Below are 61,371 nucleotides of genomic sequence, written 5' to 3' on the forward strand. Positions count from 1 at the left end.
AGGTGGAGGCTTAACTCACTGTACCACAACACTGCCCCTCCCACCTGTAATTGCCTTTTAAATTATGAGCCCTGCGTGCTGTGCCTATAAAATCTGATTAGCTGTGCTTACGTCATACTGGCCTGACCTCTTAAAACAGCAAGTGCAGTAGCTTCCTGGAAGGGTTCCATCAGCTACCTTCATGGAGAGGGCAGCATGTTCTCCCTGCACTTGGTCAATCAAATGTCCGTGAGTTCTCTCATTCACGTCTTTCTCCTTCAGTTCAAGTGTATTAAATACCTAATGTGTGTGATGATCCTGCCTCCCTCCTGGGGCGGGAAACCCCAGCCAACAGCCACTTTGCTGGGTTCCTGACTGGAGAACCACGTTGCCTGATGGCAGGGCTGCCTCCTGAGAGCGACGCGCGTGCTCCAGTGGTCACATCCTGATCCCAGCATGCAGCGTCACCGAGTACACGCCGCGAAGGATGTGTGTGTGTGTGTGTGTGTGTGTAACCCATCCTACGGCCACAATGAACAAACACCAGACCAAGGGCGAGTACACGGACACAGGCCTGGATGGCCCAGCGTGCTACCCGCCCACGCCGCGAAGGACATGTGTGTGTGTAACCCATCCTATGGCCATAATGAACAAATACCAGACCAAGGGCGAATCAGGTACGAGAGAAACAGAGGGCACCAAGTGTGAGACGCCCGAGCTGCTGCCTGCAGAACATGGCACACTCCTTCCTGGGAAGCTTTCTTTGCTTTTTTTTTATTTTTTATTTATTTTTATTTTTTTGACAGGCAGAGTGGACAGTGAGAGAGAGAGAGAGACAGAGAGAAAGGTCTTCCTTTGCCGTTGGTTCACCCTCCAATGGCCGCCGCGGCCGGCGCGTTGCGGCCGGTGCACCACACTGATCTGAAGCGATCTGAAGCCAGGAGCCAGGTGCTTATCCTGGTCTCCCATGCGGGTGCAGGGCCCAAGGACTTGGGCCATCCTCCACTGCACTCCCGGGCCACAGCAGAGAGCTGGCCTGGAAGAGGGGCAACCGGGACAGAATCCGGCGCCCCGACCGGCCGACCGGGACTAGAACCCGGTGTGCCGGCGCCGCTAGGCGGAGGATTAGCCTAGTGAGCCGCGGCGCCAGCCTTGCTTTTTTTTTTTTTTTTTTTTTTTTTTTTTTTTTTTTAAGATTTATTTATTTACTTGAAAGTCAGAGTTACAGAGGGAAGAGAGGCAGAGAGAGAGAGAGTGTGTGAGAAAGGTCTTCCATGTGCTGGTTCACTCCCCAATTGGCCACAACAGCCAGAGCTGTGCCGATCCAAAGCCAGGAGCCAGGAGCTTCTTTCGGGTCTCCCACGTGGGTGCAGGGGCCCAAGGACTTGGGCCATCTTCTACTGCTTTCCCAGGCCATAGTAGAGAGCTGGATCAGAAGTGGAGCAGCAAGGACTAGAACCAGTGGCCATATGGGATGCCTGCGCTTCAGGCCAGGGTGTTAACCCGCTGTGCCACAGCGCCAGCTCCAGCTTTTTTTGCTTTTGGTAAGTAGAAGGAGGCTGGCGCCGCAGCTCACTAGGCTAATCCTCCGCCTGCGGCTCTGGCACCCCAGGTTCTAGTCCAGGTCGGGGCGCCAGATTCTGTCCTGTCCCGGTTGCTCCTCTTCCAGTCCAGCTCTCTGCTGTGGCCTGGGAGTGTAGTAGAGGATGGCCCAAGTGCTTGGGCCCTGCACCCGCATGGGAGACCAGGAGAAGCACCTGGCTCCTGGCTTCGGATTGGCGCAGTGCGCCGGCCACAGCAGCCATTTGGGGGGTGAACCAACAAAAAAGGAAGACCTTTCTCTCTGTCTCTCTCTCTCACTGTCTAACTCTCCCTATCAAAAAAAAAAAAAAAAAAAAAAAAAAAAAAAAAAAAAAAAAGAAGAAGAAGTAGAAAGAGTACCCTCTAAATTTAACAACTAAAAATACACTTGGTGGGGCGGGTGTGGTGGTGGAAGCTTGAGACGCTTGCACCCCGTGTGAGTGCCATTCAAGTCCCGCCTACTCTGCACTCCTGGTCCAGTGTCCGTCTCAGAGTGACAGCTGAGCTCCAGCTCCTCTGCTTTTTTTTTTAAGATTTATTTACTTTTTGAAAGGCAGAGTTACAGAGAGGCAGAGGCATAGAGAGACAGAGTCTTCCATCCACTGGTTTACTACTCCAACAGCCAGAGCTGAGCCAGTGAGAAGCCAGGAGCCAGGAGTTTCTTCTGGGTTTCCTGTGTAGGTGCAGGGACCCAAGCACTTGGGTCATCTTCTGCAGCTTTTCCCAGGCGCATTAGCAGGGGGCTGGATCAGAAGTGGAGCAACCAGGACTCCAGCCAGCTTTGGCACAATTCTTAAGAGAATACGTTAGGGTTTTCAACCATGACTGAGAATGACAACAAAGACCATGCCGAGCAAAGAAAAGTTTATTAGAACAAAGAACTGCTGGGAGCGGCCTCAGGAGCTCGGGGCTCATGTGTAGGGCTGGGGTTTTATAGGGAATTTGTGTCGAGGGAAATGGGAGATAGGTGGGAGATGAACTGGAGCGGCAGAACAAAGGGATGCGGAGCTGCAGCCGCGGGAGAGGGTACCAGACACCGCGAGGCGGGGTGTCCTGACTCAGGGAGTCTCCAGGGCTGCCTGATTCGTAGCTGGGGCAGAGAGAGGGACTGTGAGGCACAGGATGTCTGCCTGATTAGGGGCAGCTGTGGGAACCGTGAGGCACGGGAGGTCTCTCAGGCCTGTCTGCAGCTGGGACAAATTGTGGGAACAGTGAAGCCAGGCACCCCTGTGTTTTTGTTTTCCTGACGCCAGGAAAGAGTGTGGGGGAGATGTCTTGGACGCGTGTGGATTCAGGACTTTCACAAATACCATACCACAGCCACACCTCCATTTACAGATGGAGAAACTGAGGCCGGGTGCCAGCCAACACCGCGGGGCCAGCACAGCCCCGGCCCTCATTTAGGCTGGGACTAAAGTAATCGGATCAGGGAGCTGGGATGTGGGCGGGCAGCGAATCTGTGCGCGCACCTGCGGTCGCCTAGCGCCGACCTCTGAACCCACTGCGGGCAGGGGCCTGGTGGGCGAGGGGAGGCGGCTCTCAGGGGTCCTCTCCCGCTCAGGACCCAGAGGGGAAGTCCGAAGCCGTCTGGAGAGTTAGAAGCGCCCGCCTACCGCCGCCGCGCCCCTGGGCACCTGCGGGACCCGCCTCCCGCGCAGCTCGCCGGAGCCAATGCGCGCCACCAGCCCCGAGCCCGAGCTGGAGGCGGCTGCCGGCCAAGGGGTCCCTCTCTTCCCGGCTGACACCGCTCGGCCGCCGAGGGTCCTACCTACTGGCTCGCGCCTCCACCTCCTTGGAGGTCTGCAGGGCGGACGGGCCGGCTGGGGCCCGAGGGACCCCGGGTGCGAAGGGATGGGCGCTGGCGCGAGGGCAGGCGCGGGGGCGGCCGGGTCGGGGGACAGGCGAGGACGACGGCAGCACCTGCGGGGACCGACGGGCTCCCGCCTCCCTGGGGCCGGCAGCGGCCCTTTAAGTCTCGCTGCGGAGCAGGTTCCAGGCGCTGGCCAGGGCCCCGGGCGATCTCTTGTGGGTCAGCAGGGAGCTGGGGGCGCGCGCGCCTTCCCACGGGCGCGGCTCTTCTTCCTCGGGGCCTCTGCGATCGAGGGCGGACCCAGACTGCGTTCTGTTTCGCACCAGGCCGGGTTCTGAGTTTTTTGTTCGTCTTTTCCCCTGCCTAGGTGCCAGCGGCCGAGGGATGGCCTGCAAACGCCTGGCAGGAAATACCGTGACAATGATAGAGCGATAAGCCCGCTCCAGGGGCCCCCGGGTAGGTGGTCGCTGGTGATGCTGGCAGCGCCTCTGTGGGTCTGGGGGCCTTTGATTCCTGCTCCTGCCGCGTTTCCAGTCAGGACGCCCAAGTTCAAGTTGAGAATCAGGGAAAAGCACCAGGGCCGCTCCTGGGTCATCAGAACCCTCCCAGCGGACTGTGTCTGTGTCCCACTGGCGGAACCTGTGTCCCAGGCCGCTGTGGGGACCTGGGGGATTTAGTCTCTGGCATCTAGGGGAAAGGGGGCACAAGCACCACCTGTGTATGCCGCCCCCATGATCCGCGTCCATTTTTTTAAAGGTTTTATTTATTTATTTATTTGAGAGGTAGAGTTACAGAGAAAGGGAGAGACAGAGAAAGGGTCTTCCATCCGCTGGTTCACTCCCCAGATGGCCCCAACGGCTGGAGCTGAGCCGATCTGAAGCCAGAGCCAGGAGCTTCATCCGGGTCTCTTACGCGGGTGCAGGGGCCCAAGCACTTGGTCGATCTTCCACTGCTTTCCCAGGCCATAGCAGAGAGCTGGAGCAGAAGAGGAGCAGCTGGGACTTGAACCGGCGCCCATACGAGATGCCTGCAAGAGGCTTAGCCTACTGTTCCACAGTGCCAGCCCCGTGTCCATTTCTGATTTTTCCCCTGAGCTGAGCCTGAATGTCTTCATAGCCAACATGATTGAGACTTGGTCATTTGTCACAAAATCCTGCTTCTCCAGTCACTCACTTGATTCTATTTGACAGAGATAAGAACTGAAGTGACCGGCGCCGCGGCTCACTAGGCTAATCCTCTGCCTTGCGGCGCCGGCACACCAGGTTCTAGTCCCGGTCGGGGCGCCAGATTCTGTTCCGGTTGCCCCTCTTCCAGGCCAGCTCTCTGCTGTGGCCAGGGAGTGCAGTGGAGGATGGCCCAAGTGCTTGGGCCCTGCACCCCATGGGAGACCAGGATAAGTACCTGGCTCCTGCCATCGGATCAGTGCGGTGCGCCGGCCGCAGCGCGCTGGCCGCGGTGGCCACTGGAGGGTGAACCAATGGCAAAGGAAGACCTTTTTCTCTGTCTCTCTCACTGTCCACTCTGCCTGTCAACAAAAACAAAACTAAAACAAAAAACAAACAAACAAAAAAACACAAGAACGGAAGCATCCAGAAGTTAAGAAACTTGCCCGAGGCTGTGGGAGAGTCTGGACTGAAACCCGGCTCACGGCCTCTGAAGCTTGACGCGTCCAACACAGACAGCATGACGCGCTTTTCTCCAGCCCTCATCTCCATAACGCCACCATGGGTCACCTGCGTGCCCAAGCCAAGAACCCAGTGTACACCGTGGGCTTCTCCATTTTCTGCTCGCCCAAATCCACTCCATCCTAGTTTGGTTTGAGCCTTGGCTGCTCCACTTCCAATCCAGCTTCTTGCTAATGCGCCTGGGAAAGCAACAGAAGATGGCCCAAGTATTAGGGCCCCTGACACCCACCTGGGAGACCTGGCTTCAGCCTGGCCCAGTCCTGGCCTTTGCAGCCTTCTGGGGAGTGAACCAGTGGATGGAAGATCTCTCTTTCTCTGTCTCTCCCTCTCTCTAGCTCTTTCAAATAAGTAAATAAATATATTTTTTAAAAGACTCCGGTGGGGGTGAATATTGTGGCACAGAGTTAGGCTGCCACTTGGGATGCCCTTATTGGAGTACCCAGGATTGAGGAAGTGAATCCTGCCTCTGTTTCCGATCCAGCCTCCTGCTAATGCGCCTGGCAGGTAGCAGATGGTCGCCCAGGTCTTTGACTTCCTGCCACCCATTGGTGGAATTCCTGGCTTCTAGCTTTGGCCTAGCAGAGCCCTGGATGTTGTGGGCATTTGTTACTCTACTTTTCAGATAAATAAGTCTTTTTAAAAAAGACTCCAACAAAACAAAACAGGGGGCTGTAGGAAAGGCAAGATTGGGAAAGTGTTGTGACTGATGCTGGGCGTGGGTATGGAGGGGTTCTTTATTTCATCATCACTACTCCTGTGTATGTTTTGATATTTTCCTGAGAGCTTTACACTATAATTGTCAGTTTCCCACTGGTTTGGGAACCCGTGGGTACTGGGCAGATTAACTTGATTTGGGAAACAATGATGTTATTTAGACTTGGTGAGATGCTTCAAACAGATCTGGACTCCAGTTCTGAAACTTTGGTGGCAGCTTTGCTAAGAGGCAGCAAGGAGAGGAGCTGTCATAACAGAATGGGAGCTGCCCACCATGTGCCAGGCACCACTGCAGGGCAGAGAGCTTCCGCGGACCCCTGCAAGCACCCTGCCTCCCACCCTGCACGCTCTGTCAGGCTGGCTTCCCTGCAGCTCACAGGGCCCTGCCAGCTGCTCTCCAGGTCTCCCTGGAGGTCGTTCCTCCCTTGTAACATGGTCAGAGTTAGCACAAAACAAGAAGCAAGACCAAGTTCCCATTCAAGGGTTCACTCCCCAAGTGCCTGCAATGACCAGGGCTGGGCCAGGCTGAAGTGGAAACTCAATCCAGGGCTCCCCCATGGGCGGCAGGAACCCCTGTGGGCCATTACTGCTGCCTCTGAGTGCACATTAGTAGAAAGGTGGAATTTAGCCGGTGCCACGGCTCAATAGGCTAATCCTCCACCTGCGGCTCCGGCACACCGGGTTCTAGTCCCAGTCGGGGTGCAGGATTCTGTCCCAGTTGCCCCTCTTCCAGGCCAGCTCTCTGCTGTGGCCCGGGAAGGCAGTGGAGGATGGCCCAAGTGCTTGGGCCCTGCACTCCATGGGAGACCAGGAGAAGCACCTGGCTCCTGCCTTCAGATTGGCGTGGTGCGCCGGCCACAGTGCGCCGGCCGCGGCAGCCATTGGAAGGTGAACCAATGGCAAAGGAAGACCTTTCTCTGTCTCTCTCTCTCACTGTCCACTCTGCCTGTCAAAAAAAAAAAAAAAAAAAAAAAGGCTGGAATTGGGGGGCAGCATCCGGGACTTGAACCCAGACACGCTGATATGGGATGTGGGCATCTTAATCACTAATCTTAATCTTAATGGCCAAAGGTCCAACTCAAAATAGACTCTGAACTTGAGACAGACAATGGTGATTCTAGGAGCTCCTCCAGGAACACCTTCCTTCCAGGGACGGCGCCTTGCTTGTGTGGATGCCTGCATGATTGGTCCTGGAGACCCCGTACCAGTGTCTAAAACCCAGCAGTTTTCTCCCTCTGTGGACTCAGCAACTGGGTGGCAGGGGCCACATCTTTTTTTTAATATAGATTTATTTCATTGATTTGAAAGGCAGAGTTAGAGAGAGGGGCAGACAGAGAGAAAGGAAGAGAGAGTCTTCCATCTGCTGGCTCACTTTCCAAATGGCCACAATGGTCAGAGCTGAGTCAGTGAAGTCAGGAGCCAGGAGCCCCATCTGGGTCCAAGCACTTAGGCCATCTCCTGCTGCCTTCCCAGGCACATTAGTAGGAAGCTGGATTAGAAGTGGAGCAGCTGGGACTCCAACCAGTGCTCTGATACAGGATGCTGGCATCACAGGTGGCGGCTTAACCACTGCGGCACACCAGCCCAGAGGTGCGGCGTCTCGTACGCCTGTGCTCCCGAGTGCCTGGTGACAGCGCTGCCCCAACAGATACTCCCTGGGTAAGCAGAGGGGCTGCTCCGAGCGGTGGGAAGCCAGCCCCAGTGCCCGCCCTGCCGCAGGATGGTAATATTTCAGCGCTGACGGGGACCTCCTGAGGACTGCAGAGGGACCCCGGGGACAAGCAGCTCAGCGGCAACTGTGCACAGGATCCCGGGGCGAGAGAGGAGAGCAGACAGAGCTGCCTCCCCTGCCTCCTTTTCCCCTCCGACCGCCTCCTCCCTCTGACGGGGCGTTCCCCACCCTGACTCAGAGGACACTGACCTCGGGCAAGTCTCACGAAGTCCCCTTCTGTGTGGACAGAACACATGAGTGCTGAAAATTCAGTTTTGCACTCATTCACTTAGGGCTGATGGCAATGTCAAGCTTTGGCTAAAATTCGTTCTTTGAGGAGTAGGGTGTTAAACATGGACTGGAGAGAGCGCCGGCTCTGAGGACGCTGCTCGGATGCAAGCCCCCACGTCCCCGGTCACACCAGTCCCCTCCTCGTGCTCAGTCCCGTGTAAGGCACCGAGTAGCAGGTGCTCGGGAGATGCTGGAGTCAGGAACCCGGGCGGCACCTGGTGAGCGAGGCCGACGCCGTGCTTGCGCCCTCACAGTTGAGTGGATGCGGTGGCAAACATTTAAAATTTTGAACTTATTTATTCATTTATTCATTTGAAAGGCCGAGAGAAGAGAGAGAAAGCGATCATCCCCCCCTTGGGGCGGCAGGCACCCAAGCACTTGAGCCACCCCCGCTGCCTCCCAGGGTGCACACTCGCGGGAAGCTGGACCCAGAAGTGGGGCCAAGCCTTGAATGCAGACACTGTGATGTGGGATGCGGCCCTTAACCACGGCATCAAAAACCTGCCCCCGTGGTGAAAACTTAGAGCAAGAGGCCTTTGAGAACCGTGCTGACGGCAGGTGAATGGGCTGCCTGTGACCTCCAGACAGAAATGGGAAAGGAGCCCATTTCCTAACACAGCAGCTTCCGGCTCCCAGAGATGCGAAGCAGAAAAGCTGGTAATGAAGACAGGCACAGTGGCCCAGGGCCACTTCCTGCCACTCTGGTCAGATCCTCACACGTCCACAAAAGAGAAAGATTAACCAGTCGTCCCTACACCCTCATTACCAAGGATGGCCCATTTCTTTTTTTTTCTTTTAAGAGTTCAACTAATAGTATTAAGTAGGAAAAGAAAATAGTAAAAAAATAATAAGCTGTTCCTCCAGTCAGGGCAAGAGCTGATCAAGTCATCGCTCCCCGCAGTGTCCATTTCACTTCTACAGGCTTCCTTTTAGGTGCTCGGTTGTCACAGATCAGGGAAAACACATGGTATTTGTCCCTTTGGGACTGGCTTATTTCACTCAGTGTGCTGTTTTCCAGATTCCTCCATTTTGTTGCAAATGATAGGATTTCATTTTTTTTTTACTGCTGTGTAGTATTCCGTAGAGTACATATCCCATAGTTTCTTCATCCAGCCTTCTGTGACGGGCATTCAGGTTGATTCCACGTCGTAGCTACTGTGAACGGAGCTGCAGTACACAAGGAGGTGCAGAGAGCTCTTCTATTTGCCGATTCCATCTCCCGTGAGAGCCCACTGCTAACAGCTTTGCTGCTCGCACACCGTGTGCCGTCTGTCCATCACAGAGATGGTGCCAGTCAGAGTTCGCTGCAAGTCCACTTGCTGCCTTCAGATCATACAGTGCCAGGCACGGCACCCCCAAACATCCGCTTCCAACAGACACCAGCACCACGCACTTCTTGAGCTGAGTTCACCTTACGAAAGCGAATTATGACAATGGCGTGTTTTCTTCTTCATCCTTACACAAGTCACAACAGTCATGTATCACTCTAAGTGTCTCATTCTACAAACCATTTTCCAAAGAGGAAGCTGCGGGTCACGGAGACCCCCAGAGCTAAGTGACGATTACCTGCGGCACTGGCAGCACGGCCAGCGGTGGGGTCTGTGCACCAGGCTGTAGACACAAGAGTGTAACAACAGTGCCACAGCAGGGTCAGTCCCCAGAGAACAGGTCTCCTGGGAGGGTCCTCACCTGTCTCGCCCAGTGGAGGCTGAGCAGGGCACCGGCATTTGGAACAGGACAGCACTGTCATGTGACAGACGGCACGGGGGCCCTAACACAGGTCACACAACATGCCAGGTGTAGGTGACAGAAGCACTGGGTCCCTAATACAGGTCACACGACACGCCAGGTGTAGATGACAGAAGCACTGGGTCCCTAATACAGGTCACATGACATGCCAGGTGTAGGTGACAGACAGCACAGGGGCCCTAACACAGGTCACACGACATGCCAGGTGTAGGTGACAGCACTGCAGCCCTAACACAGGTCACACGACACGCCAGGTGTAGATGACAGCACTGCGGCCCTAATACAGGTCACACGACATGTCAGGTGTAGGTGACAGACAGCACAGGGGCCCTAATACAGGTCACACGACACGCCAGGTGTAGGTGACAGAAGCACTGGGTCCCTAACACAGATCACACAACACGCCAGGTGTAGATGACAGCATGGGAGCCCTAACACAGGTCACACGACATGCCAGGTGTAGGTGACAGATGCACTGCGGCCCTAATACAGGTCACACAACACGCCAGGTGTAGGTGACAGACAGCACAGGGGCCCTAATACAGGTCACACGACACGCCAGGTGTAGGTGACAGACAGCACAGGGGCCCTAATATAGGTCACACGACACACCAGGTGTAGGTGACAGATGCACTGCGGCCCTAATACAGGTCACACAACACGCCAGGTGTAGGTGACAGATGCACTGGGTCCCTAATACAGGTCACACAACACGCCAGGTGTAGGTGACAGACAGCACAGGGGCCCTAATACAGGTCACACAACAGGCCAGGTGTAGGTGACAGACAGCACAGGGGCCCTAATACAGGTCACACGACACGCCAGGTGTAGGTGACAGAAGCACTGGGTCCCTAACACAGGTCACACAACAGGCCAGGTGTAGATGACAGCACTGTGGCCCTAATCAGGTCACACAACACGCCAGGTGTAGGTGACAGACAGCCCAGGGGCCCTAATACAGGTCACACGACACGCCAGGTGTAGGTGACAGACAGCACAGGGGCCCTAACACAGATCACACAACACGCCAGGTGTAGGTGACAGACAGCACAGGGGCCCTAATACAGGTCACACAACACGCCAGGTGTAGGTGACAGATGCACTGCGGCCCTAACACAGGTCACACACACCCAGGTGTAGGTGACAGGCAGCACAGGGGCCCTAACACAGGTCACACAACAGGCCAGGTGTAGTTTTCCAGAGGATATCCAGGTTCCATCTGATAGCTTCCCCTGCGCCTGATCGTAGACTCCAAAAAGTGAAGGAGGAAGAATCCCCGTTTCTGTGAGCTGAGCTCTACCTTTGCATCCACTCAGTGAAATAGGCAGTGACACCTACTGCGTGCCAGGCTTTGAGAGTCGGCCGGAGGCTTCAGAGAGAATTAGAAGCTAGAGAAAACACATTTGTCAATTTTATTTAACGTCTTCCTTGACCATATTCTAGATTCAGATCCGCTTATCCAACTGTGTAATTACAAGGAGCTTTTTCTTCTGTAGTTACAAACGCATCAAGTGCAGTGGTGTAGGTGGGAAATATAAATTGCAAAAAGGTGAAAGTTATATTTTCATTGGAAACCCAACTTTAGTGCTGTTTCTATCATAGAATGATCTTTGCAAACTAGAAAACTATTCTGTAGGGAATTATCTTTTTACCACTGTGTGGTGGCAAATTACTATGCAAGTCTAACCAGCAGCCAGTCATGTAACGAGCTTGTGTTTTTAATAGAAAGCTATGACTTCCATTATCTGAGTGTTCTGCTTTGGGAAACGTCACTAAAGAGGACAGGAAGGAAACCGCGTAGGCCACCAGAGCCTCCCCCGCTGAGAGCCACGCAGGGCAGCACAGTGCGCGGAGCAGCCAGGCACGGAGCTCTAGAACCAGAGCTTTCCACGGAGCACGGCACCCATCAGTTCCCACAATTCTGGGCTGCAGGAAACCGGGCCGGCCCGGCGCGCTCTTCCTCATGTCCTCTGGCTTCCCACCCATCTTGACTTTTAAGCTATCAATGAAGACCAAGAGCATTCTAACTTGTACCATCCTGAAATGGGACCGCTCATGCCCTGCGCTCTCCCCACTCAAGGGAGTGTGATGTCTGTGATGTCACCTCGAGCAGCCCCGCCCTGACCCCGACCCACAGCACCGTGGTGCTGGGCAGCAGCTGTCCACCTCAGGTGGGCATCAGAAATGTCCTTCCAGACATTCCAGGGCTTGGACCTCACTCCCTGCCTCCAAGGGTAGAGCTCCAGGCAGGCAGTCATCCTGGTGTGTCCCAGAGGGAACCGACCACTGCTGTAGTGTCTGCCAGCGCTGGCGCAAGCTTCACTTTGTACAGCCGGGACGACCAACAGCGGCACATCTTACGAGATCACCAACTTAAGAATCGCTTCCTAGGGCGAACGCTTAAGAAGCCTGTGTGTCCGGACCTGAGTCCTGGCTCCTGACTCCGGCCTCCTGCTAATGCAGAGGGAAAAGCAGCAGTGACGGCTCAGGTGACGGGTCCCTGCCACCCACGTGGGAGACGTGGATCGGGTTCTTGCCTCCTGGTTCAGCTACAGCCTCGCCCTGCCGTTGTGGGCACTCGTGGAGTGAACCAGTGGATGGGAGCTGTCTATCTGTGTTTCTGTCTTTCAGGAATACCTAACAGCATCGGTTCCCTTCACCGCCATGGCAGGGCCTGTGCTTCTCCTGGGAAGCAGAGCTGGGTTCCATGCCACTCGTCTGTAGTTACACTGAAAACCCTCCTGACTTTAGGGGGCTGCTAGTCCTTGTTTTAAAGGGGACTTGTACGGTCTTAAACAGTAAAGGCCACATGAAAACATTCACTGCTGGCGCCGCGGCTCACTAGGCTAATCCTCCACCTAGCAGCGCAGGCACACCTGGTTCTAGTCCCGGTCGGGGCGCCGGATTCTGTCCTGGTTGCCCCTCTTCCAGGCCAGCTCTCTGCTGTGGCCCGGGAGTGCAGTGGAGGATGGCCCAGGTGCTTGGGTCCTGCACCCCATGGGAGACCAGGAGAAGCACCTGGCTCCTGCCATCGGATCAGCGCGGTGCGCCGGCCGCGGCGGCCATTGGAGGGTGAACCAACGGCAAGGGAAGACCTTTCTCTCTGTCTCTCTCTCTCACTGTCCACTTTGGCTGTCAAAAAACAAACAAACAAAAAAACAAAAAACATTCACCTCAGCTACTTCTGATAAAAGGGGAAAATAGGACTTTAGTGCACTTCTGGTTTTCACTAAATTTCTACCTTATGAAACGGGACTGCAGTTCCGCCCCCCCCAGTCACTAACACGCAGATCGTCCTGATCCCTGAAGGAAGGGGGGCGCCCTGCTGCAGACGCCCTACGACGGCGCCCCCGCAGTGTTTCTCTGCAGAGGCGCCAGGACGACCCCCACGTTCCTGTCTTCGCTCTCCGAGCTGTACAAATCGTGCCTTTCAATATATTCCCGGACGAGGTCCGGCACCAAGTAGCGGATGCTCTGGCCCCTCCGGAGCGCCCTCCGGATTTTCGTGGACGAGATGTCGTTGGGGATCCACTCGTTCACCAGGTCAATGTTGCTCCGGTGCTTCCACAGCACGTCGGACTCATAGATGAACTTCTGGGCGTCGTTCCCCGCCCGGGTAACGCAGACGAGCCCGTAGTCGGCCACAATGTGGGCGATGTCCTCACTCTTCCACAGATTGGGGACACCGAAGGACTCCAGCAAGTCTGCCCCGCACAGCAGCTTCACCTTTGGCACACCTGGGGAGAGGGAAACAGCCCTCAGCACCTGCTTTGTTCTTCAGAGATTTATTCGAAAGGCGGAGCATCAGCAGGATGGGAGGGTGCTGTGGGGAGACCTTCCAGCCACTGTCCACTCCCCACATGGCCACAACAGCTAGGGCTGGGCTACAGCCAGGGCCAGGACCCCCACCTGGGTCTCCCACACGGGTGGCAGGCGTCCAAGCACTTGGGCCATCCTTGCTTCCTCACAGGCGCGTTCGCAGGAAGCTGGACTGGAAGCAGAGCAGCCAGGCCTTGAACCAGCGCCCATATGGGATGCCAGCTAACAAGGGTGGCTTAGCCCACTGTGCCACAGTGCTGGCCCAGGGTGGGCTCTTTTAACCACCCCTGCATCAAAATATGTGTGTGCGTGTGCGTGTGCTAGGGAAGACGACGTGCACTTTTTATCAGATTCACACTCCCAAAGGGAATCCGTGATTAACTCCACTGCGGGAGAAACAAGTTTGGGGCACAAGGGGAGTCTTTCAGGCACCCCCCGGAAAGAAACTTGAACTGGAAAAGCCCAAAGGGGCTGGCCCAGCTCCAGAGCCCTACCAACTCCAGTTCGGGAACCCTGGTAAAACAGGCCAACCTTCTGTTTTCGGCTCCAGGGGTTTCTTCTGCCTGGAGTCTGGTCTCTGGTCCGCCCACTTCCTCTTCCGCGCAGGCCTCTCCGGCACAGGGGAGCTCTGCTGCTGACCGCAGTGGCTGGCCGCCAGCTTCTCTCGATGGTGCCTGTAAAACACCAGACCCGCTCCTGCTTCTCACAGCGCTCCTCGGCGCTGCTGGCCCTCTGGAGATGCTAAGAGCCTCTGCCCCAGGTTTAAGAAATGTTCAACCACACGAGTCCAAACAGTCGGAACGGCCACTCGTGGGAGAGCTCAGCACTATCCGGAACAGAGAGGAAGGAGAATCCTGAGAGGTGGTGGCTCCCATTATCCGACGCCCTGGGCGCCTGCCATATCAATCCTAACAGAGTTGCGTTTCATTATTAACATGCCACATACCACACTAAGTTCTTTAGGTGGATTATCTCATTAAATCTTCTCATCAATATTATCATCCCCATAATGGAGGGGAGTGGGTGCTGGAGTTGCAACCCCAGCTCCAAGCAGAGCCTCTGCAACACAGGAGGCAGCAGTCACCATTTGTTATTGTGACTGCTGATAACAAAGCAGCCACACGGGCCAGTGCTGTGCAGCCGGTTAGGCTCCTGCTTGTAACGCCAGCTTCCCACATCGGAGAGCAGGTCTGAGTCCTGGCTGCTCTGCTTCCAATCCAGCTTCCTGCTCACGCACCTGGGAAGGCAATGCAGGATGGCCCAAGTGCTTGCACACTTGCCACCCATCCTGGCTCTTGGCTTTGGCCTGTCCCAGATCTGGCTGTTGCAGCCATCTGGGGAGTGAACCAGTAGACGGAGGATCTGTTTCTCCCTCTCTGTCATTTTACCTTTCAAATAAAACAAAATAATAATGATAATAATAAAAAAGAGCTGGCATTGTGCTACAGCAGGTTAAGCCACTGCCTGCAATGCTGGCATCCCTTATGGACACTGGTTCAAGTTCTGGCCGCTCCACTTCCAGTCCAGCTCCCTGCTAATGCACATGGGAAGGCAGCGGAAGATGGCCCAAGACTTTGGGTCTCTGTACCCATGTGAGAGACCTGGGTGGAGTCCCAGCTTCCTGGTTCTGGCCTGTCCCAGACCCAGCCTTTGTGGCCATGTGGGAAGTGAACCAGTGGATAGAAGATCTCTCTCTGTGTCTTTCCCTCTCCCTCTGTAACCTTTCAAACAAATACATACATTTTAAAAAAATATTTATTTATTTGAAAATTCAGAGTTATACAGAGAGAGGAGAGGCAGAGAGAGACAAGGGTCTTCCATCCGCTGGTTCACTCCCCAATTGGCCGCAACAGCCAGAGCTACGCTGATCCAAAGCCAGGAGCCAGGAGCCAGGAGCTTCTTCTGGGTCTCCCACTCTGGTGCAGGGGCCCAAGGACTTGGGTCATCTTCCACTGCTTTCCCAGGCATAGCAGAGAGCTGGATCAGAAGTGGAGCAGCCGGGACTCAAACCGGCACCCATATGGGATGCTGGCACTGTAGGTGGCTGCTTTATCTGCTATGCCACAGCACCGGCCCCAAATACATAAATCTGAAAAAAAAAGAAAACTTAGAAAAAAAAAAGACTCAATGATGACTGACAACTGAAAAAGAAAAGAAATAACGCAACTACATCACTGCCAGCTTTATCGCAGAATTGCTTCCTATCCCTGCTGAGAGAGGAGGACACTGACTAAATTGCATAGGTCACTTAGCTTAGCAGGGGCAGGGCCAGGACTTGAACCTCAGCAGTCTGGTCCTCGGCCCACACTGCTGACCACTGACGAGCGTGCTGACCCAGTGACAAAGAACCACAATAGCAAGGAGGGCCCAGAGGCCCACAACGGAGGGACAAAGGGCAGGAGTCGTGCAGGATGCCCACTGCTCTAACCTGGGCAGCACCACCCACGTGACATGAGCTACACTTGTTGGGGCCAACTGTGGGCCTTCTGTGCCCTCAGTCCCTTCTCTGCTGAAGAGCAGGGGTGAACGTGTCCTGGACGTGGACACTATGGACCCTCAGAGACTTGGGCAAGACTGAGGCCCAGCAAGCTGATCTCTTTTGTAACGATGAGTAGGAGAAATTCTGCTCCCTGCCCCAGCCTGAAAAGTCAGTCCTCTTGGCAAGTCACTACGCCACCTGCGCTCCAGGTTCAGTAGGTCGTCCAGCCCTAAACACGCTTCCCAGCAGTCCTCCGGGTGGACCCTGGATGGGACCGAGATTGTGTTGGTGAGTTCCCTTGTGAGAGGTAAGGGAGGCCACTCTGCTGCTGAGACCCTGGGGGCCAGACCCCACAGTCACTGTCAACCACCTTTGGACTCTGAGCTAACAGCAGCAGAAGCAGAGTCAGGTTCCTGAACTCCAAGAACAGCTAAGAATCGTGACCCTGAATTTCCCCAGCTTCCACGTCTGCACTTTAACACTTCTTCTTCCTTTTTTTTTTTTTTTTTTTTTTTTTTTGACAGGCAGAGTGCACAGTGAGAGAGAGAGAGAGACAGAGAGAAAGGTCTTCCTTTGCCGTTGGTTCACCCTCCAATGGCTGCCGCGGCCGGCGCGCTGCGGCCGGCTCACAGCACTGATCCGAAGGCAGGAGCCAGGTGCTTCTCCTGGTCTCCCATGGGGTGCAGGGCCCAAGCACTTGGGCCATCCTCCACTGCACTCCCAGGCCACAGCAGAGAGCTGGACTGGAAGAGGAGAAACCAGGGCAGAATCCGGCGCTCCAACCAGGACTAGAACCCGGGGTGCCAGCACCGCAGGCAGAGGATTAGCCTAGTGAGCTGCAGCGCCAGCCACGTCCTCTGTTTTCTAACAGACATACCCCACAGCAGACATTCCAGCCTCACAAAACATGAGGAGAGACACGGAGGCCATGGACACCTGGTCGGCCGCTGTGCTCGGCGTTCTAGGACTTCACCCCGGAGCGGCACAGCCGACGCCCTCCAACCCTAGCGACGGTCTTGTGAGTCTGTGCGTTCATGCGAGCCACACTGAAGCCTGGAGGAAAACCCAGGAGCTCCCCAGGCCCTCCCACAGCGGGCAGAGCCGGCTTCCCTGTACGTGCCTTAGCACCTTCACGGTCTCCACCCACTCCTTCTGAAGGCTCTCCCAGGTATCGACTTCCACCCATTCTGAGTGCTTGGTGGCCAGCTCCGCCATGACAACTCGGTGGTGGGCAGGGATGAGTCCTTTCTTCTTATATGCGTCGCCCACCGGAGAAATGATGCCTTTGACAACATTATATTTTCCTGGATAACAAGTCAGATTTGATATTAGGCATAACAAGTTAGATTTTATGCACAGGAAATGTTATGATCAACATTGTTTTATAATCACAAATCATTTCTTTAAAATGAGGATTCAGACTTACTGATTACTTGAAGTTTTGAGATATATATATATATATATATATATATGCCATAAAATTGGCCATTTTTGGGTATTTGGTGCACACACACACACACTATGGCATGCATCTCCAGGACTTTTCACCTCTCCAACCGAGACTGCACCACGCTCCGGTGTGGACAGGACTCAGCTTTAGACCCCAAAACCATGAGCTGATTCAGATGCCGGGTCTGACTCAGTTATGGTGGTCAGAGGTGGGCCTAGAGGGAGGCCCCTGGCAGGCAGGTCTCATGAGATGACAAAAGCTGAGTGGGAGGGGCCGGCCGGCACCATGGGGTAGCGGGTTAGGCCTCTACCTATGCCGGCATCCCATGTAGACACCGGGTCAAGTCCCAGCTACTCCTCTTCTGATCCAGCTCTCTGTTCATGGCCTGGGTGCTTGGGCCCCTGCACCCATGTGGGAGACCCAGAAGAAGCTCCTGGCTCCTGGCTTCAGCCTGGCCCATCCCAAGTCATTACAGCCATTTGGGGAGTGAACCAGTGGATAGAAGCTCTCTCTCTGTCTCCCCTTCTCTCTCTCTGTAACTCTGCTTTTCAAAATAAATAAATAAGACTTTTTTTAAGATTTATTTTTTATTTATTCAAAAGGCAGAGTTACAGAGAGGAAGGGACAGAGATCAGCCATCCGCTGGTTCAGTCCCCAAATGGCCACAACGGTCAGGGCTGTGTCAGGATGAAGCCAGGAGCTCGGAGCTTCTTCCGGGTCTCCCACGTGGGTGCAAGGGCCCAAAGATGTGGGCCATCCTCCAATGCTGCTTTCCCAGGTACATCAGCAGGGAGCTGGAAGTAGAGTAGCCAGTTCTTGACTGGGTGCCCATATTGGATGCCAGCACTGTAGGCGGCAGCTTAACCAGGTACGCCACAGTGCCAGCCCCTAAATAAAACCTAAAAAAAAGTACTTGGGTCCCTGCCACCCATATGGGAAACTTGGATTGAATCCAGGCTCCTGGCTTCAGTTTGGCACAGACCTGGCTGTTAGGAGCAAACTCTCTTTCTCTCTATGGTTCTACCTTTCAAATAAATAAAACTTAAAAAAACTTCTTTTGAGGATTGCTGCTAAATCTTTACTACTCCTTATACTGCACTCTAAATCGATAAAACTTTTCTTTTTTTTTTTTTTTTTTTTTTTTTATTTTTTTTTGACAGGCAGAGTGGACAGTGAGAGAGAGAGACAGAGAGAAAGGTCTTCCTTTAGCCGTTGGTTCACCCTCCAATGGCCGCCACGGCCGGCGTGCTGCGGCCGGCGCACCGCGCTGATCCGATGGCAGGAGCCAGGAGCCAGGTGCTTCTCCTGGTCTCCCATGGGGTGCAGGGCCCAAGCACTTGGGCCATCCTCCACTGCATTCCCTGGCCACAGCAGAGGGCTGGCCTGGAAGAGGGGCAACCGGGACAGAACCTGGTGTGCCGGCACCGCTAGGCGGAGGATTAGCCTAGTGAGCCGCGGCACCGGCCACCTAAATCGATAAAACTTTAAAAAAAATTATTTATTTGAAAGGCAGAGTTAGAGAGAAAGGAGAGACAGAGAGACCTTTGATCTGCTGGTTCACTCCCCAAATGGCTGCAATGGCTAGCACTGGAACAGGCTGAAGCCAGGAGCCAGGAGCTTCTTCCGGGTCTCCCACGTGGGTGCAGGGGCCCAAACACTTGGGCCATCCTCTGCTGCTTTCCAGGACAGATTAGCAGAGAGCTGTATTGGAAGTAGAACAGCTGGTGCAGGAACCAGCACCCATATGGCATGCTGGCACCACAGGCAGCAGTTTAACCTGTTAGGCCATGATGCTGGCCCCAATAAATATACATTTTTATTTCAATGGGCCATTAGCTGGATGCTTAGTCCTTCCTGGGGCACAGCTTACTCCTTTCACATCTGGGTGCCTGCACAGGGAAGTCAGGCTGTAGTTCTTTGCCCAGCTGATCAGATATGTATTTTGAAACCCACCTAGCCACAGAGGTCTCCAGCTTACACTGTTTTTGGTTACTGAGCCTACCTGTCCCACTCAGATAGTCCTTGGCCAGCTCAAACAATCTGAGGTGCATGTTGGTTATCGGATTAAAGGAGCCACAAGCAAGGAGAACCACTTCCGTCTTCTCTGAGTTGGCCATGGGAAGAACCTGAAGTTGTTGATCTAAATGGAAGACTCCAGAACCTCCTTTGTTGTCTACAAAAGAAAAGAAAACAAGTTTAGTTATAAAAGCTTTTTAAAAATTTTTTTCTTAATAAAGGATTTATTTTATTTATTTGAAAGGCATAGTGATGGAGAGAGAGAGAGACTGAGATCTTCCATCCACTGGTTTACTCTCCAAATGGCTACAACAGCCAGGGCTAGGCCAGACTGATGCCAGGAGCCTGAAAATCCATCCAGGTCTCTCACCTGAGTGGCAGGGGCCCGACCACTTATGTCATCCTCCACTGCGCTCCTAGGCACATTAGCAGGGAATTGAACTGGAGGCAGAACAGCTGGGACTCAAACCAGTGCCAGATGGAGTTCCCAGCTCCTGGCTTGGGCCTGGCCCAGCCTTGGCCGTTGTGGCCCTTTGGGGAGTGAACCAGTGGAGGGAAGACCTCTCTGTCTCTGTAACTGTTTTTCAAATAAATAAATAAACCTTGTTTCTTGCTTTTCTTCCCAATTCCTCCACAGCACATCCTCAAGAAGCTTCCTAAGAAAGGATGCAGGAAAGAAAGTCTGACTATGTCTTCATTCCTCCCTCAGTGAGAGAATCTTTTCAATTCAATAATTCCCAATAGTTTTTGAACTCATTTTCTCTTACAGTATAGAGGTGCTTCTTTGTTGTCTCCCGGCATTCTACACTACCGTGTAAGTCTGATGCCGTTTGATTCTTTCTCTTTGCACGTCACCTGGGTTTCCTCTCTGGACGATGTGCAGAACATTCACTTCCCCTCAGCGCCCTGGACGGACACAGAGGTGTGCTCCAGTGCAGGCCTTCTGCACTCACGTGCCAGGCCCTCAGACAGCCTTTCCACCTCAAGCCAGATCGCTCGGTTCTGAACTGTCTCTTTGAAAAGGGCTCCATAAGTAAAACACTACTGCCATTATGAAGTTTTTAAGAATAAATATTCATATGTGAATGAATCATGTTTCAAAATAATCTTTTCGAGAATTTATAACAGCAGCAATACAATTCTGCTCAAAGTATATTAGAGAGTTCTGGAAGGAATTCTTTGTAGAGCTTGAAGGATTTTTATAATTATTGCAGAAATATAACAGATGACAATAATCAATGATTGTATGCTTCTTTTCAGCTTTTAAAATACATTATACATTCATACACATTATCTTTTTTTTTTTTTTTTTTTTTTGACAGGCAGAGTGGACGGTGACAGAGACAGAGAGAAAGGTCTTCCTTTTGCCGTTGGTTCACTCTCCAATGGCCACCACGACCGGCGCACTTGCTGATCCGAAGCCAGGAGCCAGGTGCTTCTCCTGGTCTCTCATGGGGTGCAGGGCCCAAGCACTTGGGCCATCCTCCGCTGCACTCCCAGGCCACAGCAGAGAGCTGGCCTGGAAGAGGGGCAACTGGGACAGAATCAGGCACCCTGACCAGGACTAGAACCCGGTGTGCTGGTGCCACAAGGCGGAGGATTAGCCTAGTGAGCTGCGGCGCCGGCCACACATTATCATTTAATCCTTACCACAAAAAAAATTGACCAAAAGTATTCAACATGTTCCAATGATCTATATTATACTTAGATATTTAGATTTTCCTGTTAATCTTCTACCATTAAACATCTAACCTTTTCTAATTTTTCACTATTACCAACATCCCCCCCCAAAAAAAATAATGATTAAAAAGAAGTGGAAACAAAGCTCGGAAGGCCAGCATCAAGGATCATGCATGGCCCAGCAGTTCTCGGCTCGCTTTAGCTCAGGTTTTGTGCTCTCAGTGGGCAAAGTTAGTGAGCAGCATAACCAGGGCCAGATTTTAGGTTTCCTTTTAAGCTCTCTCACCAAGAAGAAAAAGGGAGATACAGCGGGGCAGGACAGCCTGGGAAAGCACTCTCCAGCTGAGGGGCTGATGAACGTGCACCTCAACACCTTATGGGGACTTCTGAAGGCTTCTGAGCAGTGGAGGGCCAGCAGGGTTCCAGCGAACGACGCGACGCGATGCTCAGCCCCCATCTGGTTGTGTCCCGACGCGATGCTCAGCCCCTATCTGGTTGTGTCCCGACGCGATGCTTAGCCCCCATCTGGTTGTGTCCCGACGCGATGCTTAGCCCCCATCTGGTTGTGTCCCGACGCGATGCTCAGCCCCTATCTGGTTGTGTCCCGACGCGATGCTTAGCCCCCATCTGGTTGTGTCCCGACGCGATGCTCAGCCCCCATCTGGTTGTGTCCCGACGCGATGCTTAGCCCCTATCTGGTTGTGTCCCGACGCGATGCTTAGCCCCCATCTGGTTGTGTCCCGACGCGATGCTTAGCCCCCATCTGGTTGTGTCCCGACGCGATGCTTAGCCCCTATCTGGTTGTGTCCCGACGCGATGCTTAGCCCCATCTGGTTGTGTCCCGACGCGATGCTCAGCCCCCATCTGGTTGTGTCCCGACGCGATGCTCAGCCCCCATCTGGTTGTGTCCCGACGCGATGCTCAGCCCCTATCTGGTTGTGTCCCGACGCGATGCTCAGCCCCTATCTGGTTGTGTCCCGACGCGATGCTTAGCCCCTATCTGGTTGTGTCCCGACGCGATGCTTAGCCCCTATCTGGTTGTGTCCCGACGCGATGCTTAGCCCCCATCTGGTTGTGTCCCGACGCGATGCTCAGCCCCTATCTGGTTGTGTCCCGACGCGATGCTCAGCCCCTATCTGGTTGTGTCCCGACGCGATGCTCAGCCCCTATCTGGTTGTGTCCCGACGCTATGCTCAGCCCCTATCTGGTTGTGTCCCGACGCGATGCTTAGCCCCTATCTGGTTGTGTCCCGACGCGATGCTTAGCCCCTATCTGGTTGTGTCCCGACGCGATGCTTAGCCCCTATCTGGTTGTGTCCCGACGCGATGCTTAGCCCCTATTTGGTTGTGTCCCGACGCGATGCTTAGTCCCTATTTGGTTGTGTCCCGACGGGATGTTTAGCCCCTATTTGGTTATGTCCCTAGTTGCTTCAGCTGTAAAACAGGATCGTGACAGACCCCATCTCGCTGATGCTGAGGGACGACTCTGAGGACAGCGCACGGCACCGCCCCAGGTCTCTGCATTTGAGCACGGTGCTCCAAAGGGTGGCAGCTGCTCTCTGGGAGGAGGGTGACACCGATGACAGAGACGTCACAGGACTGACTGAATGGAACAAAGTGAGACCGGCAGGTGTCTGAGGCAGAGTACGGGGGATCACAGGGATACTGCCCATTGTTACGAGGGAACAAAGGAGAGGACAGGCCGTCATGTTCAGCACGGCATCAGGAAACGAGCAGGGAACAGCGATTCCAGTATCATACCTTGGGCTGTCATTCGTGTGGGGCTCATACCCCTGCCCGACTCACCTCTCCCGTCCCTACACCCCTCACCTCTGATTTCCATGCGAGGTACTTGTGGTGTTAGAGAGGTGGTGAATCCCACATCCCCACAGTACCTGGGGCCCTACAGGGAAATCAGGGCATCTGCCAGCCCCTGGGCATCCTCCCAAGGGCTGTGCTGGAGGGGCTGGGTCCCGCTGATGCTTGATGCCCGTCCTGACCCTGCCAGTCTCATGTTCTGGCACCATTCTCCAAGAGACTGAGATGGGAGAAGGTTAAGGCCGGTGAGGCCGAGCAAGAGATGCCAGGCCTGCAGGGAGCAGCTTGTGGTCCTGAAACAGAAACAGAGCTTTCAGCACCCCCGGCCTCAGGGATGATATCGGGTTTCCAGGTTATCCTCTGAGGGACGGGGACGGGACGGGGAAGCTGACCACTCAGCACAAAGGGAGCTGTCTCAGATAGCCAGCTCAGGTTCATGGATTCACTGTGAACACAGCCAGCTTGAGCTCAGACCAAACACTGAACCCTCAATGCCTCAGAGGAGTTAAGGTAGCAGCCGTGAGCTGCTGCAGCCCTGGGTGGGTTTACCAGAAGCAGGACCCAGCCCCACGCGAGCGGGAGCACTTCCTCTGCATCCTCGTTGGGGTGGGTGCGTGGGGAGGGGCCAGCAGTCACGAATGGGAGCAGGAGCCCGGGGGCTCCGACAGCACCGCTCGGATCTTCCCTGCCTCGCGCGGTGCTCCAGGACCAGTGCCCCCATGATTCACTTCTGCCTGGTCCACACTGCCTGTCACTTGCACTGCCGGCTGCCGAGATCTCACTGGCTCAGGCTGTAAGTGTCCCTCCCGTCCGTGCTCGTGGTGACCAAAGGGAGGTCAGGTCTTGACGTTAAACTAAAATGTACTTCTAAGTTTAAAATCGCTGATCTTTCAAGTTTTAAAAACACTGAGGTGTAAACATTAATATTTGGTAAACACTGAGCTAGTTTTTAAACATCAGCCTTTAAAAATAAAGATAATGGATTCTTGTGGCTTCCCTCACCGCATCTCAGGATGCTCCATTTAAGGACATCTATGCTGACTGTGGCTGTGGCTGTGACCATGGCTGTGTCTGTGACCATGACTGTGGCTGTGACCATGGCTGTGTCTGTGACCATGGCTGTGTCTGTGACCATGGCTGTGGCTGTGACCATGACTGTGGCTGTGACCATGGCTGTGGCTGTGACTGACTGTGGCTAACCAGCCCACCTCACCTCTAAGGGGATGCTGTCCCCTCCACCATAGCAACTTTAAGCTGTAGCTAACTCTATGCTTGTTCTAACGATGCTGACGTTGTTTTAAATACTCTTGAGCGTATATTTTGATATTATATATTCTTTTAAGTACCTTTATTGGGGATAAATCCTGGTCTTGCAGGGTATATCTGATTTCTACAAATACCTTAGTCGTTTAGTGCTAAACCCAATTAATAATCACAGTGAATAATAATAGTTTACAGTAAGGAAAAGAGAACTATTAGTCAATATGGAAGGTTTTCTTAAATGTCATGAAAACTATGTACATGTGAACTCAGGAAAACAAAAATTTCCATCGAGCAGCAAGCCACACTGGTTGTGTGAGCTGCAGGAGGTAGGTTAACTCTCGGTTTATTACACGAGACGCAAATCACCTGGCTGGAGGCAGAGCTGGCAGAGCCCAGGGGCATGGTTCAGACTCCCAGACCTGGGTTCAAATTCCAGCTGTACCACCTAGTTCCACCAGCTGTCTGTTCTTGGACAAGACACTTAAAACTCTCTGAGACTCAGTTTCCTTGTTTGTAAAATAAAGACCCACAGTCCCTACCTCACAGGATTTTGTGCATGTTAAATGAGACCATATAATCAACTATTAGCACATTTGCTCATGTATGCTAATAACCATTACTTGTGGGTTGTCTTACAGCTTATCTCACAGCCATGGTAAGGCAATCATCCTAGCGATTTCCCAGGGATCAGCGTCAACAATGCCTGCTACCTAGCAGGGGCTCAACAGAGGTAGCTAGTTGTCAGCACCCTCACTGAAGTATTACCAGACGTAACTCTGCCCTAAAAGGATGGACCTCAATTCATCTTTGCCAGGCTTAAAACTTTAGCTCCGCGGTTTAACGTCACATTATCACGAAACAGAAGCTGCATGAGTAGGAACAAGAATGTAACCCTGTGTCCCCTGCAGCCAGGTGACGGTGTTCTTGTTCGGGATCGCCACTCTGGCCCTCCAGTTCTACGTCCTGCTCAGGTGAGTTCCCACGCCCAGCAGCTTAGCATGCATGGCTTACCTGCGGAGGCTGTGACTCCTCTCACCTGTTTAACTGCAGCCTGCCCCATGGTTTCTGTCCCTATTGTCAATGGCAGTCACTCCGCCTCTTTGAAAAGTCAAAAATCCTAACACGACGAGGCCAGCGGAGATCTGGGCAGATGGAGTCTCGCTTCTAATCCACACTTACTTCTTACGGTGGAAGAAGCCATTAAACGGGAGACAAAGAGGGCACGGATGTCTCCGTTTATGGGGTCCCCAGAGGCCAGTGCCAACGGTCTAGCACTTGCTAACACCTGCAGTGGAGAGAGCAGCAGAGGCCCTCAGGGGAGAGGGCAGCACAGGCCCAGGCGGCAGGCCGGGCTCCACAGGTTCCTTCAGCGTTTATGCTGGAAACAAAGTCTTGGCAGAAGCAGTGTAACAACTGCCACTGAGTAAATAAAGCAAACACAACTTAATTCATTCACAATGAAAAATGAAAAAAGATGTGGAATTTCTAAAAAAAAAAAAAACAACGTGAGAAGTGAGAGTCCACTTCCCGCGCTGGGGAAGCTGGGGGAGTCAGCCTGGCTCTCACTGGCCAGCTTCTGGCGCAGGAGGTTTTGTCCAGTAAGCCGCCCTTCTTGACCCGAGAAGGCCTGAACTGCCGGGCCAGGGCCGTGGTGCAGTGGTCAAGCCGCTGCTAGTGGCATCGGCGTCCCACGTGAGTCCTGGCTGTTTCATTTCCAATCCAGCTCCCTGCTACTGTGCCTGGGAAAGCAGCAAATGATGACCTTAGCGCCTGGGTCCCTGCCACTCAGATGGGAGGCCCTGATGGAGCTCCAGGCTCCTGGCCTTGGCCTAGCCCAGCCCGGTCACTGCAGCCATTTGGGGAGTGAACCTGTGGATGGAAGTTCTCTCTGTCCTTTTCTCTCTCTGACTCTGCCTTTCAAATACATAAATAAATCTTTAAAAAAAGGTCAGAAATGTCACAAAACAGTTTCACCAAAATATCAAACTAGAACAAATTAGAAAAATGGTAAATATCACTTATCTATCAATTATGAGTCTTAGCAACGCTCCCTATCACTTGTAGACTTTTACAGTGTTAACTTGCAATCATGGTAATGGAAGCAAGGTTCTAGTGACAGGAGTCACCCAAAGCCAGGTTAATGTTGCATCAGAATTCAGATTAGAGTTCAGGGGTCAGTGCTCAGATTTCCTGTAATAAGTAACGTAATAAGTAATAAAACAAGCTGTCACCCAGTGTGCTGATTTCTAGGCCCCGATCTTCTCGATACTGCAGCCAACCTCTCCTGACCAACTTGGTTGCTAACATCATCTTTACTTTCTTCACAATCGGTAAGTGTCCAGTCATCTGTCACGCACATACGAAGTGTCTGCTATTTGCCAAATCCTGCTAGGACAAAAATGTCTAAGATAGGGCTTTCTGGGGCAGACGTCTGTCCTAGGGCCAAGACATCAGTCAGGACATTTGCCTCCCGCGTCAGGGTACCTGGGTCAGTAACCGGCTCTCACTCCTCAGTCCAGGGTCCTACCGACGCAGGCCCTGGGAGGCAGCAGTGATGGCTCAAGTTATTGGATTCCTGACGCCCTTTGGGAGACCCCGACTGGGCTCCCGGCTTCCAGCTCAAGCTGTTGCAGCCATCTGGGGAGCAGATGAAAGATCTTTAAAAAAAATTTTTTTAAAAAAAAGATAAAGATTTCTGTTCTTCAGCTCACAGACTGAGCATACGAAAAAGTTCATATTTAAAATTCAGGTAAAAAGAATTTTTTAAAAAAGTTCCTGGGAATTGGGGGTAGGGGATGGGGAACAGGCATGTGCCTAGTGATTAAGATATCTGCATCCCACACCTGAGAGCCTGGGTTTGAGCCCTAGTGCCTGACTACAGTTTGCTATTAATGCAGACCCTGGGAGGCAGCAGTGCTGGCCCAGGTGGTTGGGTCCCTGCCCTCCATGTGGGAGAACTGAACTGGGTTCCTGGGTTCCGGCTTCAGCCTGGCCTATCCAAGGATACTGTGGGCATTTGGGGGAGTGAACTTGTGAATGAGTGGTATATCATGAATGGGAGGTATCTGTTTGTCTTCTTTATTTTATCTATCTATCTATCTATCTATCTATTTATTTATTTATTTTGACAGGCAGAGTTAGTGAAAGAGAGAGACCGAGAAAAAGGTCTTCCTTCCGTTGGTTCACAACCCAGATGGCTACTACGGCCGGCACGCTGCACCAATCCAAAGCCAGGAGCCAGGTGCTTCCTCCTGGTCTCCCATGCGAGTACAGGGCCCAAGGACTTGGGCTATCCTCCACTGCACTCTTGGGCCACAGCAGAGAGCTGGACTGGAAGAGGAGCAACCGGGACAGAATCCAGTGCCCCAACTGGGACTAGAACCTGGGGTACCTGCACCGCAGGTGGAGGATTAGCCTAGTGAGCCGCGGCACCAGCCTATTTATTTATTTATTTTATTTTACTTGAAAGTCAGTTACACAGAGAGGAGAGGCAGAGAGAGAGAGAGAGAGAGAGAGAGAGGTCTTCCTTCTGTTGGTTCACTCCCCAGATGGCCGCAATGGCTGGAGCTGAGCCGATCTGAAGCCAGGAGCCAGGAGCCCCCTCCGGGTCTCCCACATGAGCCCAAGGACCTGAACCATCCTCTACTGCTCTCCAAGGCCACAGCAGAGAGCCAGATTGGAAGTAGAGCAGCCAGGTCTCAAACTGGCGCCCACAGGGGATACTGGCACTGCAGGCGGAGGCCCTAACTGCCATGCCACAGTGCCAGCCTCTGTTTGTCTTCCTCTTCAAATAAATAGATAACAAACCAACAATGTTTAAAAGAATATGGGGGCTGGCCGGCGCCGTGGCTCACTAGGCTAATCCTCCACCTGTGGTGCCGGCACCCCGGGTTCTAGTCCCGGTTGCTCCTCTTCCAGTCCAGCTCTCTGCTGTGGCCCAAGAGTGCAGTGGAGGATGGCCCAAGTCCTTGGGCCCTGCACCCGCATGGGAGATCAGGAGGAAGCACCTGGCTCCTGGCTTTGGATTGGTGCAGCGTGCCGGCCGTAGTAGCCATCTGGGTTGTGAACCAACGGAAGGAAGACCTTTTTCTCGGTCTCTCTCTTTCACTAACTCTGCCTGTCAAAATAAATAAATAAATAGATAGATAGATAGATAAAATAAAGAAGACAAACAGGAAGGAAGACCTTTCTCTCTGTCTCTCTCTCTCTCTCACTAACTCTGCCTGTCCAAAAAAAAAAAAAAAAAAAAAAAAAAGACTATGGGGGCCAGGGTTGTGGCTCAGTGGGTTAAACTGCTGCTTGTGATGCCAGCACCACATGTCAGAGCACCAATTTGCCTCCAGTCCACCTGCTCTGCCTCCAATCCAGCTTCCTGCAAACACGCCTGGGAGGGCAGCAGATGATGGGCAAGTGCTTGGGTCCCTGTTACCCATATGGGAGAACAGGATGGAGCGCCTGGCTCCTGGCTCCTGGCCCAGCTCTGGCTGTCAAGGGCATTTGGGGAGTGATCCAGCAGATGGAAGATGTCCCTGTCTCTCTCTCTCTGATGCTATGCCTTACAAAGGAAGGGAGGGAGAAAGGGAGGGAGGGAGGGAGGCAGGCAGGGAGGCAGGCAGGGAGGGAGGGAGGGAGGGAGGCAGGGAGGGAGGGTGGGAGGGAGGCAGGGAGGGAGGGAGGGAGGGAGGCAGGGAGGGAGAGAGGGAGGGAGGCAGGCAGGGAGGGAGGCAGGGAGGGAGGGAGGCAGGGAGGGAGGGTAGGGAGGGAGGCAGGGAGGCAGGCAGGGAGGGAGAGAGGGAGGGAGGCAGGCAGGGAGGGAGGCAGGGAGGCAGGCAGGGAGGGAGGCAGGCAGAGAGGGAGGCAGGGAGGCAGGCAAGGAGGCAGGCAGGGAGGGAGGCAGGGAGGGAGGCAGGGAGGGAGAGAGGGAGGGAGGCAGGGAGGGAGTGAGGGAGGGAGGCAGGGAGGGAGAGAGGGAGGGAGGCAGGGAGGGAGGGAGGGAGGCAGGGAGGCAGGCAGGGAGGGAGGCAGGCAGGGAGGGGGCTTCTGAGATGACTGACCCAGGAACCAACGCCGCTCCCCGTCCTTTCAGGTTTCACGGTGCTGCTTACTCACGTGCAGCCGGCCCCGCAGGCACTAAAGGGGATGTTCTCCGTCTTTGGTGTGGGGTCCTTCGGAGTGGGAGCCTGCACTGTGGTGCTGACGGGCTTGGCTGCTGACTGCGTATGTATTAAATGTGGCTACCTGAGGGCTCATCCTAATCTAAAAGCTGAGCTGTAAACAGTAAACACACCATTAGTCTTCAGTATTTATCTGCCACTTACGCTAAGACTGGAGGGCTGTAGAAATGGAATTCCTAATCAGACATGTGTCCCAAGTAAAACACTTCTCTGGGGAAAGTTAAAAAAAATCCACCAGAGACTTTGCTTTTGGAGGGTAAATTCCATTTTTCTAGCATTTTACAAAGTAGTTAGGATGTTAATTGGGCAGCAGAGCACATTAAGCAGTGAGCGTTCCAGCTCTTGCTAAACTGGCACATTCACTTAAATCCTTGTGGCAAAAAACATTTTTAATACATGTTCTATTATAAGGCAAAACATCCTTCATAGTTTTTTTTCTCTCAACTATAGGAAAAAACAACCCCTGAACTTTACTATTTGTCTGTGCTCCTGTCAGTCAGCAGCCTGGCTTCCACGGGTAAGCAAAAAACCTTCCCAACTAGCCAGTCCTCGTCAAAGGTTTGCCAGTCTGCAAGGTGCGCAACAAGCCAATCATGGCTGTTGGAGGGCAAGGGGCAGCTTCAGGAGGGGAGCTGAGCACCGAGCCTCCTTCAAAGCAAGAGGTCCAAGAAGCTAAGGAACGCGGAAAGCAAAGGAGACAAAAGGGAGGGGTCGGGCTGGCGGGAAGCAGCCCTTCTCGGGTGACCCCAGGCTGTTTAATCACCCCCACTCTCCATCTCCCAGTGCTTTCCTCAGGCATGGGGCTGATGTGGCTGTCCAGGGTGACCTGTCCAAAGCCAGACGCCAAGCCAACAGTCTAAAGCTGGCCTCTGAGTCCTGCTGGTCTCCTGCCTCAGAGATGTGACTAGGGCTGGCTGTCCCCGCAGCTCGACGACCCATCGCAAGCACACAATGGTCTCCTACCCTGCTCTGCCTAGGGGAACCACAGCTGAACATCAGAGCAGACAACAGGAAGCACTGCAAGACCAGACATCTGGAACAGAGTTGCCTTTAAGGATTATCAAGCAGGGGCAAAAGACAAAGAGGAACTGCAAACTGCAAACACAGGATCACACTACAACCAAACTCACTGCAAATAAGGACTTCTTTTTTTTTTTTTTTTCTGTTACAGTTTTCTGTTTAGATTTTATTTGAAATCAAGTTCAAATTTTCAAAGTTACAAAAGGAAGAAGATAGCTGTATTACTTTTGCTAAGTCACAACATCCTAAAACGAAATATTACCACTGTTAGCAGAAAAGAATCCCCTTTTAAATACTTTCAAAATCATTACTTGGACAATGAAAGGCCCTGGAAGTAATTGTTAGGATTGGAAGAAACAATGTAAAAACAACAGGGCTCTTGCACTCTCTAGACCTCACCAACCAAAATGTTAACATGTCAGATAGGTTTCAGGTTATCTCAAGGCAGTTTCTATTGGAAGTTTCTTTTTCCCCTGAACTTTCTATCTTGCCCCCCACAACCTTAATCGACCTGTAGATCTCAGTCCATGACAATTCCACCATCCCAGCTGCTGAAGCCCAAATACCTCGAATTATGCATTTCATTTATTTATTTTTTACAGGCAGAGTGGACAGTGAGAGAGAGAGACAGAGAGAAAGGTCTTCCTTTTTCCGTTGGTTCACCCTCCAATGGCTGTCGCGGCCGGCACGCTGCAGCCAGCACACCGCGCTGATCCGATGGCAGGAGCCAGGTGCTTCTCCTGGTCTCCCATGGGGTGCAGGGCCCAAGCACTTAGGCCATCCTCCACTGCCCTCCCGGGCCACAGCAGAGAGCTGGACTGCAAGAGGAGCAACCGAGACAGAATCCGGTGCCCCGACCGGGACTAGAACCCAGAGTGCCGGTGCCGCAGGCGAAGGATTAGCCTATTGAGCCGCGGCGCTGGCCCTCAAATTATCCTTAACATCTTTCTGTTTTTCCTCCACCCCTCATCAAGAAATTCTGATGGATCCACCTTCAAAATATATTCAAAATCCAACCAATATTTGCTCCTTGGAAATTTTTATGGCATTGTGGCACGGTGGGTTAAGCCGCGTTTGCAATGCCTGCATCCTTATGGGAGTGCTGGCTCCAGTCCCAGCTATCCTGCTTCCAAGCAAGCTGCCTGCTAATGAGCCTGCGAGAGGAGAAGATGGCTCAAGTGCTTGGGACTCTGCTACCTACGCAGGAGACAAGGACGGAGTTTCAGGCTCCTGGTTCCAATCTGGCCCAGCCTTGGCTGTTGCAGCCATTTGGGGAGTGAACCAACATATCTCTCTCTGCCTCTCTCTCTCTGTAGCTCTGCCTTTCAAATAAATAAATCTTTTTTAAAACAGCAGGGATGGGGATGGGGGCCAGTATTGTGGGGCAGTGGGCTAAGCTGCCACCTGCAATGCCGGCACCCCACATCGGAACACTGGTTTGAGTCCTGGCTGCTCCAATTCTAATCCAGCTCCCTGCAAATGCACCTGGGAAAGCAGCAGAAGATGACCCCAGTACTTGGCTCCTGTCACTCATGTGGGAGACCTAGAAGGAGTTCCAGGTTCTTGGCTTCGGCTTGGACCAGCCCTGGCCACTGCAGCCTTTAGGGAAGTGAACCAGAGATCAAAGATCTCTCTCTGTCTCTCTTTTAAATAAATAAATAAATCTTAAAAAAAAAAAAAAAAAAAAGGGCCGGCGCCGCGGCTCACTAGGCTAATCCTCCGCCTAGCGGTGCCGGCACACCAGGTTCTAGTCCTGGTCGGGGCGCCGGATTCTGTCCTGGTTGCCCCTCTTCCAGGCCAGCCCTCTGCTGTGGCCAGGGAGTGCAGTGGAGGATGGCCCAAGTGCTTGGGCCCTGCACCCCATGGGAGACCAGGAGGAAGCACCTGGCTCCTGGCTTCGGATCAGCATGGTGCGCCAGCCGCGGCGGCCATTGGAGGGTGAACCAACGGCAAAAGGAAGACCTTTCTCTCTGTCTCTCTCTTTCACTGTCCACTCTGCCTAAAAAAAAAAAAAAAAAAAAAAGATGTGGTGGGCTTCGTGACACAGTGTGACACAGCAGGTTAAGCCATTATTTGGGATGCCAGCATCTCAGAGTGCTTGGGATTGCGTGCTGCCTCCACTCCTGATCACTTCCTGCTGGTGGGCACTCTGAATGGCAGCGGATGACGGCTCCAGTGCCTGGGTCCCTGCCACACACGGGAGACCTAGCTGGAGTTCTGGCTCCTGGCTTCAGCCTGGCTCAGCCCCAGTCCCGGCCATTACTGCCATTTGGGGAGAAAACCAACGGATGGGAGATTTTTCTCTCTCTGTATCTCTCCCTTTCTCTCTATAATTCTGCCTTTCAAATAAATCTTTTTTTTTTTAATGATAGCTTAAAATAATAGAGAAATGAAAACATATACCCACACAAAGCAACAACTGGAAACTCAAATGCTGATCAGAAGTGAATGGGGGTGAGTATCTGGTCCAGGCGTTCAGACCCTGGGTTGGAATCCCATGTCCTGTATTTCAGTGCCTGTGCTGGAATTCGGGACCTGCTCTGGATTCCAGCCTCCTGCTAATGCACACCGGAGGAGGCAGCAGTGATGGACAAGTGGTAGAGTCCCTGCCACCCATGTGGGAGACCTGGACTGGGCTCCTGGCTCCCGGATGCAGCCTAGATGTGGGGAGTGAACCAGCAGGTGCTAACACGCCTGGCAGCAAGCAGACGATGGTCCAAACACTTGGTTGCTGACACCCACGTGGGAGCCCGGGATGCAGCTCCTGGCTCCTGCTTTCAGCCTGGCCTAACCTCGGCTGTTGCATTTGGGGTGTGAACCAGCAGATGTAAGGTCTCTTCGTCTCTGTCATTCTTCCTTTCATATAAATAAATAAATAAATCTTTAAAAAGAAAATACAAGTTCATACTCTTACTCATCATGCAAGATTTACAACGGTATAAGCAATCCACTAGCAGGCATTAAAAAGAGGCCCAAGGGGCCAGCATTGTGGCACAGGGGGTTCACTGCTTGCAATGCTAGTATCCCAAATCAGAGTGCCAGTTTGAGCCTAGGCTACTCCACTCTGACCCAACTTCCTGTTACTGTACCTGAGAAGGCAACAGAAGATGGCCCAGGTGCTTGGGCCCCTGCTACCCATGCGGAAGACCTGATGGCCTTCCTGGCTCCTTGCTTCAACCTGTCCAGCATGGCTGGCCGTTGTAGCTCCTTGGGGAGCCAAGCAGCAGATGGAAGATCTCTCTCTTTCTCTTTCTCTTTCTCTCTCTCTCTCCCCCCACACCCCACCTTTCAAATCAATCAATCAATCAACAAAAACAACAGAGGTCCCAGAGTTCAGAGAGCCTTTGGCTAACAGTACTTCTTGTTAGTCACTCAAGTTTCCCCTGCCCCAGCATTCTCTCTACCTTGTTACAGCAGTTTGCATTCCCCGGGCTCCCATCCCAAGTCCAAGCAAGTTAAATGTCCTAAACGCCAGCTGCTAAGCAGGATGTATCCGATTTCCTAGTAATGACTCCCAACTCCACTTGCGTCTCTGCCACCCTCGTGGGAGAACCAGACTGAGTTCCTGGCTCCTCAGTCCTGCCTCCTATGACCACATAGCATAGCATTCCTCCTTCTCCAACCTCTTCTGTCTCACATTTGAAGGCTTGGAAAATTGGAAACCAAACCAATTTCTTACTTAAGCACTAGAAATACTCATTATCCATTCAACCTTAAAAAAACAACCCTAGTATGTAAGAACATCCAACAACACAGACCCACTGATCAGCTAAGAAAAAAGAACATGAGGTAAATACAGGGCGTACGTGGTAAGGCCTCTTCTCCACAGCTTTCACGACTACATAAAGTGAGCACAAGGTGGCTGGCTCGGGCGCAGCAGGCGATTTGCGGCTTGGGACGCCCAGTCCCACACACGAGTACCTCGGTTTGAGACTTGGCTCTGCTTGAAATTCCAGCTTCCTGCCAGTGTGCACCTTGGGAGGCAGCAAGCGAGAGCGACTGGGTTCCCGCTACCCACGTGGGAGAGTGGACTGAGCTCACAGCTCTGCGACAGGCGGGAACATTTCCACCCAGCACAGCATCAGCCAGCACAGCATCAGCTGCCGTGGGCAGCCGGGGAGTGGACGAGTGGACAACAGATCTCTGCCTTTCAAATAAATGAAGCTGAAAAACCAGCACAAATGCCTAAATCGAATTCCACATTATCGTCATCAACATTAGGGAAGCACATGGTGAGAAAGTGCTTACTCAGCAAATTCTCTCAATGCTTCCCGTGTTTTCCAGTTCTGTTTGGCAGTAGAGTCACTGAGTTCCATTTTACCGTAAACATTGATACTTTCCCTCATGTTAACCTACCAAAATTAAATATAATCACATTGATGTAACAGGCACTTACTTTTACAAAGGAATTCTTTGAATCTGAAGTGTTTTGTAAGGTAGGCTACTGGAATCATTCCAACCAGTGTGTCACCATTCTCTAAAAAAGCAGCTTCGTGTCTAATTCTGAAGAAAAAAAAAAAAAAGCCTAGTGATAAGAAATTCTGTGATCAGACACAAGTGACAGAGCAATTCCTTCTGGTAGAGTTCTATGACCATCAACATTGGAAGTCTGTCCTGGGCAGCAGAAATCTAACTTCAGTGACCAGACCTCTGAAATGACGATGTCTCCGATGTCCCGTGGACTGCTGGTTCTTCAGAAGGGGGGGGGGACAGAAGTGTCCACGCAGGACAGGATTTGGCACAGGGGTTAGGATGAAACTTGGGATGCCTGTATCCCATAGCAGAGTGCCTGCGTTAGAGTCCCGGCTCCACTTCTCTTTTCTTTCCTTCCCTCCCTTCATCCCTCCCTCCTTTCTACTTTTCTTTCTCTTCCTTTTTTTTTTTTTTTTTAATTTATTTATCTGAAAGACAGAGTTAGAGAGAGGCAGAGGCAGAGAGACTAGTCTTCCATCTGCTGGTTGACTCCCCAAATGGCCACAACAGCCCAAGTTGGGCTCAGTCCGAACCTAGAAGCCAGGAGCTTCTTCCGGGTCTCCCATGTAGGTGCAGGGGCTCAAGCACTTGGGCCATCTTCCACTGTTTCCCCAGGCCACAGCAGAGAGCTGGATCGGAAGTGGAGCAGCCGAGACTCGAACCCGCGGCCACATGGGCTCCACTTCTGATTCCAGCTTCCTGCCTGGGTGCTCCCGGGGACTCCAGCACTGGAGTCCTTGTCACCCAGGAGGGAGACCGGGATTGAGTTCGCAGGTTCCTGGCTTCAGAAGGGACCAGCCCCGACTATCGTAGGAATCTGGGGGGTGACGCGAAGGGAGTTCTCCGGCTCTTTGCCTTTCAAATAATGTTAGGAAACACTGGAAGGAATGTTTCCAAAAGCCATCTCCTTCCCAGGAAGCGAGGGGCCAATCGGCTTCCAGGAAAGTGGATCCACTCTGCCACGGACTTGGGAAAGGGCAGGCGTTGAAGACGAAGACTTTCCCTCGGTCGCCTCAGCGCCAACCCTCAAAAACCCTCGCGTGACGTCACCCGCTGCGAACGTCAGAGGCAAATTTCCGAGGTTTTTGGTTCCTCGAGGAAGAAGTAAGGGTGAACGTGACCTTGCCTCAGGACCGCAGTACCCGACCCTAGACGTCCACACCAGCTCGGGCTGGCCACCGAGTCCTGGCTGACACCACTGCGCAGGGGCTGCGGGCGGGGGGCACCACTGACTCACCCACTGCCACGGACGCCACGCGGCGCGGACCCGGGCGAAGGCGGAACCCCGCGGCCGCACCCCCATTGGCTCCCGGGGACCGGAAGTGGTACGTCGGACGGAAGTGCTCCCTCCCGCGCGGTCGGGCTCGTGTGGCCCGCAGGTAGGCGGGGCTCCTGGCTCCCGGCTCGGGAACCGGGCCCTGGCGGGAGGCGAGAGGGGACCCCGGGGGTCCGGGAGGAGCTCTGGGTTCTCCTCAGAGAGGACCGGAAGGCGCGTCGGGGGCGGCGGGTCACGGCGACCCCTGGGGGCAGCCGGGGCCTGGTGGGGCCGGGCCGCCGCCGGAGCTCCGTGCCGGGGTTCTCCGGTTCCCGGGCGGGGATGGGATTCACTCCCGCACGGCCGTGGTCGGGTGCCGCTGGCTGCCCGCGGGGAAGAGGTGTGCCCTCCGCCCTCCCCTGTTCCGCGCGCGTCCGGTGGCGGGGTCTTCACCACGACGGCCTGGGGAGGCTGCGGGGGGCGCGGCGTGGTGGTCGGCGCCCCCGGCCCTGGCGTCCTCGGTCGCGGGCCGTGTCCGGCCAGGTCCCTGGAGTAAGTGAAGCGCCTTGCTAATGCTTTCCCCTTCCCCAGCCGCCGCCACGCCTGCGGGGTTTGAACCTTGAGCCTCTGGTCCTGGTGAGATTGCGCCTTCTCCAAGTTGATGACACTCGGAGCTGCGGGCGCCGGAAGGTGGTGCGGTCCGAGAGCGGTCAGCGCGGCGCTGCGAGGCAGGCGAGCGTGAACCGGACTCCAGGATACCGCCCAGGACCTGAGCCGCGGCTCTGTCTTCCGGACACCTGCCTCACCGGCAGGGAATACTAGGTGAGGCGGGCGAGTTAGTCTCTCTGGGAGAAATCAGCGTTTAATGCCAGGGGTTTAAGCTTTTCTTTTTTCTTTTTTTTTTTAAGGTTTATTTACTTATTTGAAAGTCAGAGTTACACAGAGAGAGGAGCGGCAGAGAGAGAGAAAGAGAGAGAGAGATCTGCTATTCACTGGTTCACTCCCCAGTTGGCCGCAACGGGCGGAGCTGTGCCGATCCAAAGCCAGGAGCCAGGAGAATCTTCCGGGTCTCCCACGCGGGTGCAGGGGCCCAAGGTCCTGGGCCATCCCCTACTGCTTTCCCAGGCCATAGCAGAGAGCTGGATTGGAAGTGGAACAGCCGGGACTCAAACCAGCGCCCTTATGGGATGCCGGCACTGCAGGCGGTGGCCTTACCTGCTATGCCACAGCGCCGGCCCCCATGCTTTATTTTTAAAAAAGATTTATTTAAAAGAGTTAGAGAGAGGAAGAGACAGAGAGCTCTTCCATCCGTTGGTTCACTCCCCAAATGGCCATAGCAGCCAGGGCTGGGCCAGGCTGAAGCCAGGAGCCAGGAGCTTCATCAGGGTCTCCCACGTGGGTGCTGGGGGCCGGGTACTTGAGCCATCTTCTGCTTCTCAGGCCCGTTAGCAGGGAGCTGGATAGGAAGTGGAGCAGCTGGGACTTGAACCAGTGCCCATACTGGGAGCCAGTGTAGCAGGAGGTGGCTTAACCCACTGCACCACAGCAGCAGCCCCAAGCCTTGTGTGCTTGGAATAGTTTCTGGAATGTCCACTCTGTGTTAGGTGCTAAGAAGGCTAAGACAGGAATCAGACTCATTTTCAGCTCTCCAGACAACAAATAATATTTACAATAAAGTTACATGTAGTGCATGCAGAAATAAGTGCTGAATAGAGAATAACACGTGGGCTGCAGAGGAGGCGGCAGGCCGTTCTCATTGTTCAGTTACAGTTACTTACCCAGTGCTGCTTGTCTGCTCAGGAGTGTGCTACAGGCTGCTGTATAAATAAGAGAGCAGGCCCCTGCTCTCAGGTGATTCACAGGCTCGTGCCTGGCAGATCAAGGAAGCCTTTGGAAGAAGGTGACACTTGAACTAAACCTTGAAGAATGGACTCCACAGAAAGTGCAGGTTCAGAAGGGGGGGAACGTGCCACGGTGTCTTTTAGGATAGCAAGTAATCCATCATCTCTAGGAAGTTAACTCTGAAAAGCTGTGTTCATCTTGGGTTTGCCTTGACTTTTACTGGGAATTTCAACAGACAACAATATTAATGGGAGGGGCCTGTGCTACGGCATAGTGGGCAGAGCCTCCGCCTGTGGCGCCAGCATCCCATATTGGCACCAGTTCTAGTCCCGGCTGCCCTATTTCCAATCCAGCTCTCTGCTATGGCCTGGGAAAGCAGAGGATGGCCCAAGTGCTTGGGCCCCTGCACCTGCGTGGGAGACTGGGCAGAAGCTCCTGGCTCCTCATGGTTTCGGATTGGCCCAGCTACAGCTATTGTGGCCACATAGAGAGTAAACCAGTGGATGAAAGACCTTTCTTTCTGTCTCTCACTCTGTAACCTCTCAAATAAATAAATAAAATCTTTAAACAAATATTAATAGGAGGAGACATTTCCAGGGGAAACTCACTAAACTTCCACATGAAGCATAGCTACAATAAGTCACGTGTGTGGGGCAGGTGTTTGGCGTAGTGGTTAGGACATCACTCGGGGTGCCCACATCTGGTACTGGAGTGCCTGGACTCGAGTTCTGACTCTATTCCCTGTTCCAGCTTCTTGCTAGTGTAGACCTTGGGAGGCACCAGGTGATGGCTCACAGGGGATACCTGGATTGAGTTCCCGACTCCTGGCTTTAGCCTGGCCCAGCACCAGCTGTTGTGGACATTTGGGGAGTAAACCAGTAGGTGAGAAATTTCTCTCTGTGGCCACTCTTTTGCTATTTCTCTTACAAAATAAAATAAATAACCCTTCTGGCTATAATGCAGCTTTTAAAATATTTGCATATTATTAATGATCATAGATGATTTAAGTCAGTTTTAAAAGATAAGCTAGTGGGCCGGCGCCGTGGCTCACTAGGCTAATCCTCCACCTTGTGGCGCTGGCACACCAGGTTCTAGTCCCGGTCGGGGCGTCGGATTCTGTCCCGGTTGCCCCTCTTCCAGGCCAGCTCTCTGCTGTGGCCAGGGAGTGCAGTGGAGGATGGCCCAAGTGCTTGGGCCCTGCACCCGCATGGGAGACCAGGAGAAGCACCTGGCTCCTGCCATCGGATCGGCACGGTACGCCGGCTGCAGCAGCCATTGGAGGGTGAACCAATGGCAAAGGAAGACCTTTCTCTCTGTCTCTCTTTCTCACTGCCCACTCTGCCTGTCAAAAAAAAAAAAAAAAAGATAAGCTAGTAAGACAAGATTTTCACTTATTCTTTTTTTTTTTTTTTAATTCTTATTTATTTGAGAGACAGACACAAAGAGAAAGGGAGCAGTTTCATCCTCTCATTCACTCCCCTAAATGCCTGCAACAGCCAGAGGGCAAAGCCTACAGTGGGGAATCAATCGGGGGCTCCCACTGTGTGGCAGGGGCCCAATCACATGAACCTCCCAGGGTGCTCAGTAGCTGAATGCTGGGAATTAAACACAGGGACTCTGTTGTGGGATGAAGATGTCCTGACTGGTGACTTCACGGCAAGGCCAATCTATTTTGAATAAACAGTCATACAGGAATCATTTCCATTGAAGTTCACGTGTGATATCAATGGGTAATGATTTCTTCATGTGCAGGAAGATAAAAATGCTTTAATAAGTGACCCTACAATTTGAATTTTAGTGAGTACCTGATGTTAGCTACTTCCTAAAATAAATGTAAATTTGATTTTTGTAAATGGCAGACTTACTTGCTGTAAATGTTAAGGTAAATGAATACAATATCAGCTTTCCTCTACACCAGAGGTAATCAGAAATTATAGGGGCAAACATTTGGCACAGCCATTAAGAGACCACTTGAGACACCCACATCCCTCGTCAGAGTGCCTGGATTCAAATCTCCGCTCCACTTCCAGTTTCAGCTTTCAACTTGATGTGTACCTGTGAGGCAGCAGGTGTCCTTGCAGCCAGCCAGGAGACCTGGGTTGAATTCCTGGCTCCCAGGCATTGGGGGAGTGAACCAGCAGATGGAAGATCTTTGTCTTTCCAATAAAAATGCATTATTTAAAAGAAATTATAATAGCAAAAACCTTATTTCCAATAATAAAAAAGGCAAACACTGAAGAGTCAGTGTTAAGACCTTTGTAAACAGGCAGGCATTGTAGGGCAGCAGGTTGACACTGCTTGGGATGCCCACATCCCGTACCAGAGTGCCCGGGTTCCAATCCCAGCTCTGCTCCCAATTTCAGCTTCCTGTTAAAGCACACGTAGGGAGCAGCAGATACCGGCTCAAATGGTTGGGTCACTCCATGCACCTGAGTGACCTGGTTGGAGCTCCAGGCTCCTGGCTTCAGCCCAGCCCTGACCGTTGCAGGCATTTGGGAAGTGAACCAGCAGGTGGGAGATTCTCTGTTCTTCTTTGTTCCTCTGCCTTTCAAGGAAAGAAATACATCTTTTAAAAAATCTATGTAAATAAAACAATACTTATTTATATATTTTTAAAAGATTGATTTATTTAGGAGCTGGCACTAATGTGATGTATTGGGTAAAGCTGCTGCCTGTGGTGCTAGCATCCCATATGAGTGGTGGTTCAAGTCCCAGCTGGTCCTCTTCTGATCCAGCTCTCTGCTATGGCCTAGGAAGGCAGTGGAAGATGACCCAAGTGCTTGGGCCCTTGTACCTGCGTGGGAGGCCTGTAAGAAGCTCCTGACTCCTGGCTTCAGATTGGCTCAGCTTGCGCCATTGTGGCCATTTGGGAAGTGAACCAGAAAATGGAAGACCTTTCTCTCTGTCTCTTCCTCTCTCTGTCTGTAGCTCTACCTCTCCAATTAATAAATAAATCTTAAAATAAATAGTACTAGAAAAATAAAAAATAAAGATTTATTTAATTAATTGGGAGGCAGAGTTACAGAGAAAGAAGGAAAGACAGATTTATCATTCACTGGTTCATCACCCTAAATGGCTGCAATGGCCAGGGCTGGTTCAAGCTGAAACCAGGAGCCAGGAACTCCTTCCGGGTCTCCTACGTGGGTGTAGGGCCCAAGCACTTGGGCCATCCTCCAGTGCTTTCCCACACACATTAGTAGGGAGCTGAATCACAAGTGGAGCAGCTGGGACTCGAACCAGCACCCATATGGGATGCTGGCATCACAGGTGGCAGCTTAACCCGCTATGCCACAATGCCATCCCCAACAATACTTTTTTTTTTTAACTAAAGATCATAAAAGAAATTTTTGCTCAGCATTGTGCTGCTTTTTGAGGGGAGAGGATAAGAGGAAGGAGCAAAAACTGTGGAGCCTCTGACGCGTATGACAATTCTGATGGTACAAGGATGGGATGGACGGCTGGATAAATCAGAAGGGAGGCTTCTAGAATCTTTTCTTCTATGAATTCTTTAAAAATTTTAATTTATTTATTTGAAAGGCAGAGTTACAGAAAGGCAGAGACAGAGAGACAAGTCTTCCATTCGCTGGTTTACTCCCCAAATGGCCCCAACGGCCAGAGCTTTGCCAATCTGGAGCCAGGAGCCAGGAGCTTCTTCCAGGTCTCCCATATGGGTGCAGGGGCCCAAGGTCTTGGGCCACCTTCTACTGCTTTCCCAGGCCATACCAGAGCCTGGATTGGAAGTGGAGTAGCCAGAACTCGAACTGGTGCCCATTTTGGATGCCTGCACTACAAGTAGCAGCTTTATCCGCTGTGCCACAGTGTTGGCCCCTCTTCCACTGATTTTTATAGTTGAAATGATATGATGTGTCATGCTTAATATATCATGTCCAGTAAATGTCAGCTATCTTTTCTAACTCCTCACGGGCTGGGTTCTATCTAAACATCATCTTTGTTTCAGGGAATGAAGTTCACCTGGAAGGCTGGGAACTGAGAATGCAGTACGGGGCCAGCCTTGCGGCACAGCAGGTTAAGCCATGCTGGCATTCCACGTCAGAGTGCCAGTTTCAGTCCTGGCTGTTCTGCTTCTAATCCATCTTATGTGCCTGGGAAGGCAGTGGATGATGGCCCAAGTACTTGTGTCTCTGCCGCCACATGGAAGACCTAGATGGAGTTCCTGGCTCCTGGCTTTATCCTGATCTAGCCCTGGCTGTTGCAGGCATTTGGGGAGTAAACCAGTGGATGGAAGATCTCTGTCTTCCCCACCCCCTCTCATTCTGCCTTTGTAATAAATAAATCTTTATTTTTTTTTTTTTAAGCGCAGTAACGTTTGGGTAGCACAGTTGGCTGTCTTCTCATCTTCCCTACTTTTCTATGCAAGGAGAGACAATAGAATTTCCCAGGTGGCTTCCCTGGGGTCTCTCCAGCTCATCCTGGCAGGTTCCACATGGAGGACTGTGGCTGCAGCTCTAGGCCGCAGTCTGCTTTGCGGTAATATTGTAGAGACATGCACAGTGATTTCAGAAGCTGTCCTCAGGGTCTCAGCAGCCTCACTGTGCTCAATAACTTGGAGACCCCCATTATCCACGGATAAACTTCGTCCCCTGCCTGAGTCCTGCTCAGGACGTGTCAGTCAGGAATCACCCCTGAGGTGGTGCCTAGCGCTGGGGCCTTTCCTTCTCAGGTGTTAAATCACAGCTGAGGGGCCAGTGCTGTGGCGCAGCAGATCAAAGCCACAGCCTGCAGCGCCAGCATCCCATATGGGTGCTGGTTTGAGTCCCAGCTGCTCTGCTTCCCATCCAGCTCCCTGCTAATGTGCCTGGGAAAGCAGCGAAGGATGGCCCAAGTCCTTAGGCCCCTGCACCCACGTGGGAGACCCAGAAGAAGCTCCCAGCTCCTGGCTTTGGCCTGGTGTTTGGAGAATGAACCAGCGGATGGAAGATCTCTCTCTCTCTCTCTCCAACTCTTGCCATTCAAACAAATAAATAGATCTTTAAAAAAAAAATCAAGCTAAGCTCCAGGAGGTGTCTTCAGTGTGATGATTCAGGGCAGAAAACTTGATTGACTGGTTGTTGTGGATGGTTGTATCTCTCTCAGGAAGAGAATTCCATGCTAGGGGAGTCTCCCAGACAAGCAGCAGAACTACTGGGATGTGGCTGTCCATCTGGATAAGGTCCTGGAGAGGAGAGTGCATCAAAGCCGAGAAAGTGGTTCAGAAGGCCAGCAGTCGGTGGGCCCAGGCACATCAGCAGGCAGGCCTCAACACTTCACTGTCCATACACTACGAATCAGGTCTCATTAAAGAAACTTTTAAATTAAAAAGCCAGAGCTGATGCAGTGGTATAGAGGTTAGGTCTCTACCTTCAATACCAGCATCCCATAAGGGCACCGGTTCAAGCCCCGGCTGCTCCACTTGTGATCCAGCTCCCTGCTAATGCGCCTGGGAAAGCAGCAGATGAGGACCCAAGTACTTGGGTCCTTGCTACCCACATGAGAGTCCCAGGTGAAGCTCCTGGCTCCTGGCTTTGGCCTGGCCCAGCCTCAGCTGTTGCAGCCATCTGGGGAGTAAACCAGTGGATGGAAGATCTCTCTCTGTCCTCTCTCTCTAGCTCTGCCTTTCAAATAAATAAATCTTTAAAAAAATTAAAAAGCCTAGGTAAGTAGAACAGTGCATTCTTTGATAAGATTCAAATTTCTTCCTTTTTGGTAATTTGTAATTCATTTTAATTGCATGTTTTTATTTTTTTTAAAAAAACTTTACTTGAAAGGCAGACTTAGAGAGGTAAAGATACAGAGAGAAAGGTCTTCCATCCGCTTGTTCACGCCCCAAATGACAGTATAGCTGGAGCTAAACTGATCTAAAAGCCAGGAGCCAGGAGCTTCTTCTGGGTCTCCCGTGTGGTTGCAGGGCCCAAGCACTTGGGCCATCTTCTGCTCTCTCAGGCCATTGCAGAAAGCTGGATTGGAAGTAGAGCATCTGGCCATGAACTGGTGCCCATATGGGATGCTGGCACTGTAGGCAGCGACTTTACCCACTATGCCACAGTGTGGACCCCTAGTTGCATGTTTTTATCAGGTAAGAAATGAGTTAGTTTCTCACATTTTAATCTGAGAGGCACGGAGAGAGAAAAAAGCTCCCATTCTCTGGTTCCCTCCACAGATACTCAGGGCTGGAGCAGTCTGAGCTGGGAATAATGACCTCAATCTAAGTCTCCCATGTACATGACAGGACCGTTACTGGAGCTGTCACCACTACCTCCCAGGGAAGCTGGAGTAAGAAGTTGGAGCTGGGGGGGCTGGTGCCGTGGTGCAGAAGGTTAATCCTCTGCCTGCGGCATTTGCATCCCATATGGGTGCCAGTTCCAGTCCCAGCTGCTCCTCTTCCAATCCAGCTCTCTGCTGTGGCCTGGGAAAGCAGTAGAGGGTGGCCCAAGTGCTTGGGCTCCTGCACCCATGTGGGAGACCCAGAAGAAGCTCCTGGCTCCTGGCTTTGGATCAGCGTAGCTCCGGCCGTTGTGGCCATTTGGGGAGTGAACCAATAAAGGGAAGACCTTTCTCTCGCTCTCTATCCCTCTCACTGTCTGTGGCTCTACCTCTCAAATAAATAAAATCTTTAAACAAAAATAAGAAGAAGAAGCTGAAGCTGGGCATTGGACCCAGACAATCCAATGTGGGACACAAGTGTCTCGTCTAGCATCTTAACCCCTAGGCTAAACACCCACCCCTCAATAGGACTTTGTTTTTTATTTTCATTTACCTGAAAGAATAATAGAGAAAGAGACAGAGAGAGAGGTTTCATCCACTGGTTCACTCCCCAGATGCCTGCAATGACCAGGACTGCCAGGCCGAATCAGGAACCTAGAACTTGCAGGTGACAGAGGGAGAGACAGAGATCAGCCATTCACTGGTTCACTTCCCAAATGCCAAAGCCTGGAGCCAGGAGCTCCATCTGTGTCTCCTAGGTGGCTGGGAGGAACCCAAGCATGTCGGCCATCATCCCAGGCACGTTAGCAAGGAGGTGGATGGGAAATGGAGATGGGCCTGGATCCCCAGCACTTTGGTAAGGGATGTGGGTGTCCCGAGCAGCAGCTTGACCTGTTGCACCATTGTCTCTGCTCCACACAGTTACATCCGATAGGATTTCCTTGTATGTTTTCCACTATCAAATTTGGGTTTTTTAATAGACTTATTTTTACTTATTTGAAAGGAAGAGTGACAGAGACAGAGAAAGGAATCTTCCATCTGCTTATTCACTCCCCAAATGGGGCTGGGTCAGGCCAAAGCCAGGAGCCTAGAACTCTATTTGGTTTCCTATGTGGGTGGCAGGGCCCAGCTATTTGGACCATCTCCTGCTGCTTTCCCAGACATGTTAGTAGGGAACTGCTTTTCCCAGATACATTAGGCGGAAGAGGAGCAGCTGGGACTTGAACTGGCTCTCTGACATGGGATGTCATAGACATCACAGGGGGCAGCTTAGCCCATTGTGCCACAACACTGGTCCCTCAAATTTGTTTAAGATACACCAAAAGTGAAAACATCTTATTTATTTGTTAGAGACCAATTAATAAGATCATCAGGCATTTTTGTGGGGTGTTGTTATTACATGAATTTAAACTTTTGTATCTACATTGAAATTTTCTTTGCATAACTGTCTTTCCTCTACCTGTAGCTAAGAAATAGTATAGCTTATTTTTTATTGCATTGATATGTTGAATCTCTTAAAATAAGAAATTATAATATACTATATGTGGGTTTATTGGTCTATCTAGAGATTAAAATGGCTTCCAGAGGAAAGACAGAGACAAGCAAATTAAAGCAGAATTTAGAAGAACAGTTGGATAGACTGATGCAGCAATTACAAGATCTGGAGGAATGCAGGTAATAGTATAATTGTGTGCTGTTGTGCTGTGAGGTGGCTCTTTTCTGCAGCTATACTGAAAGCTCCCTGGATGCAAGCCCACGTGTGATTTTGGTTTCCCTTGCAGGGCTCTTCACAGTGCTTTGTCTGTTGGAGAGGTAACCTCAGTGCAGGCCTCAGAGTCATAATGACTGGGATGTGAAAGTCTTTTGATTACTGAATAAGTGCATGTGAACTTGGGCAAAATATTTAACAACCATCAAGTGGAAATAACAACACCTACTGTGTCTTTTAGACAGGCAGAGTAAACAGTGAGAGAGAGACAGAGAGAAAGGTCTTCCTTTTGCCGTTGGTTCACCCTCCAATGGCTGCCGCGACCTGCGTGCTGCGGCCGGCGCACCGTGCTGATCCGAAGCCAGGAGCCAGGTGCTTCTCCTGGTATCCCATGCGGCTGCAGGGCCCAAGGACTTGGGCCATCCTCCACTGCACTCCCTGGCCACAGCAGAGAGCTGGCCTGGAAGAGGGGCAACCGGGACAGAAGCCGGCACCCGGACCGGGACTAGAACCTGGGGTGCCGGTGCCGCAAGGCGGAGGATTAGCCTAGTGAGCCACGGCGCCGGCCCCTACTGTGTCTTTATTGCAGTATTTAAAACATCCCTGGAGCCGGTATTGTGGCACATTAAGGTTAAGCCACTGCCTAGGACTCCGGCATCCCATATGGGAACCAATTCGAGTCCCAACTGTTCCACTTCCAATCCAGCTCCCTGCTAATGCACCTGGGAAAGCAGCAGAAGTTGGCCCAAGTACTTGTGCCCCTTCAACCACATGGGAGACCTAGATGAATCTCCTGCCTTTGACCTGACCCAGCCCTAGCTGTTGTGGCCATTTGGGGAGTGAACCAACAGATGGAAGATCGATCTCTATGTGTGAGTCTCTTCCTCTCTCTGTAACTCTGGCTTTCAAATAAATAAATCTCAATAAATAAAGTAAAATATCCTTGCCTGGTGTGAGGCTGAGAAGCTGCTGCTTGAACTTCTAGTTTGTTGTGTTAGCCTTTCCTGCTCAACAGACTAAGACTGCTCATTGCAGTGTTTTGGTTTACCTATTTTTATTCATTTGAAAGGTAGAAAGATAGAGATAATCTGCCTGCTGGTTCACTCTCCAAATACCTGTATAAGCCTGGGCTAAGCAGGCTGAAGCTAGGAGCTCAGAACTCAATCCAGGTCTTCCTGGTGGGCGGTAGGCCAGGTACTTGAGCCATCCCATTACCTTCCAGGTGTGTATTGGCCGGAAACTGAGATCAAAATCAGAGCTGGGACTCAAACCCAAGTGCTCATATATGGGGTGCAGGCCTCCCAGACAGCATCTGCATTGCTGCACCAATTGCCCATCTATTTTTTTGTAGTTTTTAAAAAGCTTGCAAGATTGTTGCAATCTTATAAGTCTATAAATGAAGGGACCACACAATGCTTGACCTAGGGTAGGCATTCAATAAATGGTAGGTTGTTTGTAGTAAGTTTTATAAATTTGTTCAGGGAATAAAAATGGCTTCTAATCTGGCAAGTACTGCATTGCTGTTATATTGCAAGGAACACAGAATCTTTCCTACCATTGATGTGATGATGATTGTAACGACAGCCATCTATCACATACCTGTTTGCCAAGCAGTTTCCATCTCCTTTAATGTGCATAGCAACTGTTCGTTGATGGCATCACTCTCCAAACCCTTATAGATAAAGAAACTAAGGCATTGCTATGTTCAGTATCTTGTCTAAAGTCACAGGCTGCACAAGGGAAGTCAGTAAGTGTTTTGTTAAGTGTGCTTTCATTGTAGGAAAAGAAATATATGTAATTGCACATGGCAGGAATATGCCCACGCTACTTTGTGAACACATCTGTCATTAGCATTGTGACATTTCTGTCCAGCCTTTGTCTAGTGTATCAGTGCTAAGATCTGCTTTTTTCACTTGGAACTGTGTATCTTTCTGTTATAATGTTTACTATACTTTAGGGAGGAACTTGACACTGATGAATATGAAGAAACCAAGAAGGAAACTCTGGAACAACTAAGTGAATTCAATGACTCGCTGAAGAAAATTATGTCTGGAAATATGACTTTGGTAGATGAACTAAGTGGGATGCAGCTGGTAAGCATGATTTTCTTAGATCAGTGGCAAAGTTCAATTCTTGTTTTCTTTTGTAAGTGTATTTCATACAGAAAATGTGTCCTTTTGGGCTATCACGTCTAGATGAGTGTCTGCTTATGTATAAAACAGCATATCCTTCCAGATCTTCATTGAGTTGTGTGTTGGCTCCTGTAACATGCACAGAAATGTTTGCGAATGAAAATGGGCAGACTGAGCATTGAAGACCATCTGAGAGTTCCTGCGCGTGCGCTTGTTGGATGCTTTCCTTAGTCTCTGCCTTCTTCTGTGTTCAGGCTATTCAGGCCGCCATCAGCCAGGCCTTTAAGACCCCAGAGGTCATCAGATTGTTTGCAAAGAAACAGCCAGGCCAGCTTCGGACGCGGTTAGCAGAGGTAACGTTTCTTCAAATTGTCCTGGCTTCTGTGTGTGCTTTTTTTCCTAGCCTAATAATTTGCTGATTATGATAGTTTACAGTTTAAAAATTGGCCTCTTGATTTTTAAAGCCACAACCCACAATTTTCTGACAAAATGAGCACTTTGAGCAATTACAGTTGATAATGAATGCGGAGGTAAACAGTCGCTGGCAGTTTCAGTGGCCACTCACCACTTCTCCTTAGACCGCTTCTTTGATGCTTTGCCATCTGCTGCTGCAGCTCTAACTTGAAGTCCCTTTGAGAGCTCATCAGCACCGTTGTTGCTGCGCATGGGTGGCCTGTCTCGTCTGAGAATTTCAAGCATTTTATAAACCTGAGACTTCCTCAGATGTCTTCATAGACTTGACTGTAGTCAAGGATTAACAAATAAGGGATGATAGCCGGCGCCGTGGCTCAATAGGCTAATCCTCCACCTTGCGGCGCCGGCATACCGGGTTCTAGTCCCGGTCGGGGCGCCGGATTCTGTCCCGGTTGCCCCTCTTCCAGGCCAGCTCTCTGCTATGGCCAGGGAGTGCAGTGGAGGATGGCCCAGGTGCTTGGGCCCTGCACCCCATGGGAGACCAGGAAAAGCACCTGGATCCTGGATCCTGCCATCGGATCAGCGCGGTGCGCCGGCTGCAGCGGCGGCCATTGGAGGGTGAACCAACGGCAAAGGAAGACCTTTCTCTCTCTGTCTCTCTCTCTCACTGTCCACTCTGCCTATCAAAAATAAAAAAAAAAAAAAAAAAAAAAAAAAAAAAACAAATAGGGGATGCTGTTGTAGTGTAACAAGTGCAATACTGGCATCCAGTATGGGTGCTGGTTTGGTCCTGGCTGCTCTGCTTCCGATCCAGCTCCCTGCTAAGTGCCTGAGAAGGCTGCAGAAGATGGCCCAAGTGCTTGAGCTCCTGTCACCCATGTGGGAGACCTGGACAAAGCTCCTGGCTCCCGGCTTCTGCCTGGCACAGCCCTGGCCATTGTGGCCATCTGGGGAGTCAACCAGCAAATGGAAGATATATCTCTCTCTGTGTGTGTCCTTTTATGTATCTCTGAATTTTAAATAAATAAATAAATCTTTTTTTTTTAAAATTAGTTGTACCTACATGTATTTCAGTAGCATAGTCTTTAAGGACATAAGGGATAGGTGTTTGGCCAGTGTTTGAGTCACGGTTTGTGATGCCTGCCTCCCATGTTGGAGTGCCGGATTCGAGTCCTGCTTCCAGTTCCAGCTTCCTGCTAATGCACATCCCGGGGATCAGCAGGTGGTGACTGAATTACTTGGGTCTCTGCCACCCACGTGGGGGACCTGGATTGAGTTCTGGGCTCCTGGCTTTGGCCTGGCCTGCCCCAGCTCTGTCTGTCGTGGACATCTGGGGAGTTAACCAGAGGATAGAAGTTCTATCTCTGTCTGCCTTTCAGATAAAATGAAAATAAATAAATAAAATTTTGTATAAATGCAGGGTATAGATTTGGGTCAGGCTGACTGGATTTCAGTCCCTGTTCCATTTGCTAAAATATGTGACCCCAGGCAAGTTATTTTATTGAACCTCTTGTACCGCAGTTTTCCTGTCCAGAAATGATTATAAGAATCAAATGACGTAATGTACAAAAACACTTAGAATAGTACCAATGTATAGAATATGCTATTAGTGTTTTTTGGTGGCAGGAATAATTTACTAGTTTTTAAATTTATTTGCGAGACAGAGATAGATACAGCTCCCAAACACCTGTAGTGGCCTGGGCTGGGCCAGGCTGAAGCTGGGAGCCCAGGAGTCAATCCAGGTCTCCCATGTGGGTGACAGGAACCAGATCACTTGAGCCATCACCACTGCCTCCAGCATTAGCAGGAAGCTGGAGTCTGGAGCTGGAGCCAGATATTGAGCCCAGGTACTCTGATGTGGGACACAGGTGTCATCACCAGTGCCTTAGATACTAGACTACATACAAGCCCACGTGTGGATAAACCAGTTATGTCATTCACAGACCACATTTCTGTTTAAAGAAATGTTTTTTAAAATAGATTTTTTTTTTTTTTTTTTTTTTTTTTTGACAGGCAGAGTGGACAGTGAGAGAGAGAGACAGAGAGAAAGGTCTTCCTTTGCCGTTGGTTCACCCTCCAATGGCCGCCGCGGCCGGCGCGCTGCGGCCGGCGCACCGCGCTGATCCGATGGCAGGAGCCAGGAGCCAGGTGCTTTTCCTGGTCTCCCATGGAGTGCAGGGCCCAAGCACCTGGGCCATCCTCCACTGCACTCCCTGGCCACAGCAGAGGGCTGGCCTGGAAGAGGGGCAACCGGGACAGAATCCGGCGCCCCGACCGGGACTAGAACCCGGTGTGCCGGCGCCGCTAGGCGGAGGATTAGCCTACTGAGCCGCGGCGCCGGCCAAAATAGATTTTTAAAATGTATTTGTAAGGCAGAGTGACCGGGAGAGTGGAGAGAGAGATATTCTCCATCCAGCATCCTGCTGAAGCCAGGAGCTCCGTCCAGGTCTCCCGTATGTGTGGCAGGGACCCAAGTCTTGGGCCATCATCTGCTGCCTCCTAGGCACATTGGCAGACAGCTGGATGGGAAATGGAGGCAGGACTTGCTTGCATCCCAAGCAGCAGCTTAACCTGTGCCACAGCACCTGCCCCAAGAAATGAGTTCTTAGAGGATAGCTTCTCTAAAGGAAGCTACTGACCTGCCAGCTCCAGGGGAGTTTATCACTAGCACAGCAGTTATGATTAGCATTAAAATTCATTAGAGCTGCATAAGAGCATTTCTGTCATGCTTCCTTTGGGTTATTTTTGTAGTTCTTTATATTAATCAGCTAGAGGATTCTTTCTAAGGAATCTGAAAAGCTGATTTTGTGCACTGGATGTCTTTCACTGAAGTCACACATGTCTTGCTTTCACCTGTTGTAGATGGATAGAGACCTGATGGTAGGAAAGCTGGAAAGAGACCTGTACACACAACAGAAAGTGGAGATACTAACAGCCCTCAGGAAACTGGGAGAGAAGGTACCAGTATTTCATTTCATCATGGACTTGAAGAGACGCTGCTAAGTATCTGTGCAGAGGTTCTCCCCCCGTGATCACAGTGGTGGTCTTCAGACGTTCTTGACTGTGGTTCCTAGAACCACTTCTGACATTTGAACCCCGTCTACGAGGCTTCGTTTCCTTTTCAGCTAACTGTAGAGGACGAGGCCTTCTTGTCAGCAAATGCAGGTGCTCTGCTTAGCCAGTTCGAGAGAGTCTCTGCGGACCTGGGTGAGTGCCCGTGTGTTCTGCAAGCTGGACGTGTGCCCGTGCCCCACGTGGACACGGATCGGCGCTGGGCTGACGTGGTGACCTTGCTGGAGCCCACCAGTGAGGCCAGGATTGTTTCCTTATAAACCCATTGTGTTGCTTCTATTTCCCAACACTTTTTAATTATTTATTTAATATCTTTTTTAAAGATTTATTTATTTATTTGAAAGTCAGAATTAGAGAGAGGGAGGGAGATACAGAGAGCCATTTGGTTCATTCTCCAAATGGCTGCAATGGCTAGGGCTGGGCCAAGCCAAAGCCAGGAGCCAGGAGCTTCATCTGGCTTTCCCATATGGGTGCAGGGGCCCAGACTTGGGCCAACCTCTGCTGCTTTCCCAGGCGCATTAGCAGAGAGCTGGAACAGAAGTGGAGCAGCTAGGACTCAAACCAGTGCCCATGTGGGATGCTAGCACTGCAGATGGTGGCTTTACCCACGTGCCACAGTGCTGGCTCCCCCAAAATTTTTTAATTAAAAAAAAAAATGTGGGGCCAACGCTGTGGTGCAGTGGGTCAAAGCCCTGGCCTGCCGGCATCCCATATGGGCACCAGTTCAAGTCCCGGCTGCTCCTCTTCTGATCCAGCTCTCTGCTATGGCCTGGGAAAGCAGTAGAAGATGGCCCAAGTCCTTGGGCCCCTGCACCCACATGGGAGACCCGGAAGAAGCTCCTGGTTCCTGCCTTCAAATCAGTGCAGCTCCGACTATTGCAGCCATCTGGGGAGTGAAGGAGCGGATGGAAGACCTTTCTCTCCCCACCCCCTCTCTGTCTCTCTGTCTCTCTCTGTGTAACTCTTTCAAATAAATAAAATAAATCTTGAAAAGAAATGCAGCCTAATGTTTTCAAATGCTTGTCAGCAAAATATATCAGTGAACTAAAATTTTCTATTGTGTATTTTATAACTAGTGCTGGAGTAGGATTCGTGATTAGTAAGACACCCTCGTTGCTGGATTGTTTGTGCAGAGGAAAGGGAATCGAGGTGGCAGTGGGGCATGTAGGGGTCAATGCACTGAGCATGGAGGCAAATTCTGATTCCTATTTTAGTGCTTGTGTGTCAGATTTTTCCATCTTTACCTGCGATTTCAAATAACCTTTTTGTTTATTATGTGTCTTTCTTCAGGCTCTGGAGATAAAGTCCTTGCTCTGGCAAGTTTTGAAGTCGAAAAAACAAAAAAATGACATGGCGTGGAAGCTCATGACATGGGTCACATCCGTATTAAATGTGGTTTTTTCTTCCTGAGGAGTTTGAGTCATTGCAAAGAAACAGGTTCTCTAAATGCATTAATTGCCCAAGAAAAGGTGACATAAAAACACCCTTGTAACTTCTGCTTGTGCTTACTGTTGTGCTTCGTGTAGGGCTGCCTGCTTAGGTGATCCCAGATTTGCTGGGACAGAGGGACCACTGGGCTTTATTTGTTATGATTTTTCTGCTTTTTAAAAGAGACAACAAAAATGGACTTCCTGTTTTTATTTAGGCTTCTTGGTTTTTAGTGCTTTTAGTGAATGAAAAGATGTGAACTGTGGATCCTTTGGTGGTTCCAGCTTACCCAGTCGTGGGAGTAAACAGCACGGAAGATGGGCCTCATGTGTGTTCACAGAATTTTAGAGCCCTGTGCCATCTTACAAGTCATTTTCCTTTTACAAACAAGGAAACAGACTCAGAAAGCAAGCTGCTTCTTCAAGTCACTCTAGAAACGGAGCTGGAAGTCAAACTCAGGTGCCCCGACTAGTATCTGTTGAGTTTTATTTCTTTATTCTGAACCGTTATTTTTAAAAATAATTACATATTTGTGATTAGTGTTTCTGAAAACCCAATGTCCCAATCAAAAGTTGAGTCTACACTAACGGACCTTCTGCCTGTAAACTCTGAATGAGTGGGGCCCATTGTGTCTGTGAATGTTGGAGCTTGGAACAATGGGAGCGCTGTTGAGTCTCCTGAAGTAACCTAGCCTCCCGTGCTGTTTAACCAGAGAAGCAATAGAGGCCCTCCCTGTGGTGACCTCCTGCCAGACTCCGCGGGTGGTAATAGGCAGCTGCTATGTGCTCTTCAGTTTTTGGAGAAACACAAAGTAAGTTATGAGGAGAAGCTGAGTTTCTCTCCCGAGCATTTGTCTCTGCATGATGAAATCCATAGAAAAGTCTGAGTGCGTGTATATTCGCTGATTTCCTAGCTGTGACCACTTTATAGTCCTTCAGTGTTTCTCAATATTATTTGACTTTGTACAAATTAAAGACATTTTTAAAGTTTCTTAAATAATATAAGCTCTACTAGGTGCTTTGCCAACTGAACAAATTAGGGGACCTCAGCTACATTAATGCCTTATTTGGAACTTGGAATAGGTAATTTTTATGTGTTGGTTATGACCATCAAAAACTCACTGAAATGTGACAAACTAAGAAAACTCAAAATACCTGCTTTTCATTTTTGACTTCATGGTAAAGCATCATTATTTTATTTATTACATTTTTAAATGGAAGTGAAACTCATGTAACACAAAACTCACTATTCTAAAGAATCTAAGTCAGGGCAGGCATGCTGTGGCAGTGCCCATATTCCGTATCAGAGTGCCAGTTCCAATCCCAGCTCCTCTGCTCCGATTCAGGTTCTTGCTAATGTGTCCTGGAAGACAGTAGAGGACGGCTCAGCGCTTGGGTCCCGGCCACCCTTGTGGGAGGCCTGGATGAGGTTCCTGGTTTCCACCTGATCCAGCCCTGATTGTTGCAGGTGTTTGGGAAGTGAGCCAGCAGATGGAAGATTCTTGCTGTCTCTCTGTTGCTCTGCCTTTCAAATAAATATAAATAATACATTCAAAAATAAAGTATACAATTCAATGACAGCTAGTACTTCCACAGAACTGTATAAATAGAACCACTATCTAGTTCTAAAATATCTTCATCACCTCACCTCCAAAGGAGATGCTTTTTTTAAAAGATGGCTAGATCATTATTTTTTTTTAAGAGGCAAGAGAGACAAATTAGAGAGCTCACATTCACTCATTCACTCCCCAGATACCTATGTCAGCCATGGCTGCAGCCAAGGGAACTCATTTGATGTCTCCCTCATGGATGGGAGGAACCCAGTCATTTGGTCCATCAAGATTGCTTCCAAGGTCTGCATGTTCAGGAGACTGGAATCAGGAGCCAGAGATGGGTATCAAACCCACGCACTCTGACATCCCCCCGGGACCCCATACTTAAGAAAGCAGTTATTCCCCCGTCCTCCCTCAGCCTTCCAGCAACACTAATCTGCTCTCTGTCTCTGGATTTACTCATTGCAGATATTTCATATAAATGGAATCATATCATACATGGCTTTTTTGAAACCAACTTTTCACTAGTGTATTTTCAAAGTTGATCCATATTGTAGCATGTAATCCATTCCTTTACATGGTTGAATAGTATTTCATGGTGTTGGATGCTACATTTTGTTTACCCATTTCATCTGTGGGTGAACACTGGAGTCGTTCCACCTTTTGGCTGTTGTGAAAAGTGCTGTTCCTGAATATTAGTGTACGTGTATGTGTTCTCAATATTTCAGTATTTTTGGGTATATGCCTTGTAGTAGAATTGCTGTGTTTGTTTTTTAAACTATAGCAAGATTCTCCTCCCCTAACTCCTGCTCTCCCCTCACCCCCAGAAGTATGCCAGGAAATTCTGGATTATTTTGCATCTGAAAGGGGCCTGTGAATCCGGAATCCTTAATCTTGGTTTCCCTTAACCTTCCTATGAGACTTGCATCAGTGAAGCACTTGGTCACTGCTGGATCACATTCATGCATTCAGTGTCAAGTTAGCTTTCTTTCCCAGAGGCCCAGCTTGCAGTGCTGCGTGACACTGAGGCATGGCTGTGGCCTTTGAGAGGCTACTTAGTGTATCTGAGCCTCGTTTTCTTTTCTGCTCATTGGGGATATAAGACCTACCTCATAGGATTGTTGTTTATTCCCCTTTCTTCCTTAGTACAGAAAAAAAGTTTTGCATTGGAGCTAATCTATCACTCAACAACTCTTCTAAGCGCCATAGAAAAATAAGTTGAAAAGAGAGTAAATTCTATGCAATTATAATTAGTATTAAGTGACTTATAAACTGTGTTTCCTGTTCATATTTTGCTACATTAATCTTCTAGTTTTTTATATCTCTTCAGAGACTGAAGGTTGCAGTAAAGCTAAGGCAGCTAACTGTTCAACAGGCTTGGGTCAATGCTTATTTTGGTGAAAAAAATTCCTGCATTTCTAAAAGAACTGGGGCTGAGACAGAAATAGTTCCAATGGGTGAGTGTCCAAATTGGCTGTTTAATGAAAAACTAATAATTTGAAACAATTCCTGTGTTTCAGTGTTTTGTTTTTATCCTTTGAGTAGTAAAACAGCTATTCTGGGTGGTGGTTTTTCAGGAAAAAACTTACATGTAGAATGAGAAGTTACTCCTAGGAAAAAGCTGGAGATGGGACAAATGGACTGTTACCTTTGTTAGATCTTTTATTGTGGACTTTTAGCCATGGAAAGATCATTTTTTAGCAAAATAAAAGGCTGTGCTATTCTGCCATTGAAATGATATCTTATTACAGCGAATGATGGACAATTTGAAATTATTACAGAGAAAATAAACCAAGACCATGTTGCCTAGAGTCAACTACCTTCCTGTCTGTGTTTGTTTTTTCTTATTCTGTTCACTGCTACCACCAAAGAATGCTCTTCTTTGCCTCTCAAAATATTTCCCAGCATTAGTATGTAAATTAAAACTGTCTGCATTCCCACAGACCCCTGTGAACAAGTTGCAGGATAAAATTGACTGCATTGTCTGGCCATGGAATTAAAAAGATTTTAGAAACTGGAGAAACTAGTATTTAATATTGCATCAAGTTGCAAAAAGTAGTAAAAATAAGGCTTTTGTAGATTCCCCTAGAATATGGCCTTTTGACATCCTAACTCACCTTCTTTTTGAAATCTGACTCCCTGGTTAACACTAATTGCAAAGTGGAGACTTTATCACAGGGAGCCGCAAACACATGGGGTCAGCAGTGTTCTCAAGAGGTCACACTGAGGCCGGTGCCACGGCTCACTAGGCTAATCCTCCGCCTTGCGGCGCCGGCACACCGGGTTCTAGTCCCGGTCGGGGCGCTGGTTTCTGTCCTGGTTGCGCCTCTTCCAGGCCAGCTCTCTGCTGTGGCCAGGGAGTGCAGTGGAGGATGGCCCAAGTGCTTGGGCCCTGCACCCCATGGGAGACCAGGATGAGTACCTGGCTCCTGGCTTCGGATCAGCACGGTGCACTGGCTGCAGCGCTCTGGCCGCGGCGGCCATTGGAGGGTGAACCAATGGCAAAGGAAGACCTTTCTCTCTGTCTCTCTCTCTCACTGTCCACTCTGCCTGTCCAAACAAACAAACAAAAAACAAAAAAAAAGAGGTTACACTGGAAGGTTCTAGAAGGTTTGTGCTGTTCCAGTCAGCCACGTTGAGAGATTTGAAGTTGTCCTTTGGAAGCTTCCTAATGTTTGATTGTTGCCTGTAAGAATATCACTGCTTATAGCCTCAGACAGTTGACTGCAATGAAAAACAACTAAATACCAAAACAGTTATTTTCTATAACTTTTTTTAAAGTGAAGAAGGGAAGACGGCAGTGATACAGGGTTATTTCTAGGCTTATGTATCAGTCAGCAATTCTCTGACTCAGCTTCTGGCAGCTGTGACCAGGAACTTTTTTTTTTTTTTCTTTTAACATTTATTTATTAAAGTTAGGGAGAGAGAAGAGAGAGAGAGAGAGAGAAAGAAATGTCTTCCATCTTCTGGTTCACTCCCCAGATGGCCACAATGGCCAGGGTCTGGCCAGGCCAAAGCCAGGAGCTTCTTCCAGTTTTCCCACATGGGTGGCAGGGGCCCAAAGATGGGCCAAACTTTCTCTGCTTTTCCCAGGCTATTAGCAGGGAGCTGTATGGGAAGTGGAGCAGCCAGCAGTTGAACTGGTACCCATATGTGATGCCAGTGTCACAGGCGGCTGTTCTCACTGCTACACCATAGTGCTGGCCCCAACCATGAACTTTTGAAGTTTCCCTACAAAATGCCACTGATAAAACTGTGTTTTGTTTATGATTTTTTTTTTTATTTGACAGGTAGAGTTAGAGACAGAGAGTTATAGACAGAGAGAAAGGTCTTCCTTCTGTTGGTTCACCCTCCAAATGGCTGCTACGGCTGGAGCTATGCCGATCCGAAGCCAGGAGCCAGGTGCTTCCTCCTGGTCTCCCATGTAGGTGCAGGGGCCCAAGCACTTGGGCCATCCTCCACTGCCTTCTCGGGCCACAGCAGAGAGCTGGACTAGAAGAGGAGCAGCCAGAACTAGAACCCGGCGCCCATATGGGATGCCGGTGCTGCAGGCAGAGGATTAGCCAAGTGAGCCATGGCGCTGGCCTCTTGGTTATGATTTTTTAAAAAATATAAATGGGGGCCAGTGCTGTGGTGCAGTAGGTTAAGCCTCCACCTACAGTGCCAGCATCCTAAATGGACACCGGTTCTAGTCCCAGCTGCTCCTCTTCTGATCCAGCTCTCTGCTGTGGTCTGGGAAAGCAGTGAAAGATGATCTGGGAGCTTGAGCCTCTGCATTGGCGCGGGAGACCTGGAGGAAGCTCCTGGCTCCCGGCCTCAGACTGGCACAGCTCTTGCTCCCGGCCTCAGACTGACACAGCTCTGGCTTTGCGGCCAACGGGGGAGTGAACCAGCGGATGGAAGACCTTACTGTCTCTCCTTCTCACTGTAACACTACCTTTCAAATAAATAAATAAATCTTTTAAAATATTATAAATATTTGTTTTATTTTCATCTGCTTGAAAGGCAGAAAAGATATCTTCCATCTGATAGTTCAGTCCCCAGATGCCTGCAACAGCCAGAGCCTGACCACACTGCAGCCAGGAGCCAGGAACTCCATCCAGGTATTGCACGTGGTTGGCAGAGGCCCAAGCACTTGAGCCGTCGTCTGCTGCCTCCCAGACTGCATTACAGGAAGTTTACTGGAAGCAGAGGAGGCGGGGCTCTAACCAGCGCTCCCACGTGGGATGTGAGTTCCCAAGCAGTGGTTTAACCTGCTATAATACCTTTCCAATCATGGTTTAAAATTTTATTTTTGGATTTATTATTTGAAAGGCAGACGGACAGAGGAGACACAGAGAGAAAGAGATCTTTCCACCAGTTGACTCCCTAAATGGCTACACACAGTAGCCCAGAGCTCTGTCTAGGTCTCCCATGCCAAAAGCAGAGCAGCCAGTCCTCAAGCTAGCGCTCCCATATGGGTTGCCAGTCAAGATTTTAATACATGGGTGGAGGGAATAAGTTGTCTTTTCTATCTACTCAAAAATGTTTTAGCAGGTTGAGTACTATTTTTTGTCACTGTTAAAATGCTACATTACGGGGGCTGGTGCTGTGGCACAGTGGGTGAACACCCTGGCCTGAAGCACTGGCATCCCATATGGACAGCAGTTCTAGTCCCGGCTGCTCCTCTTCTGATCCAGCTCTCTGCTCTGGCCTGGGAAAGCAGCAGAAGATGGCCCAAGTCCTTGGGCCCCTGCACCTGCATGGGAGACCCAGAAGAGGCTCCTGGCTCCTGGCTTCAGATCGGAGCAGCTCCAGCCGTTGCGGCCATCTCTCCCTCTCTCTCTCTGCCTCTCCTCTGTGTAACTCTGACTTTCAAATAAATAAATAAGTCTTTAAAAAAAAATGCTACATTACATGAGATGGTTCTTTAAGAGGAGTTTATTTCATTTTATTATTATTTTGGCTCACAAAAAAAAACTCCTTTAGGACTGGTATCATTCCTCTAATACTCATTAACCAGGCCAAATTGAAAACTGAGGCACTTAACCCTCAGTGATAATCAAGAAGATAGGTAGTAGTTTAAGTGCAAGCAAATATTTGGATGGATTAGATTGTAACTGATTCCCTTAACACTATGGTTTGGCCATGATTTTAGAAAATGTGCTTTTATTATTTCAAATTAAAAAAAAAAACAAAAACCTGTTAGCCTGTCATTTTATTGTAGGTCTTGGCAAATTATAGCTTAGATTTGTTTTACAAAGCTCAGAACTTCTTTAAATATACTTTTTTATGTTTACAGCCTCTCTCTCCTTTTTAGGATTTATTTGTTTATTTGAAAAGCAGTTAGAGCAAGACCTTCCATCCACTGGTTCACTCCCCAGATGGCCGCAACAGCTGGAGCTGGGCCAGTCCAAAGCCAGGATGTAGGAGCTTCTCCTGGGTCTCCCAGATGGGTTCAGGGGCCCAAGTACTTGGGCCGTCCTTCACTGCTTTCCCAGGCCATTAGCAGGGAGCTGGATCCAAAGTGGAGCAGCCGGGACTCCAATTAGCAGCCGTATGGGATGCTGGCAGCACAGATGGCTGCTTTACCCACTACACCACAGTGCCAGCCCATACACTAGGCTCTTTGACCTTGAAAAACTCAAAATGTACCTTTTCCTGGTAGGAATTCGGTATTTAAATTGAAGAGAGAAAAATGTGCGTTGGGGGACCAGTGCCAAGGCTCGCTTGGTTAATCCTCTGCCTGTGGTGCCTCCATCCCAGATGGGAGACCCTGAAGAACTTCCTGGCTCCTGGCTTCGGATCAGTGCAGCCCTGGCCCTTGTGGCCAACTGGGGAGTGAACCAGCAGGTGGAAGACCTCTCCCTCTCTCTCCTCTCTCTGTGTAACTCTTTCAAATAAATAAATAAATAAATCTTTTAAAAAATGGAAAAAGGATGTAAACAGGCATTTTCTTTTTTTTTTTAAGATTTATTTATTTATTTGAAAGAGTTACACAGAGAGAGGAGAGGCAGAAAGAGTGGGAGAGGTCTTCTAACTCAGATAGTCTTTTTTCTGCCTCATTGAGTCTATTCTTAAGGCTTTCTATCGTATTTTTTATTTGTTCTATGGAATTATTCATTTCCAATATTTCATTTTGATTTCTCTTTAAAATCTCAATTTCATGGGAAAAATTTTCATTCCTGCCATGTACTGATTTCTTTAGTTCATGAATTTGCTTCTGACTACTTCTTTATTTATTTATTTATTTATTTATTTATTTTTGGACAGGCAGAGTGGACAGTGAGAGAGAGACAGAGAGAAAGGTCTTCCTTTGCCGTTGGTTCACCCTCCAATGGCCGCCGTGGCCAGCGCGCTGCAGCCGGCGCACCGCGCTGATCCAATGGCAGGAGCCAGGAGCCAGGTGCTTTTCCTGATCTCCCATGGGGTGCAGGGCCCAAGCACCTGGGCCATCCTCCACTGCCCTCCCTGGCCACAGCAGAGAGCTGGCCTGGAAGAGGGGCAACCGGGACAGAATCCGGCGCCCTGACCGGGACTAGAATCCGGTGTGCCGGCTCCGCTAGGCGGAGGATTAGCCTAGTGAGCCGCGGCGCCGGCCTTGCTTCTGACTACTTCTAAGTAATCCTACAATCAATTTTTTGAATTCCATTTCTGGAATTTCATCAATGTCTTCATCTTCACATTCTAGTAGTATTCTTTTGTGGGCTTGTGGTGTTCTTTTGGGGGCGTCATATTGTCTTCCTTATTCTTATTTCTTGAATTGCTGCGTTGATTATTAGGCATCTGTGGTGATACTTGTTGGTTGTTTTTTGTTTTTTCACCCCTGTGATGGCTTTTATCTTTGAGCTATGTCTCTGTGGCTTAGTGGAGCATCTGTTCTCTCAGTGAATACCCAGAGGTGTGTGCTGGCTGTGGTTAGAGAGCTCTAGTCAGTGCTCCAGGGTAAAGGGAGTGTCCAAGGTGACACCTAAGTTGGGTGTGGTAAATAACTTTTTTTTTTAATCAGAGGGGAGGTTTGTTCAGCCCTGTTGGAGTAGTCTCAGGATCACCTCCTCTCCTCAAAGGAGACCAATG

At 50.7% G+C, this 61,371-nt stretch overlaps 2 protein-coding genes and 1 long non-coding RNA gene across 20 annotated transcripts; 2 read left to right on the plus strand and 1 right to left on the minus strand.

Annotated features, from left to right (window-relative positions):
- Positions 1-10,909: 10,909 nt before the first annotated feature.
- NMNAT1 (nicotinamide nucleotide adenylyltransferase 1) lies at positions 10,910-36,006 on the minus strand. Of its 7 annotated transcripts, none has more exons than XM_089301507.1 (7): positions 35,949-36,006; positions 34,635-34,741; positions 29,099-29,312; positions 19,271-19,441; positions 16,939-17,122; positions 13,871-14,013; positions 10,910-13,257 (listed from the first exon to the last, which is right to left on the minus strand). In XM_089301507.1, exons 4-7 carry the CDS (start codon positions 19,383-19,385, stop codon positions 12,857-12,859), a joined length of 843 nt encoding a protein of 280 aa, XP_089157633.1. In that variant the 5' UTR covers positions 19,386-19,441; positions 29,099-29,312; positions 34,635-34,741; positions 35,949-36,006; the 3' UTR covers positions 10,910-12,856. The 7 variants fall into 7 exon arrangements, with proteins under 7 accessions (XP_089157633.1, XP_089157634.1, XP_089157632.1 ...); XM_089301508.1 differs by having other exon boundaries at positions 29,154-29,312; positions 35,833-36,006; XM_089301506.1 differs by having other exon boundaries at positions 35,833-36,006.
- On the plus strand, positions 23,426-30,217 carry LOC103350335 (uncharacterized). Its single transcript, XR_518336.5, has 6 exons — positions 23,426-23,571; positions 24,953-25,015; positions 26,295-26,374; positions 29,131-29,261; positions 29,669-29,735; positions 30,002-30,217. It is a non-coding gene; the product is annotated as an uncharacterized LOC103350335 (long non-coding RNA).
- On the plus strand, positions 35,950-52,831 carry LZIC (leucine zipper and CTNNBIP1 domain containing). Of its 12 annotated transcripts, none has more exons than XM_051858107.3 (10): positions 35,950-36,090; positions 36,558-36,788; positions 38,559-38,690; positions 41,767-41,834; positions 45,575-45,683; positions 47,675-47,810; positions 48,104-48,202; positions 51,126-51,221; positions 51,389-51,470; positions 52,626-52,831. In XM_051858107.3, the coding sequence occupies exons 5-10, from the start codon at positions 45,583-45,585 to the stop codon at positions 52,682-52,684; spliced, it is 573 nt and encodes a 190-aa protein (XP_051714067.1). In that variant the 5' UTR covers positions 35,950-36,090; positions 36,558-36,788; positions 38,559-38,690; positions 41,767-41,834; positions 45,575-45,582; the 3' UTR covers positions 52,685-52,831. The 12 variants fall into 12 exon arrangements, with proteins under 12 accessions (XP_051714067.1, XP_089157636.1, XP_051714068.1 ...); XM_089301510.1 differs by having other exon boundaries at positions 41,767-41,830; XM_051858108.3 differs by lacking the exon at positions 41,767-41,834.
- Positions 52,832-61,371: the final 8,540 nt, after the last annotated feature.

Source organism: Oryctolagus cuniculus, chromosome 7, assembly GCF_051225735.1.
Source record: "Oryctolagus cuniculus isolate XC-2025 breed Fujian yellow rabbit chromosome 7, ASM5122573v1, whole genome shotgun sequence".
Lineage (NCBI taxonomy): Eukaryota > Metazoa > Chordata > Mammalia > Lagomorpha > Leporidae > Oryctolagus > Oryctolagus cuniculus.

Excerpts from the sequence above, each read along its gene's own strand:
- NMNAT1 (XM_008265950.5), bottom strand. The coding sequence starts at position 34,692 with ATGATTCCAGTAGCCTACCTTACAAAACACTTCAGATTCAAAGAATTC. Across the intron at positions 17,123-19,270 it reads GGACTATCTGAGTGGGACAG|GAAAATATAATGTTGTCAAA; the intron begins GTAGGCTCAGTA and ends CTTGTTATCCAG. Across the intron at positions 13,258-13,870 it reads CCTGGAGCCGAAAACAGAAG|GTGTGCCAAAGGTGAAGCTG; the intron begins GTTGGCCTGTTT and ends CCCTCTCCCCAG.
- LZIC (XM_070079322.2), top strand. The coding sequence starts at position 42,884 with ATGGTTGTATCTCTCTCAGGAAGAGAATTCCATGCTAGGGGAGTCTCC. Across the intron at positions 45,684-47,674 it reads CAAGATCTGGAGGAATGCAG|GGAGGAACTTGACACTGATG; the intron begins GTAATAGTATAA and ends ACTATACTTTAG. Across the intron at positions 48,203-51,125 it reads TTCGGACGCGGTTAGCAGAG|ATGGATAGAGACCTGATGGT; the intron begins GTAACGTTTCTT and ends CACCTGTTGTAG.